This window comes from Panthera onca, chromosome B3, assembly GCF_046562875.1.
Source record: "Panthera onca isolate mPanOnc1 chromosome B3, mPanOnc1 haplotype 2, whole genome shotgun sequence".
Lineage (NCBI taxonomy): Eukaryota > Metazoa > Chordata > Mammalia > Carnivora > Felidae > Panthera > Panthera onca.
The window spans coordinates 72,422,620-72,494,708 of NC_138344.1; the positions used below are offsets into that span (position 1 = coordinate 72,422,620).

The 72,089-nt window shown below is 38.8% G+C and overlaps 2 pseudogenes and 1 gene segment (V, D, J or C); all 3 read left to right on the forward strand.

The window, feature by feature from the left end:
• The first annotated feature begins 16,317 nt into the window (after window positions 1-16,317).
• Window positions 16,318-31,632, forward strand: LOC132668431 (T cell receptor alpha variable 9-2 pseudogene; annotated as a pseudogene).
• Window positions 31,633-32,859: 1,227 nt separating this feature from the next.
• Window positions 32,860-33,363, forward strand: LOC132668430 (T cell receptor alpha variable 9-2 pseudogene; annotated as a pseudogene).
• A 25,595-nt stretch (window positions 33,364-58,958) lies between these two features.
• Window positions 58,959-59,462, forward strand: LOC132669706 (T cell receptor alpha variable 9-2-like). The segment is given in 2 exon segments: window positions 58,959-59,004; window positions 59,128-59,462. Coding segments are annotated over 2 exon segments (381 nt in total).
• Window positions 59,463-72,089: the final 12,627 nt, after the last annotated feature.

Consider the following 72,089-nt stretch of genomic DNA (forward strand, 5'->3'; position numbering starts at 1 on the left):
CAACAAGGAATATCATAGTCAAATTCACAAAATACTCAGGCAAGGAGAGAATCATGAAAGCAGCAAGAGAAAAAAAAGTCCCTAATCTACAAGGGAAGACAGATCATGTTTGCAGCAGACCTATCCACAGAAATCTGGCAGGCCAGAAAGGAGTGGTGGGATATATTCAGTATGCTGAATCAGAAAAATATGCAGCCAAGAATTCTTTATCCAGCAAGGCTGTCAATCAAAATAGAAGGAGAGATAAAAGGTTCCCTGACAAACAAAAATTAAAGGAGTTTGTGACCACTAAACCAGCCCTGCAAGAAATATTAAAGGGGACTCTCTGAGGGGACAAAAGATGAAAAAATATATATACAAATAAATAAATACCAAAAGCAACAAAAGATTAGAAAGGACCAGAGAACACCACCAGAAACTCCAACTCTACAAGCATCATAATGGCAATAAATTCATATCTTTCAGTACTCACTGTAAACGTCAATGAACTCAATGCTCCAATCAAAAGACCTAGGGTAACAGAATGGATAAGAAAATAAGACCCATCGATATGCTGTTTACAAGAGACCCACTTTAGACCTAAAGACACCTACAGATTGAAAATAAGGGGATGGAGAACCATCTATCATGTGAATGGTCAACAAAAGAAAGCTGGAGTAGCCACACTTATATCAGACAATCTAGACTTTAAAATAAAGACTGTACCAATAGATGCAGAAGGGCATTATATCATAATCAAAGGGTCTATAGACCAAGAAGACATAACAATTGTAAACATTTATGCATCAAATGTGAAAGCACCCAAATATATAAGTTGATTAATCACAAACATCAAGAAACTCATCGACAGTAATACCATAATAGTAGGCGACTTCAACACCCCACTAACAGCAATGGGCAGATCATCTAATCAAAAAATCAACAAGGAAACAATGGCTTTGAATGACACATTGGACCAGATGGACTTAACAGATATATTCAGAACATTTCATCCTGAAGCAGCAGAATGTACATTCTTCTCCAGTGCACATGGAGTGTTCTCCAGAATAGACCATATACTGGGACACAAATCAGCCCTAAGTAAGTGCAAAAAGATCAAGATCGTACGTACATATTTTCACACCACAACGCTATGAAACTCAAAATCAACCACAAGAAAAAATTTGGAAAGGAAACAAATACTTGGAGACTGAAGAACATCCTACTAAAGAATGAATGGGCTAAACAAGCAGTTAAAAAAGAAATTAAAAAGCATATGGATGTCAATGAAAATGATAACATCACAACCCAAAACCTCTGGGATGCAGCAAAGGTGGTCAGACGAGGAAAGTATATAGCAATCCAGGCCTTCCTAAAGAAGGAAGAAAGATCTCAGATACACAACCTAGCCTTACAACTTAAGGAGCTGGAAAAAGAACAGCAAGTAAAACCCAAAACCAGCAGAAGACAGGAAATAAGAAAGATTAGAGCAGAAATTAATGCTATTGAAACCAAAAAAAAAAAAAAAAAAAAAAAAAAAAAAACCCCAGTAGAACAGATCAATGAAACCAGAAGCTGGTTCTTGGAAAGAATTAACAAAATTGATAAACCACTAGCCAGTTTGGTCAAGAAGAAAAAGGAAAGGACCCCCCCCCAAAATAAAATCAAGAATGAAAGAGGAGAGATCACAACCAACACAACAGAAGTAAAAACAATAATATACAATAATAAGAGAATATTATGAGCAATTATATGCCAATAAAATGGGCAATCTGGAAAAAATGGACACATTCCTAGAAACATATACACTACCAAAACTGAAACAGGAAGAAATAGAAAATTTGAACAGACCCATAACCAGTAAGGAAATCAAATTAGTCATCAAAAGTCTGCCAAAAAGCAAGAGTCCAGGGCCAGATGGCTTTCCAGGGGAATTCTACCAAACATTTAAGGAGGAGTTAACACCTATTCTCTTGAAACTGTTCCAAAAAATAGAAATGGAAGGAAAACTTCCAAACTCTTTCTATGAAGCCAGCATTACCCTGATTCCCAAATCAGACAGAGACCCCACTAAAAGGGAGAACTATAGACCAATTTCCCTGATGAACATGGATGCAAAAATCCTCAACAAGATATTAGCCAACCGGATCCAACAATACATTAAAAAAATTATTCACCACGACCAAGCAGGATTTATACTTGGGATGCAGGCAGGGGTGGTTCAATATCCAGAAAACAATTAACGTGATTCATCACATCAATAAAAGAAAGGACAGGAACCATATGATCCTCTGAATAGATGCAGAGAAAGCATTTGACAAAATACAGCATCCTTTCTTGTTAAAAACCCTCAAGACAGTAGGGATAGAAGGATCATACCTCGAGATCATAAAAGCCATATATGAACGACCCAATGCTAATATCATCCTCAATGGGGAAAAACTGAGAGCTTTCCCCCCAAGGTCAGGAACAAGACAGGGATGTCCACTCTTGCCACTGTTATTCAACATAGTATTGGAAGTCTTAGCCTCTGCAATCAGACAACACAAAGAAATAAAAGGCATCCAAATCGGCCAGAAGGAGGTCAAACCGTCACTCTTTGCAGATGACATGACATGCTACATGGAAAACCCTAAAGTTTCCAGCAGAAAACTGCTAGAACTGATTCATGAATTCAGCAAAGTTGCAGGGTATAAAAGCAATGCAAAGAAATTGGTTGCTTTTCTATCCACCAACAAGCAACAGAAAGAGAAATGAAGGAATCGATCCCATTTACAGTTGCACAAAAAGCCATAAAATAGCTAGGAATAAATCTAACCAAAGAGGTGAAATATCTATACACTGAAAACTATAGAACGCTGATGAAAGAAATTGAAGAAGACACCAAAAAATGGAAAAAGATTCCATGCTCCTGGATAAGAAGAACAAATATTGTTAAAATGTCGATACTACCCAAAGCAAACTGAATTGATATTCAGCGCAATCCCTATCAAAATAACACCAGCATTCTTCACAGAGCTAGAACAAACAATCCTAAAATTTGTATGGAAAAAGAAAAGAGTCCGAATAGCCAAAGCAATCTTGAAAAAGAAAACCAAAGCCAGAGGCATCACAATCCCAGACTTCAAGCTATACTACAAAGTTGTAATCATCAAGACAGTAAGGTACTGGCAGAAAAACAGACACTTAGATCAATGGAATAGAATAGAGAATCCAGAAAGGAACCCACAAACGTATGGGCAACTAATCTTTGACAAAGCAGGAAAGGATATCCAATGGAATAAATACAGTCTCTTCAGCAAGTGGTGCTGGGAAAACAGGACAGCGACATGCAGAAGAATGAACCTGGACCACTTTCTTACACCAGACACAAAAATAAACTTAAAGTGGATGAAAGACCTCAATGTAAGACAGGAAGCCATCAGAATCCTCAAGGAGAAAGCAGGCAAAAACCTCTTTGATCTTGCCCGCAGCAACTTCTTACTCAACATGTCTCCGGAGGCAAGGGAAACAAAAGCAAAAATGAACTACTGGGACCTCATCAAAATAAAAAGCTTCTGCACAGCGAAGGAAACAATCAGCAAAACTAAAAGGCAACCGACAGAATGGGAGAAGATATTTGCAAACGACATATCAGATAAAGGGTTAGTATCCAAAATCTATAAAGAACTGATCAAACTCAACACCCAAAACCCAAATAATCCCGTGAAGAAATGGGCAAAAGACACGAATAGAGACTTCTCGAAAGAAGACATCCATATGGCCAACCGACACATGAAAAAATGCTTCACGTCACTCATCATCAGGGAAATACAAATCAAAACCACAAGGAGATACCACCTTACACCTGTCAGAATGGCTAACATCAACAACTCAGGCAACAACAGATGTTGGCGAGGATGCGGAGAAAGAGGATCTCTTTTGCATTGTCGGTGGGAATGCAAGCTAGTGCAGCCACTCTGGAAAACAGTATGGAGGTTCCTCAAAAAACTAAAAATAGAACTACCCTACGACCCAGCAATTGCACTACTAGGCATTTATCCACGGGATACAGGTGTGCTGTTTCGAAGGGACACATGCACCCCCATGTTTATAGCAGCACTATCAACAATAGCCAAAGTGTGGAAAGAGCCCAAATGCCCATCGATGGATGAATGGCTAAAGAAGATGTGGTATATATATACAACAGAGTATTACTTGGCAATCAAAAAGAATGAAATCTTGCCATTTGCAACTACGTGGATGGAACTGGAGGGTATTATCCTAAGTGAAATTAGAGAAAGCCAAAGTCATATGACTTCACTCATATGAGGACTTTAAGAGACAAAACAGAGGAATGTAAGGGAAGGGAAATAAAAATAATATAAAGACAGGGAGGGGGACAAAACAAAAGAGATTCATAAATATGGAGAACAAACTGAGGGTTGTTGGAGGGGTTGTGGGAGGGGGGATGGGCTAAATGGGTAAGGGTCATTAAGGAATCTACTGAAATCATTGCTTCACTATATACTAACTAATTTGGATGTACATTTTAAAAAATAAAAAATAAAGTTTAAAAAAATATAGATGATATTAATGATATAATATTATATAGATATTATATATATTATATTATAATGATATAAGATTATATAGATATTATAATATTATAATGATATAATAATATAGATGATGAAAATAGAAAAAAAAAAAGAAGTCATATCCCTATAAATGTTCCACTTGATGTTTTGAGAGCTAGGTGACTTTTCATGAAAATAGCAAAGCAAACGCTTTATGAACTATAAATAAAAGTAGATACATAGTGAAAGTATTATGAAGTAATTAATCAATAAGCAAAAGGCAGGAGGGAACGTTACAAAGAAATAACCATGAGTTTCCTCAGTGGATGATTACAGAAAGTAATGTTTTTAGAATTAGGTAAAGCCGAGAAACATAGATGATGCACGCTACCAGGAAATTGCTAACAAATATAATGCCACGTTTGCCACAATAAAGCAGCCAGTCTAACACACTGCTGTTGTCTGTGTCCGTTTGTTATTTTCACTGATGCCGTTCATTCTTCGGGAACCCCTGGACATGCTGGGGCTGGACACCGGCATTTTTTTTTTTAGGGAAAGAGAGAGAGAACACATGCATGAGTGAGAGAGGGGCAGAGAGACAGAGAGAGAGAAAGAGAGAGAGAGAGAGGGAGAGTTTCTCAAGCAGGCTGCAGTCTCAGTGCGGAGTTCAATGTGGGGCTAAATCCCATGACCATGGGATCATGACCTGAGCTGCAATCAAGAGTGGGATGCTTAACTGACTGAGCCACCCAGGAGCCCCACAACCTTATTTTTACTGTACACACACAGAGAATTTTTTATTACAATCAAATATCGTATGACTAGCAGTCCTGTGGAGGTGTATGGGGTCACCTAGGTTTATTCTCTTCAGAATTGAGCATAGAAAGTATCAAGCTTACTGTGGTTCAACTGAGGTAATCAAAAAATATAAATTCAAACGTGGATAACCTAATGACCAAACTCTGATGCCTATTCTGAACTTTCTGAACAGAGCTGAGCTGTCAAAACTAAACAGTGAAGAGAAGGAGACCTCAGTGACAGGATCTATTGTCTGAGGGCTTCAGTCTAACAGCTTCAGTAAAGAGTGACTAGATTTTTCTCTTTGGGCCTCAACATAGGGAAGTGAACAGGTATGAACATATCATAGTTAAATTGTCAATCCTCATTTCAGTGTTAAATTTTACAAATTCATTTTCAGATGGAATTATTTCCAAGTTGAGAGTTGCTTAATGCGAAGGGATGTTTGGGCAGTGAGAGTCTCAGCTGGTACAGAGAGAAGGGTGACATGACCCACACAACTTGCTACACCAGGAAACCCCTGTTTCCTGTTCTGGGGCAGCAGCAGCACATACCCAGCCATCCTTCCCTCACCCTGGCAGGCTCCCCTCACGGTGCCCAACCCTGAAATTGAAGTAGACATTTTCCACCTATGATCCATGAAGATCTCAAACATGTTGCTGTCCAGGCTTCTGAAGGTGGTCATGGCTTCAATGTGGTAAGTAGGGATGGCTCCTGTGGAAACGTCCCTCTCCAGTGACCTAAAAACAGGGGAGACGGCAGTGTCTTGTGGATACCTTGGTGGGGGTGGGATAGTATCATATAAAATAGGACTTCTTTGTGCCACATCTTAAACCTCTGATTCCATGTTTTTTCCTTTAGGATCCAGTATTTCCCAGAAGGCAACTCAAGTCCAACCAGCAATGTTACTGCAGGAGAAGGTGGCTGTCATCCTGGAATGCACATATGACCCCGGTGATCTAAGTTATAGTCTACTGTGGTACAAGCAGCCCAGCAGCGGGGAGATGATTTTCCTTGTTCTTCAGGATTCTTAGAAGCAACAAAGTGCCACAGAAGGTTGCTTGTCATTGAATTTCCAGAAAACAAGAAAATCCATTCATCATGTCATCTCAATTTCACAGCTGGAAGACTCCCCAGTGTATTTCTCTGCACTGATGGAGTCTACAGTAAGAGGCGTGTTGGAGGGAGGTACCCAAACCCCAGGGCTCTTGTTGATACATCCACCTGCTGTAGGGTTCAAGGCATGGAATTGCTGACCCACACAGGAAGTGGCTAGGGCTGTGGCAGCTCAGGTGTAGGCTAGAGGGAAAACCTGACTCTGAAAAAGTACTTCTAGGTAAGAGTTATCATGATTAAAAAACATCCTTATTCCTGAATCATTGCCTATATTATGAACATACAAAAATATATATATTTCTTTTTATGAGAGAGAGAGAGCTTGGGTGAGTGGGGTAGGGAGAGAGAAAGTCTTTTAGACAGACTACAGGCCAGCATGGAGCCTGATTTCATCAACTGTGAAATCATGACCTGAGCCAAAGTCAAGAGTCAGATGCTTAACAGATTAAGCCACCTAGGAACCCCACACATAAAAAATTTTGGACAAAGATTTGGAGAGAAATTTGAGAGAAAGAACAGCCACATCACGTCTTTGCCATTGGATTATTAGAATGTGTTAGTGAATTGGCTACAAAAGTTCAAAAACATTTGACTGAGAAATCAGTAAAAATTTGTTTGAACTGCCCGGTTTTCAGGTCAATTTGCTCAGTAGATATTTATTGAGTGTATATTCTGTATGGTCAGACAAATTCTCCTCTACCCTCTTTGGGTTCCTGACTGTGTGTAAGAATTAAAGTGACAGTAGACAGATTAACAAGAGGAAAGCGTACAAATTTTATTGAATTTTTCACATTCATGGGAGCCTTCAGAAGAAAATGAAGATCTGAAGTGACTAGAACAGGAAGCTTTATATCTTTAAAAAAAGAAACAAAAAATTTGTGAAGAATTGGCAAGACAATAGTTTGGACTAGTGGTAGTTCAACCAGGGCCTGGTAGACATTATCTTCCTTAACTAGGAACATGAGGATTAATTTAACACAGTTTGCTGATTTTCTGGTACCATCTTTGGGCTGGTTAAGACTCTGTCTGCAGTAAAAGAGAATTTATTTCTTACCTTAAGGCAGAGAAAGAGGAGAGGGGCTTTTCTGAGTTTATTGGTGCTTAATCGCCTTCAGTTCAAAATAATTTTTATGTGATGGAGGCATATTTTGGGTTAACGTATCTGGCTTCCTGTAATTTTGCCCCAGGCATTGTGTTCAATAAGGAAGGTTATGAAATCTCTCCATGTGTTTCCTCTTTTTATGTATCATGCTGTTTAATACTATTTAATGACCTAGTCTAGGTTTGTTTGCTGTGAGTCAGTGGTACTCACGTTCACTTTCTGAAGTGTCTACCCTGCGGCCAACTTTGTGCCAGCACTCATTCCACCTTATTAACACCCTGCACAAATGAGCTCAAATCCCATAGTGAACGTTTACCTGCCTCCCACCAGTCTTCTCCACAAATGATCAGTGATTAGTGGGTCTTTGAGGGTCATGTGGAAGTGTCTCCAACAGACACAAGCCTCTTTATTTGTACGTAAATGAGGCATCCTGTTTTCCTACTATGAATCACCATCATGTATCTTATGAAATTCCTCTTTTCATTGTTTCCACATGCTTTATTTAGTCCCATTGATCTATTGTCTCTTTCTATATCAACCTGAGAAGAGAGTTTTACAGAAAACTTTATTACCGGTGAGGGTCAATCACTCATCACTATTTCCACTATTTCTGTTTTTTTGCAAGAATTTGGGGGTGGGGGCAGGTAAGTTTTACAATATCAGTGAAATCTTGCCCTTTGCAACCATGTGGATGGAACTAGAATGTATTATGCTAAGTGAAGTAAGTCAGTCAGAGAAAGACAGATATCATGTGATTTTACCCACATAGAATTTGAGAAACAAAACAGATAACATAGGGGAAGGGAAGGAAAAGTAAAAACAGAGGGAGGCAAATCATAACAGATTCTTAAATAAAGACAACAAACTGAGGGTTGCTGGAGGGGTGGTGGGTGGGGGGATGGGTTAAATGGGCAATGGATGTTAAGAAGGGCACTTTTGGGAATGAGCACTGGGTGTCATATGTAAGAGATTAATTACTAGGTTCTACTCCCGAAGCCATGACAACACTGTATGTTAACTAATTTGAATTTAAAGTAAAAAAATGTCAAAAATTCTGTCCCGTTTTCCTTCTGCTCAATATCCCTCCATTAAAAAGAAACAAAGCAACAAAAGTGAAAACATGAAAACCAGAAAGCTGGGATTTCACATAAATGACTATGTTAACATTTAAAGTATCCGTTTCCTATTTTTTAAAGTCGGGAAAATGCTATTTTTCTCAGTAGATAAAGGACTTTTAATGTTTTTCATTACACTTTGAAGTTTCTTACCTTTATCTTCAAATGAATTTCTCCCTCTAGATTCCTACATATTCATTTGTATATGTGTATTTATTTGAATTTTCTATTTTGTATTCATTTTTAGTGGTGTTCCAAGTACAAAAAAGGTTATTTGAAAATTGCCATGGTTATACAGCTAAGAATTTCTAACTTTCAAAGTACTGATGATTTGCAATGTATTCTCATTATCTAGACCATGAACTTGATTTTACAGAGGTAGCCTAAACTTAATCCAACATCTATGAAAGATAGCACAGTAAAAGCCATTCACTCTTGAATAGAGATGCAAATATTTAAATTAACAAATTACAACTGAAGGCAGTGTGTTAACAATGTAGGTTGATTTTTAATAAAAGTTATTTATTCATTTAGATACATCCATTTATTCAGAAAAAGCCATTGAGTGCCTACTGTGTGACACATTTTCTGCTAAGAGCATATTCCATTTAATAGCCTTATTAACATCTCTAGCATGGAAAAGCTCATTTCTTATAAAGTAGACTTATCTAACCCCTACCAGTCTCATCCGTAAAATGGTCAGTAATAGTGAGTACTAGGGGTATACTGTGAAGGGCCCAAGTTTGAATTCTTTCTTTTCTCTGCTCTTGTCCTTCACCCCTCTTCAAAAGCATTTAAGGCCATCAAGTGGCTCATTTTGTACATCTGCAGGCGTGCTATGCTCAATGTTCTACAATCCAAACTCTTCATTCTTTCCTATTTCCTCCTCCATGTGTAACCCCATGTTCTCAGTGTCCTAACATTTGAATGGTAATGGTTGGTTGATAGGTGATCTTGCCCCGTACCTCCCTCTTATATTTGCATTTGGAAAACAGATGTGTAGAATAGAAATCTTAAAAATAAGCATGTGTTTAATTTTTATTACACTTAAAATTATTTTTTTCTATTTTATTTATTTTTTTAAAAATAATTATTTATTTATTTTTGAGAGATTGAGAGAGAGAGAGAGAGAGAGAGAGAGAGAGTGAGTAGGGGAGGAGCAGAGAGGGAGGGAGACAGATACCAAAGCAGGCTACTTGCTATCAGCACAGAGCCAGATATGGGGTTTGAACCCACAAAATGCGAGATCAGGACCTGAGCCGAAGTCTGACGCTTAACTGACTGAGCCACCCAGCACTCCAGTTTTTTTTTTTCTTTTCTTTTTTTTAGAGAGAGAGAGAGTGCAAAGGGAGGAATGGGACAGAGGGAGAGGGAGAGAGAGAGAGAGAGAGAGAGAGAGAGAGAGAATATCTTAAGCAAGCTCTACACTCAGCACCAAGTCGATGTGGGGTTTGATCCCTTGACCCTGGAATCATGACCTGAGCTGAAATCAAGAGTCGGATGCTCAATTGACTGAGCTACCCAGGCACTCCAATGAACATATTTTTTATATTAAAAAATATTTTAATTGTGATAAAATGCACCTAAGATTCAATTGGCCATCTTAATAATTTTTAGGCATAGAGGTCAGTGATATTAAATGCATTCACATCCCTATACAGCCATCACCACCATCCATCTCCAGGACACTTTTCATCTCACAAAACTGAAACTCTTTACCCATAAATAATAACTCTCCATTTCTCCTTTCCCCTCAGCCACCCTTCTACTTTCTGTCTTCGTAAATTTGACTTACATACTTTACATATGTGGAGTCATACAGTATTTAACTTTTTGTGACTGACTTATTTCATTTAGCATAATGTCCTCAAGGTTCATTTATGTTGTACCATGTTGTCAGAATCTCTTTCTTTAGAAGGCTGAATAATATTGTATCTAATTGCATCTAATACCACATTTTATTTACATTTCATCTGCTGATGGGTACTTGAATTGCTTCTACCCGCTGGCTATTGTGAATAATGTTGCTATAAACGTGGGCATCCAAATATCTCAGTAATTGCAGTGTATCTCCAAATGCTTTCAAATTTGGTCGGCCTGTCCCAGAAATGGAATTGGTGGATCATACAGTAATTTGATATATATATTCCCAAGGAACTGCCATACTGTTTTACCCAGAAGCTGCATTTTGCATTCTCACCAACAGCAAACAAGGATTCCAATTTCTTCCCATCTTTGTCATCGCTTGTTATTATTATTATTTTTAACAGTAACCATCCAAATGGGTGTGAGGTGGTATCTGATTGTGGTTTTGATTTGCATTCCCCTAATGAGTAGTGATGTTTCGCATCATTTGATGTGCTAATTGGCCATTTGTACATCTTAAGAGGAATGGCGTTTCAAGTCCTTTACCTTTGTTTAAATTAGGTTGTTGGGTTTCTTGTTGAGATGTAAGTGCTCCTTTCATATTTTGGATGTTAAAATTATATATGATTTGCAAAGGTTTTCTTCAATTTCCTAGGTGGCCTTTTCATTCTGTTGATTGTATCCTTTGATGCACAGAAGTTTTAAATTTTGCTATAGTCAGATTTATCTATTCTTCTTTTGTATCTTCTGCTTTTGGTGTAAAATCATGAAATTATTGCAAAATCCCATGTCATAAAGATCTTTGTGCACGTTTTTTTCTAAGAGCCTTTGGTTTCAGTTTCACATTTAGGCCCTTTATTCATTTTGTGTTGATTTTTGTATATGGTGTAAGGTTAGGGTCCCATTCATCTTTTTTGTGATGTGGATCTGAAATTTTCCCATCACCACTTGTTGAATACACTGTCCTTTAACAATGAAATGGTCTTGGAACCCTTGTTGAAAGTCATTAGACCATGTATGCAAGGATTTATTTCTGAGTTCTCTATTCTATTTCATTGATCTATATGTCTGTCTTTATGCTAACGCAACACTGTTTGGATTACTGTAGTTTTGTATCAAGTGTTGCAGTCATGAAGTGTAGGGCCTCCAGCTTTATTCTTCTTTTTGAAGATTGTTTTGACTATTTGGGGTCCCTTGAGATGCCCTATGAATTTCTGGGTTGATTTTTCTATTTCTGCAAAAAAGGACCTTTAGGATTTTGACAGGAATTGCATTAAATGTGTAGACCACTTTCTGTAGTATTGACATTAACAATATTAAGTCTCCCAATCCATGAACACAGATGTCTTCCCATTTTTTGTGTCATATTTAATTACTCATAGCAATGTTTTGTAATTTTCAGCATACATTCTTTAGTCCCTGTGGTTGATTTTATTCCTAAATACATTACTATTGAAAACATTTTTTTAATGTTTATTTATTTTTGAGAGAGAGAGAGAGGAGAGAGAACGAGTGGGAGAGGGGCAGAAAGAGAGGGAGACACAGAATCCAAAGTAGGCTGCAGGTTTTGAGCTGTCAGCACAGAGCCCAATGTGGGGCTGTAACCCACAGACCGTGGGATCATGACCTGAGCCAAAATCTGACATTTAAGTGACTGATCCACCCAGGCAACCCTATTATTTTTGATCTTATTGAAAATGGAAATGTTTTCCTAATTTCCTTTTTGGATTATTTTGTTAGTGGATGGAAGTGCAATGGAGTTTTTCGTGTTGTTTTTGTATCCTGCAATTGTGCTGAATTCATTTATTAGTTCTAAGGGGAATGTTCCTCAGACTGGAATTTCAGGTGTTGGGACAGTTGAGTTGGGAACAAGAGATTTGTTCCATGCACTCATGTAGGCCCCAAATCTTCAAGCATGCATAGGAGTATTAACTCCATAATAGAATCATTTTATATCTTTAATACATCAGTGCCCTTCAAAATGTAGTTTAAAAGTTGAGACATGAAAGCATGACGTCTTTGTAAGAATAAGTATTCTAATGTATGATAGTGTGCCGAATAAGATATAGAATTTGTAGTTGGATGATGAGTCTTTAAAGCATTGTTTAGCTAGTAATTGAAAATACTTAGCCAGGAGACAATTTGGTCTGTTTTATTTACATATATTTTTATTTGAGGATAGATGACACGTTACATTAGTTTCAGGCATACAACATAGTGATTTGACAAGTTTAAACATTGTGCTGTGCTCACCACAAGTGTAGCTACCATCTATCACCGTATCATTGACTCTATTCCTTATGCTGTGCTTTTATTATTGTGGTTTGTTCATTTGATAACTGGAGGCCTGTATCTTCTGCTCATCTTCACTCATTTGGCCCATGCCCAGCCCCCTCCCCTTTGGCAACCATCAATTTCTTCTTTGCATTTATGAGTCTATAACAGCTTTACTTTTAATAGCCCCGAAATGGGACTAACAGAAATGTACACCAACAGGTGAATATATGAACAAGTTTTTTTATATCTCTGTAATAGAATACTACTCAGCAACAAAAAGGAACCAACTTTTGATACTTATAGCCATGGAAAAATTTCAAAATAACTATGCCGAGAAGAAGGCAGACAAAAGAGTACGTATGATTCCATTTATACAAAATTATAAATTATGCAAAATGATTCATGACAGAAATGCTGCCTGAAATGGGGGTGGGAGAGGGAGACGGATTACAAAGAGAGATGAGGAAACTTTTGGGGTGATACATATGTCCTCGATTGTGGTGATGGCTTCACAGGTATATGTATATATAATATCTTAAGTCCTATAACATTGTTCACTTTAAATTGATGTGGTTTATTTTTTATGTCAGTTATACATCAATAAATCCATTAAAAATCCAAACTGAACAGATGTCCTTTTTCAGTGTTGTACAAGTCTTCTGGTGTCAGTCAAGATGCAAAATACTTTTCCTCTAGGTTTTTGATGGCCTAATGCTGGAAGCCGAGCTATCCCAGCCTGAGTGGCAGGGCCCGGGCTGTGGAGGGATTGGTGAATGCAGGGCGGCCCGCCAACAGTGAAGCTTCTTCTACTCCTGCTTTTAGTAATTTGGCCTTAATAAAGTACCTGGGGTATTGTCTGTTGGGGAATTGCCCCCGGCAGGCCCCCTGGGAGAAGAACCATTAGGAAAGAAATAAGGTTCCGCAAGAAATTGTATGGCCTTCCGGCCTTATGTTTAGCCCTTGCCATTCCCTATGGAGACTCCTCTACTTGCAGGAAGGATAGCCTCATGCATTTGCTAGCAAAGGAGGCTGATAAAGGAGAGACATATGGATCTGAAAGCCTCACTCGGGCAACTAAGGAGTGTATCTCTGGGCACAGGTGACTTTAACCCCTAGGCCCACCTGGGCCCCCAGAGGCATTCCAGATGATGACTGGACCTAGTTGGTTAATCTACAGAATGGTTCATTGGTTCCTAGATGCATTGTCTCTCTGAGAATGTGTGAGGCATGGGTTTCTAAGGCCTTTTCGGCCCCTTTCTGGCACCCCAGACCGAGGCAAACACATTGTTCTTCTGGCCTCATGTGGTTAGGAGGTCATGTCCCTGTAACTGTTCCTCTTGAGGTGTTGAGAAGAGGAGGGCCTTTCATGAGAACAGCAAAGCAAATGCTTTGTAGATTATAGATAAATGCAGATGCATAATGGAATAATGTAAGAAATTAATCAATAATCCAAGGGTATGCGGGAAAATTAGGGGATAATCGTCATGTTATTTCTTAAAGGTTGATTACACATAGGAACATCTTCAAAATTAGGTAATGTTAGAAAACATAGATGACGTATGTTATAAGGAAATCACTAGCATATATAATGCCACGTTTGCTACAATAAATCGGCCAGTTCAACACACTGCTGTTGTCTGTGTCCATTTTTATTTTTGTTTTTTATTTTAGTTTTGTTTTATTTTCACCAATGCCGTCCATCCTTTGGGAACCCCTGGACCCGCTGGAGCTGGACTCCGGCAGCTTAAAACTGCTTTTTTTTTTTTTTTAAAGTGTATTTAATAACTTTCTTCATCCATGTGCTATACTCTTTATTTTCAAACCAGCATCATCCCAGCCTATCTGGCATCCTCCCTGCATATCTGAATAGAAGTTGATAGGTGCTTGTCTCAAATTCCTTCCAGCATAGTTTTGAGGCAGGTTCTGACAATGTGATTTGGAAGGCAGAGGAGAAGGGAAGGAACGTGTGAATTCAAACAATAGCCAGGCTTGAATTCCTTACTTCCCTCTGTCTGGGAAACCGGTCCTATGTTGTCTTTGGACTCATGAAGCTCCTTGATGTGAATCTATGGAGAGTGGCTCCAGAAAACAGCCTGAGCTAAGCTTCTATCTATGTATCTGGAGATAAATGTTTACAGGGCTTTATAGAAGATGTGTCCCTTTCCGGAAGTTTCCCTGATAATCCTCAGAGGTTTTTGTTTTATTTTATAAAATGAACAGTCCTAAAATGGGAGCTGAAGAAGTGTTTGTTTTGCCTTTGGTACATCATAGAAAAAACCAGTTTGTAAAAATTTGTATAGCCTTGGGGGCATTTTCCCATGCTGACCCCAGAGCTTTCTCTTTGATCTTTGACCACCCTGTTGGCCTGAGGGCAGTTACCACAAAAGAAATCTTGTAAACTGGTATGGGACCAGCTGCAACATAACTGGTGGGAAGCTTTAAAAATTACAAACTTGTGGGTCTCAATCCTGCAAAAAAGGAGTCATGGAGTTAGTGGTGGGATCGTAGAATCTATAGTTTTAAATCAGTGGCACATTGTTTCTATCAGCTATTGTATGAATATCAGCTGTTATGTCTTTGATAATTTGAAAATCTGGGAAGAGGGGAATCCTAAATTATGCTCCAGGGTTTTGATGCAAAACCACATCTTCAGGGTTACCTACCTTGTGGAAGAAATACACTTGATTAAAGTTTCACAACAAAATGATACACACAGACAACAGTGGAAAGCATACTTGAGGTTATATGGCCACTTAGTGTGTAAGATTAGTACTTGCTGCTTCATTCACGTATGCTGGTTACGTTATGTTGGAGTCATTGAAATGGTGAAATAAGGCATTGATCTCAGATAATTTTTATAGGGATAGATAACTGCAATTAGGATATTTTTCTGACTAGGATTCATATTTTTCACTTTTTAAATGATTTTGAGTGCAAGGATATTTGACTATTGACAAGATAGTATGTTTTTTTATTCTTAAAAAGCTTTTATTAAAAAAGATTGCATTCCTTACAATTGGTATAATTTAGGACTAAGGAAATACTGTATTCTAGTCAGAGTGAGTCCTCAATCAAAGGCTTTTTACTTATTATTTTTGTGTCATTTAACAAATATGTAGTGAGCATGGATGGAATGAAGGATAGTCTCTGTTCTACATGAGTCAACAGTGAATTGACTATTTATTACCTCCTCTGGTATCAATTCAAAACCTCTTTCTGACATTCTACTGGATTACAGGCTGACTCTGAATGGGTATAAGAAAATATAAAAAGCTCTCTTAAAATGCTCAAGAAAATAGCTACAGAAATATCCTAGGATGCTGGGTTAAAGAACTTCCAGGTCAGGTAGACATTAATGCATTTCAGTCCCCGTCCAGCAGGGGGTGCAGCTTCCTAACACAAACACCTTTCTTGAGAAATGTGGGCTTCCACTGATCATTGCTCTGTCTCTCCAATGCTTCTTCCTGCTACAAATGAAGCACATTAGCTAGGTGACACTCTAGAGATGAACTCTTCTCCAGGCTTCGTGACTGTGGTACTCTTGATGATTGGTAAGTAAAATGCCTCTTAAAATTTGGATTCTTTCTTCTGTTCTGTCAGCAAAACATGTAAGTATAAATTTATCCAGGAGATTTATGCCCAAGGTAACATAGGTCTCTTTTCTTTTTCCCCAGGACGAACCCATGGAGACTCAGTGACCCAGATGGAAGGCCCAGTGACCCTCTCCGAAGGGGAGCCCCTGACTATAAACTGTGCTTATTCAACAGCAGTGTCCCCCACTCTTTTCTGGTATGTCCAGTATCCTGGAGAAGGTCCACAGCTCCTCCTGAAAGCCTTGAGGGACAAGGAGAAGGGAAGTCACAAAGGTTTTGAAGCCACCTACGATGGAAAATCCAAATCCTTCCACTTGGAGAAGTCCTCAGTGCAAGCGTCAGATTCGGCTGTGTACTACTGTGCTGTGAGTGACACAGTGACGGGGACTGCAGGGGGAGCTGAGCGAAAACTCTGAGCAGAACAGGGGCCCAGATGCTGAATGTCTCTGATCTACTTTGGTTCCAGCACAGCGTATGGTGGTTTGCCCCTCAGTGTCTGCTTGATACAAAAGTCATACAAATGGCTAGAGCATGGGAACCAGAAGGAACATTCCCCAAACCCAGCTATTCATTAGTGCAATGAGAAATTCCAGTAGTTCCTAAGCCAGGACCTAAGTAATTTCAAGGTGAAACCACATAACACTGAAGTGGTGTCTTGCTCACCCTGCAGTGAAAGTCCAGCCCCACAAGTTGCTGAGGCCCCCCTGGTGGGTATTGCTGTGTCCAATGACACACTGAGAGAGCCAGGGTGTGCCTGAGAAGGTGGTGTCCGTCCCATGTCTTCCTGACAGAGGATGGGCAGGAGAGGTGATGGGAGAGCTGCAGGCCCAAACCAGGTTTGAATAGAGAAAGAAGGGGAGGGAAGAAAGGAGGGGAACATATGGAAGTGACAATGAAAAGAGAGACAAGGAACCTCAGTCCAGGTTTCTTTTCTAGACAGTAGACAGAGGCTGATATTCAAAATGAAGGGAGGGGGCAAAAATATAACTGAGGAAATGACTCCTGTCCAGACCGGTTAGGTAGATCATTTGGCTTTCATACAGTAATAAGTGAGATGATTTTCAGTGCCCAGGAATTACAGTGAGAGAAAATGCTTTTGGTCTGATTTTTCTTTTTCTTTTGAAGTTTATTGACTTATTTTGAGAGAGAGAGAGAGAGAGAGAGAGAGAGAGAGAGAGAGAGAGATGGAAGGGCAGAGACAAGACAGAGGGAAAGAGAAAATCCCAAGCAGCCTCCATGCTGTCAGCACAGAGCCCAATGAGGGGCTGGGAGTCACGAACTGTGAGATCATGACCTGAGATGAAATCAAGAGTCAAAGGCTTAACTGATGAAACCACCCAGGCATCCCCAGAGACTTGGTTTATAACAAAAAAGTTTCGGAAATAGTATGAATGCAAGTCTTTTTTAAGTTTTGAACTTTTTAAAAGTTTATTTATTGAGAGAGAGAGAGACAGAGAGAGAATGTGTGTGTGCAGTTTGGGGCAGACAGAGGGAATTCCAGTGAGAATCCCAAGCAGAGAATCCCAAGCAGGCTTCACTCTGCCAGCACAGAGTCCGACTCAGGGCTCCATCCCGCAAACTGTGATATCATGACCTGAGCCATGATCAGGAGCCAGACACTTAACCAAGTCAACCACCCAGATGCCCCTGCTGTCCCTTTCTAATAGGATGTATGAAAGGGTTAAGAAAAGTTAGGAAAGTAAGAAACCTCATTTGCTTCATAGTATTTGGAAACTGTTGATGTACAGTAAAAACATATTGACTGACACTGACTACATCATTTTTCGAAGCTTTTTTTAAAAGTTATTAAAAATCTATTAATTCAGAGGGAGCCAAGATGGTGGAACAGCATGAAAGTTTTTTGTGTGTCTCACATCCACGAAATACAGCCAGAACAACGTTAAACCATCCTGCACACCTAGAAAACTGATCTGAGGATTAACACAACAATCTGCACAACCTGAACCACAGAATTCAGCAGGTACCTGGCGCGTAGAGGTGAACTCGGCGAGAGAGAAGCTGGCGGTGGACAGGTTGCTGCCTTTGCAGGTGGAGAGAGGACAGAGACTAGGGAGAGGGGGAGAATACGGGGAAAGCACCCCTCCCCAAAAGTGGAAAATTGGAAAGAGCTGCAGGGACTAAACTAAAAAGGGAGAAAGGAGAAAGGAGAGGGTTTAAATGCCATTAAGACTGTAAACAAGGGGAGCGCAAAGGCTGCAACTCCGCATCTCCATACCTGGTGGTGCTCTGGTGGGAAGGGCGAATCCCCAGGAACAGAGTGGGGTCCGGGAGGTTCTCGCGGGCCACACGGGGAAAAGCGGTTCCACTGCTGGAAGGAAGAGACGGTTTGGTAGAGACGGTTGAAGCCACCTGGTCCCAGCAGACCCAGAGAACGGCCACATTCGCTGGTGCTGGAACAAGGTCGTTAAGGGTGAAGCCTGGTGCCAGATGTGTGTTGCGATTTTCCATGGTCCCTGAAAAGCTGCTGCTACACTATCTCGCGAACTTTTTCTGGGGCGGGCTGGCACCTGGCTGCAGTCTTGGGGCACCGGCAGCAGCAGGGTCCAGCAAGCGTTCCTGGGTGCATCCGACATTTGGACATTGCTCGGTGAGACCCTCCCACAGAGGGGTGGAACTGGTCAAAGCCACAGTCCTTCAGAAGTAAGGGGCCGGGTAAAATAACCGCATCTGAGACAAAACTCGGGAGAGAGGTACCGCCTGGGGCCTGGTCACGGAGAGTGGAAAAGCAGGAGTGGATGAAAGCTACAGACAGAGGATGGGTGCTCGATTGCTGATTGGAGAGAACGGAGTTCCCATACTAGAAAGTGGAGAGTAGGGTGACTCCATTTTCACTGTTCCTGCGCATGCGCGTACGCACCTACGAGCGCTGCAACAATCCATACCAGTAGGCTAGTGGCGCCATCTAGTGGAGAACGGAGCTGTTACACTGAGTACCGCCCAACTGGGCCAACCTCGCTCTTCAAGAACACAAGTCTTACCGCCTACTGAGTTTATGGACCATAAAGCTATATTGTCTGACTTCTAGGGGAAAAGGAAGCAATTTCAGTCTTATTTCAATCTGTAGGCAGGTCCATCTATTCAATTTTCTTTCTTTCTTTTTCTCTTTCACACTATTCTTTTTCTTGAATACAGAAAGAGAAAAAATTCATTTTTATTTTTGATTTTTATTAAAAATATTTTTCTTAAAATTTTATTATATTTTTTACTTTTGTGTAAATTTTTTCAAATTCTTACTTCCATCATTCTATTTTAGTCTACTTCAGTGTAATCACCTTTTCAAATTTTCAAACAAATTTCTTGTTTTCTTTTTTCTTTTTTCTCTTTTTCGTTTCTTTCCTTTTTTGTGAATGCAGAAAGTGAAAAACTTCATTTTTACTTTGAATTTATATTAAAAATATTTTTCTTTAAAAATTTTTTACTATATTCTTTGCTTTTATGTAAATTTTTCAAGTTCTATTTTACTTCCATCATGTTATTTTAGTCTACTACAGTGTATTCACTTTTTCAAATTTTCAAATGATTTCTTTTTTTCTCTCTTTTTCATTTCTTTTCTTTTTCTTGAATACAGAAAGAGAAAAATAATTCATTTTTATTTTTAATTTTTATTAGAAATATTTATCTTTAATTTTTTTCCTACTATATTCTTTACTTTTGTGTAAATTTTTTTAAAATCTATTTTACTTCCATCATCTCATTTTACTCTACTTCAGTGTATTCATTTTTTCAAATTCTCAAACAATTTCCTTTTTTTTCTTTCCTCGCTTTTTTTTTCTCTAATCTGTCAAACCACTTTCAACACCCAGACCAAAACACACCTAGGATCTAGCATCATTTATTCGATTTTTGTGTGTGTGTGATTTTAATTTCTTAATTTTAATATTTTTTTAATTTTATTTTTTAATCTTAATTTTTCTACCTCATTAATTCCTTTTCTCCCTTCAAAATGATGAAACGAAGGAATTCACCCCAAAAGAAAGAGCATGAAGAAACGACAGCCAGGGATTTAACCAACAGATACAGCAAGATGCCTGAAACAGAATTTAGAATCACAGTAATAAGAATACTAGCTGGAGTCGAAAATAGATTAGAATCCCTTTCTGCAGAGATAAAAGAAGTAAAAAATAGCCAGAATGAAATTAAAAATGTTATAACTGAACTGCAATCATGGATGGATGCAGCGGTGCAAGGATGGACGAGGCAGAACAGAAAATCAGCGATATAGAGGACAAACTTATAGAGAATAATGAAGCAGAGAAAGAGAGGGAGATGAAGGCAAAAGAGCACGATTTAAGAATTAGAGAAATCAGGGACTCTTTAAAAAGGAACAACATCAGAATCATAGGGTTCCCAGAGGAGGAAGAGAGAGAGAAATAGGGGTAGAAGGGTTATGTGAGCAAATTAGAGCAGAAAACTTTCCTAACCTGGGAAAAGACACAGACATCAAAATCCAGGAAGCACAGAGGACTGCCATTAGATTCAACAAAAACTGACCACCAACAAGGCATATCATAGTCGAATTCACAAAATACTTAGGCAAGGAGAGAATCATGAAAGCAGCAAGGGAAAAGAAGTCCCTAACCTACAAGGGAAGACAGATCATGTTTGCAGCAGACCTATCCACAGAAACCTGGCAGGCCAGAAAGGAGTGGCAGGGTATATTCAGTGTGGTGAATCAGAAAAATATGCAGCCAAGAATTCTTTATCCAGCAAGGCTGTTAATCAAAATAGAAGGAGAGATAAAAAGTTTCCCTGACAAACAAAAATTAAAGGAGTTTGTGACCACTAAACCAGCCCTGCAAGAAATATTAAAAGGGGCTCTCTGAGGGGACAAAAGATGAAAAGTTATGTATATAAATAAATAAATACCAAAAGCAACGAAAGATTAGAAAGGAGCAGAGAACACCACCAGAAACTCCAACTCTACAAGCATCATAATGGCAATAAATTCATATCTTTCAGTACTCACTCTAAACGTCAATGAACTCAATGCTCCAATCAAAAGACCTAGGGTAATAGAATGGATAAGAAAACAAGACCCATCGATATGCTGTTTACAAGAGACCCACTGTAGACCTAAAGACACCTACAGATTGAAAATAAGGGGATGGAGAACCATCTATCATGCGAATTGTCAACAAAAGAAAGCCGGAGTAGCCATACTTATATCAGACAATCTAGACTTTAAAATAAAGACTATATCAAGAGATGCAGAAGGGCATTATATCATGATCAAGGGGTCTATTCACCAAGAAGACCTAACAATTGTAAACATTTATGCACCAAATGTAAAAGCACCCAAATATATAAATCGATTAATCACAAACATAAGAAACTAATAGATAGTAGTACCATAATAGTAGGAGACTTCAACACCCGACTCACATCAATGGACAGATCTCTAATCAAAAAATCAACAAGGAAACAATGGCTTTGAATGACACATTGGACCAGATGGACTTAACAGATATATTCAGAACATTTCATCCTGAAGCAGCAGAATATACATTCTTCTCCAGTGCACATGGAACATTCTCCAGAATAGACCATATACTGGGACACAAATCAGCCCTAAGTAAGTACAAAAAGATCAAGATCATATGTACATATTTTCAGACCACAATGCTATGAAACTCAAAATCAACCACAAGAAAAAATTTGGAAAGGAAACAAATACTTGGAGACTGAAGAACATCCTACAAAAGAAGGAATGCGTGGGGTGCCTGGGTGGCTCAGTCAGCTAAGCGTCCGACTTCAGTTCAGGTCACGATCTCGCGGTCCATGAATTCGAGCCCTGCGTCGGGCTCTGGGCTGATGGCTCTGAGCCTGGAGCCTGCTTCCGATTCTGTGTCTCCCTATCTCTCTGCCCTTCCCCCATTCATGCTCTGTCTCTCTCTGTCTCAAAAATAAGTAAACGTTAAAAAAAATTTTTTTTAAATAAAAAAAAGTATGAATGCACTAACCAAGCAGTTAAAGAGGAAATTAAAAAGCAGATGGAAGTCAATGAAAATGATAACACCACACCTCAAAACCTCTGGGATGCAGCAAAGGCAGTCATAAGAGGAAAGTACACAGCAATCCAGGCCTTCCTAAAGAAGGAAGAGAGATCTCAGATACAAAACCTAACCTTACACCTTAAGGAGCTGGAAAAAGAACAGCAAATAAAATCCAAAACCAGCAGAAGATAGGAAATAATAAAGATTAGAGCAGAAATTAATGCTATTGAAACCAAAAAAAAAACCAAAAAAAAACCCCAGTAGAACAGATCAATGAAACCAGAAGCTGGTTCTTGGAAAGAATTAACAAAATTGATAAACCACTAGCCAGTTTGGTCAAGAAGAAAAAGGAAAGGACCCAAAAAAATAAAATCAAGATGAAAGAGGAGAGATCACAACCAACACAACAGAAATAAAAACATAATTATTTTTTTAATGTTTTCTTAATAAATACATAATAAATACATATTAAATTATTAAATTTAAATTAAATTACATATTAAAAATACTTAATAAATACATATTAAAGAACACATATGTTTTCTTTAATGAAAACATAAGAAAAAAATAATAACAGAATATTATGAGCAATTATATGCCAATAAAATGGGCAATCTGGAAAAAATGGACACATTCCTAGAAACATATACACTACCAAAACTGAAACAGGAAGAAATAGAAAATTTGAACAGACCCATAACCAGTAAGGAAATCAAATTAGTCATCAAAAGTCTGCCAAAAAGCAAGAGTCCAGGGCCAGATGGCTTTCCAGGGGAATTCTACCAAACATTTAAGGAGGAGTTAACACCTATTCTCTTGAAACTGTTCCAAAAAATAGAAATGGAAGGAAAACTTCCAAACTCTTTCTATGAAGCCAGCATTACCCTGATTCCCAAATCAGACAGAGACCCCACTAAAAGGGAGAACTATAGACCAATTTCCCTGATGAACATGGATGCAAAAATCCTCAACAAGATATTAGCCAACCGGATCCAACAATACATTAAAAAAATTATTCACCACGACCAAGCAGGATTTATACTTGGGATGCAGGCAGGGGTGGTTCAATATCCAGAAAACAATTAACGTGATTCATCACATCAATAAAAGAAAGGACAGGAACCATATGATCCTCTGAATAGATGCAGAGAAAGCATTTGACAAAATACAGCATCCTTTCTTGTTAAAAACCCTCAAGACAGTAGGGATAGAAGGATCATACCTCGAGATCATAAAAGCCATATATGAACGACCCAATGCTAATATCATCCTCAATGGGGAAAAACTGAGAGCTTTCCCCCCAAGGTCAGGAACAAGACAGGGATGTCCACTCTTGCCACTGTTATTCAACATAGTATTGGAAGTCTTAGCCTCTGCAATCAGACAACACAAAGAAATAAAAGGCATCCAAATTGGCCAGAAGGAGGTCAAACCGTCACTCTTTGCAGATGACATGACATGCTACATGGAAAACCCTAAAGTTTCCAGCAGAAAACTGCTAGAACTGATTCATGAATTCAGCAAAGTTGCAGGGTATAAAAGCAACGCAAAGAAATTGGTTGCTTTTCTATCCACCAACAAGCAACAGAAAGAGAAATGAAGGAATCGATCCCATTTACAGTTGCACAAAAAGCCATAAAATAGCTAGGAATAAATCTAACCAAAGAGGTGAAATATCTATACACTGAAAACTATAGAACGCTGATGAAAGAAATTGAAGAAGACACCAAAAAAATGGAAAAAGATTCCATGCTCCTGGATAAGAAGAACAAATATTGTTAAAATGTCGATACTACCCAAAGCAAACTGAATTGATATTCAGCGCAATCCCTATCAAAATAACACCAGAATTCTTCACAGAGCTAGAACAAACAATCCTAAAATTTGTATGGAACCAGAAAAGACTCCGAATAGCTAAAGCAATCTTGAAAAAGAAAACCAAAGCAGGAGGCATCACAATCCCAGACCTCAAGCTATACTACAAAGTTGTAATCATCAAGACAGTATGATTCTGGCACAAGAACAGACACTCAGATCAATAGAACAGAATAGAGAATCCAGAAATGGACCCACAAACATATGGGCAACTAATCTTTGACAAAGCAGGAAAGGATATCCAATGGAATAAATACAGTCTCTTTAGCATGTGGTGCTGGGAAAACTGGACAGTGACATGCAGAAGAATGAACCTGGACCACTTTCTTACACCATACCCATAAACTCAAAGTGGATGAAAGACCTCAATGTAAGACAGGAAGCCATCAAAATCCTCAAGGAGAAAGCAGGCAAAAACCTCTTTGATCTTGCCCGCAGCAACTTCTTACTCAACATGTCTCCGGAGGCAAGGGAAACAAAAGCAAAAATGAACTACTGGGACCTCATCAAAATAAAAAGCTTCTGCACAGTGAAGGAAACAATCAGCAAAACTAAAAGGCAACCGACAGAATGGGAGAAGATATTTGCAAACGACATATCAGATAAAGGGTTAGTATCCAAAATCTATAAAGAACTGATCAAACTCAACACCCAAAAACCAAATAATCCCGTGAAGAAATGGGCAAAAGACACGAATAGAGACTTCTCGAAAGAAGACATCCATATGGCCAACTGACACATGAAAAAATGCTCCACATCACTCATCATCAGGGAAATACAAATCAAAACCACAAGGAGATACCACCTTACACCTGTCAGAATGGCTAACATCAACAACTCAGGCAACAACAGATGTTGGCGAAGATGCGGAGAAAGAGGATCTCTTTTGTACTGCTGGTGGGAATGCAAGCTAGTGCAGCCACTCTGGAAAACAGTATGGAGGTTCCTCAAAAAACTAAAAATAGATCTACCCTACGACCCAGCAATTACACTACTAGGCATTTATCCACGGGATACAGGTGTGCTGTTTCGAAAGGACACATGCACCCCCATGTTTATAGCAGCACTATCAACAATAGCCAAAGTGTGGAAAGAGCCCAAATGTCCATCGATGGATGAATGGTTAAAGAAAATGTGGTATATATATACAACGGAGTATTACTCGGTAATCAAAAAGAATGAAATCTTGCCATTTGCAACTACGTGGATGGACCTGGAGAGTATTATGCTAAGTGAAATTAGTCAGAGAAAGCCAAAGGTCATATGACTTCACTCATATGAGGACTTTAAGAGACAAAACAGATGAACATAAGGGAAGGGAAACAAAAATAACATGAAAACAGGGAGGGGGACAAAACAGAAGAGACTCATAAATATGGAGAACAAACTGAGGGTTGCTGGAGGTGTTGAGGGAGGGGGGATGAGCTAAATGGGTAAGGGGCACTAAGGAATCTACTCCTGAAATCATTGTTGCACTATCTTCTAACTAATTTGGATGTAAATTAAAAGAAAAAAATAAAACAAGTTAATAAAAACAAAATCTATTAATTCAGAATCTGGCTAAGAGTGTCCAAAAGATTTATCCTGGATATGGACACTTCTTGAATGACAGAAGCATGATCATTTGATTCCTTCATTGAGAAATGTATTAGAGTTGAATAATAGGAGGAGAAATTGTTGTTGTTGTTGTTGTTTTTAACTCAGACACAGGTTTATCTGACACCGAAATCCATTCTCTTGACCACTTTTCACTATGGACTTCTTGGAGACATATTTTTTTTCTTTTTAAAGCTAATCCAAGTTAGTTAACAAATAGTGTAATAATAATTTCATGACTAGAATTTAGTGATTCATCACTTACATAAAACACCCAGTGTTCATCCCAACACGTGCCCTCCTTACTGCCCCTTACCCCTTTAGCCCCCCACCCAAAACCCCACCAGCAGCCCTCAGTTGGTTCTCTGTATTTAAATCTTTTATGGTTTATATCCCTCTCTGTTTTTATATTATTTTTGCTTCCCTTCCCCTATGTTCATCTGTTTTGTATTTTAAATTCCACATAATAGTGATACCGTATGATATCTGTCTTTCTCTGACAGACTTATTTTGCTTAGCATAATACACTCTAGTTCCATCCACATTGTTGCAAACCACATGATTTCCTTCTTTTTTATCGCTGAGTATATATATATATATCATATATATATATATATATATATATGATATATATATATATATATACCACATCTTCTTTATCCATTCATCTGTCGATGGACATTTGGGCTCTTTCCATACTTTGGCAATTGTCAATATTGCTGTTATAAATATTGGGGTGCATGTGCCCCTTTGAGTCAGTCTTCCTGTATCCAATACTACTACTAAGTATTGGATAAATACCTAGTAGTGCAATTGCTGGGTCATAGGGTAGTTCTATTTTTAATTTTTTGAGGAACCTCCATACTGTTTTCCAGAGTGGCCGCACCAGTTTGCATTCTATTCTGTGCTTCTTGAACAGAGCCGAGCTGTCAAAACTACAGTGAAGAGAAGAGACCTCAATGACAGGATCTATTGTCTGAGGGCTTTAGTCTAAACTCTTCAGGAAAGAGTCATCAGATCTTTCTGCTTTTGTCCCCACCAAAGGGCCATGAACAGATACTGATAGAGAAGAGATATACTGACATAACAATAGGTAGACTGAAAGAGCCATAGTGGTTAGTCTAAACACTTTGTCTTCTTATCATAATATGATGTATTTCTATGTTAGGTGATAGAACATAGTGTGAACATACATGATTCTTAATCTTATGTTGTTTTCATAATCCATCACAGGTAGTATTTTTAAGTGAGTGCCATCCACCCACTTTCATCACAGACATGATGAATGAACATATCACAGTTAAACCATCAAGCCTCATTTCAGTGTTAAATTTTACAAGTTCTTTTTCAGACGGAATTGTTTCCAAGTTAAGAGTCGCTTAATGCGAAAGGATGTTTGGGCAGTGAGACTCTCAGCTGGTACAGAGAGAAGTGTGACGTGACCCACACAACATGCTACTCCAGGAAACCCCTGTTTCCTGTTCTGGGGCGGCAGCAGCAGATACCCAGCCATCCTTCCCTCACCTGGTAGGCTCCCCTCACAGTGCCCAGCCCTGACATTGAAGTAGACAGTTCCCATCTAGTGGAAGATCTCAAACATGTTGCTGTCCAGTCTTCTGAAGGTAGCTGGGTAGTGACTGACCCTTTGGAAATGTGCCTCCTCTATGATCTTAAAATACTGAGATAGGCAGTGTCTTGTGGGTACTGTGGGAAGGAGGGAAGGTAATGTGTAAAATAGAATTTCTTTGTGCCACATCACCTACTCTGATTCCATGTTTTTTCCTTCGGGATTCAGTATTTCCCAGAAGGCAACTCAAGTCCAACCAGCAATGTTACTGCAGAAGGTGGCTGTCATCCTGGAATGCACATATGACCCCGGTGATCTAAGTTATAGTCTATTGTGGTACAAGCAGTCCAGCGGCGGGCAGATGACTTTCCTTGTTTGTCAGGATTCTTAGAGTCAACAAAATGCCACAGAAGTTTGCTTGTCATTGAATTTTCAAAGACAGGAAATCCCATATCTTGTCATCTCAGCTTCATAGCTGGAGGACTCCCCAGTGTATTTCTCTGCACTGACGGTGTCTACAGTAAGAGGAGTGTTGGAGAGAGGTACCCAAACCCCAGGGCTCTTATTGATACATCCACCTGCTGTAGGGTCCAAAGCAAATTGCTGACCCACACAGGAAGTGGCTAAGGTTGTGGCAGCTCAGGTGTAGGGTTAGAGGGAAAACCTGACTCTAAGAAAATAACTCTCTAGGTAAGAATTATTGTGCATCAAAAACATCCTTACCCCTGAAAATTTGTGTTGAAAGTGTTTATTGATCACTAAAATAGTCACGATAAACAATTTGCCATTTTGTAATTATATTCAGCTAGAAGAACTGGCTAAAGAAATTTGTAAACATGCGACTCAAATATCAGCTGAAATGTGTATGAGGTGTTGGATTTTCATATCAATTTTGTTCGGTAAATACGTACTGAGTATATATTGTGTTTCAGGCATTGTTTAGAATAAGGAAGGCTGTGAAGTGTCTCTGTGGTTTTCCTTTTTTGCTTTATATTATGATGTTTTGTACTATTGAATTAATTCGTTTAATTAGGTTTGTTTACTGTGAGTCAACTGTACTTACGTGCATTTCCAAGGTGCCTACTCTGTGACATGTGTCTGTACTGTTGTTCATCCCATCTTATTAACACTGCTAGCATCAATGTCCTCAATTTGCATTCTGGAGGTTTACCTGCTTCCCAACAGTCTTATCCACAAGGTCAGTAGTTAGTGGCTTTTGGGGGACCCTGTGAAGTGGCAGACTGTGAATTATCCTCCTTGTTGGGTTCCTGCCTTTCACTTCAACACTCCTTCACAAGCATTTTTTTTGCCAACACGTGGCTCAGTTTGCACACTTCTGAGCCTTGCTTGTTTGATCAGTGTTTCACAATCCAAAGTCCTCATTCTCTCCATTTTCCTCCTTCCACCTCTAAACCTATTTCCCCAGTGCCTTCAGATTCGAGTGGTAATGGATGACGGATGTGTAGGGTAGAAATCTTAACAAGAACCTCTTACATTTTTTTTTTCATTAAAGAATTTTACCATTGTAACATAGATTTTTACCGTTTTAACCATTTGTAAGCGTACAATTCTATGGTAGTAAATACATTTTCATTATTGTTCAACCAGCACCACCATTCATTTCCACAATTCCAGAATTTTCATTGTGACGAACTGAATGTTTGTATTCATTAAACAATAGCTCTCCATTACCCTATCCTTCCAGTCCTTGGGAACTACCATTCTGCTTTCTCTTTCCATGGGTTTGGCTACCCATGAGATACCTCATAGAAGTGGAATTATGCAGTATTGGTCATTTTGTGATATTTCGTTAGACATAATGTCCTCAGGGTTCATCCATCTTGCAGCCTGTGTCAGATTTTTTTTTTCCTTTTTAAGGTTGAGTAATGTACCGGTGTCTGTACTTGCCACATATTGTTTATCCATATGCATCTGTGGATGGTCTTTGGGATCGCTTGCGCCTTTTGGTGGAAACGTGAATTTATAAGCAGCTCAGTATTTTGGGTTTATAGCCAAATTCTTTGAATCTTTGAATATATACCAGAAGTGGGATTGCTGGATCATAAGGCGATTTTATTTGAACATTTTTCAGAAACATGTGTACTGGTTAATTGGAACAACTACACTCTAGACTGTGTTATCATAAGCAAGTTTCAAGGAACAGAGAAAGGGAGTGATCACTAGTCATGAAGGATGCTCTCGTATATTGGTGGGTCACAAAACCTTTGCTACCGTGCACTGCTTCAATCACATGTCTAATAATTGCTCTGAATGGAATGGTGAGGCCCCTACACAGATCTATTATAGCAGATTGGGTATCTATTATAACAGGGTTTCTTTCCTTTTTTGGTAAAAGAGCCAAATATGCAATCATTTAATTCTTCTTTATCAGTTCCACTTGCATCAATAAAGAACCTGTTAAAGAACGTCTTAAAATATTTGAAAGGCGTAGGGAGAAGTCATTTTGCCACCCTCTCGTGTTTCTCTCAAATTTTCTGTGACAGCGATCTATAGTGGCAAAAACAGGGAACAGGTTTTTGCTGTCATCGAGCACTGTGTTCAAAACTGTTAGCTCAGCCATGAACTTTGGTACTTTTGAGCCTCATTTCATTGTTTGTAAAACAGGAGAGTGATATCTTCTTTAATATTTTGTTGTGACAATTTATCAATAATGTATCCAAGATGATTGACAAGTAGCAGATGACCAATTTATGAGGGTAATCTCAATAGGTACAGATAAAGCATTTTTATAAAATCCGTATCAATTCCTGATTGAACCCCACAGCAAATTAGAAAGTAAAGGGAATTTTCTCAACCTAAAAAAGGGGCTCTACAAAAAACCTACATCAAATGTCAGACTTGATGGTGAAAACCTAAATGCTTTCTCTTTAGTTTCAGAAGTAAGGGAAGAAGTTTGGCTCTCACCACTTGTATTTAATATTGAACTAGAAGTTCTAGCCAATTTAATAAGGAACATGGAAGAAGCAAAAGACATACAGTTTGGAAAGGAAGAAGTGAATTTATCTTTATTAGAATAATCATCTGAGCACAAAATGCAAGGGAATCTACAAAGAAGCTACTAGAAAAAATTGGTTTAACAAAGCCAAATATACACCTACCATATAATCCAGCTATTCTACTCCCTGTTATTGACCCAAGAGAAACGAAAGCATATGTCAATAAGAAATCATATACACAGGGCACCTGGGTGGCTCAGCCGGTTGAGTGTCTGACTCTTGATTTCCGCTCAGGTCATTATCAGTTGTGATATGGAGCCCTGTGCTGGGCTCAGCATGCTGAGTGTGGAGCCTGCTTGGGATTCTCTCTCTCTACCTCTTTATGCTCCACACCACTGTGTTTTCATTCTCTCACTCTCTCTAAAAATAAATTAAAAGATAACATTAAAAAATCATATACACAAAGGTTCATAGCAGCTTTATTTGTAACAGCTTCCCTGGAGCTAATCTGAAGGCCAGCAGGTGAATAGACAAACTGTTTCATAGGCCTATGATGGGATACTACACAGCAACAAAAAGCAAAAACCTCCTTATGTGGAAGAATATTAAAATAATTGTGCTGAGAAGAAGCCAGACAAAGGAGTACATGTGATTCCACTCATACAGTATTATGAAATATGCCAACTGATTCATGACAGAAGTGTTGCCTGGAATGCAGGAGGGAGAGGGTTGAAAGAAGGATTACAGAGACATGAGGCAAATTTTGAGGTGATGCATATGTTCATTACCTCCATTGTGGTCATGGCTTCACAAATACACACGTATGTCAAATCCTATAGAATTGTTTTCTTTAAATTTGTACAGTTTATTTTTATGAAAATTATACATTAATAAAGCCATAAAGATGCAAATTTACTATGTATCTTCCCTCCATGTTGTGCAAGTCTTCTTGTGTGACCCCAGATGCAAAATATTTCCCCTGTAGGTTTTCACTGGCCTAAAATTATGCTTTGTAAAAACTTATGGATGATGACTTGCTGAATCCATGTGGTATACTGCTTATTTTGAAGCCAGCATCATCCCAACCTATCTGGCAATCTCCCTGTGTATCTGAATAGAGGTTTAATGCTGTTTGTCCCAAATTCCTTCTAGCAGAGTTTTGAGGAAGGTTCGGACAGTGTGATTCGGAAGGTGGAGGACAAGCAAAAGGACGTGTGAACACAAAAAGTATCCAGGACCGAATTTCTTACTTCCCTCTGCATCTGGGAAACCAGTACCATGTTGTCTCTGGACTCATGAAGCTCCTTGATGTGAATCCGTGGAGAGTGGCCTCCAGGGAACAGCCTGAGCTAAGCTTCCGTCTATGTGTCTAGAGATAAATGTTTCCAGGGCTTTAGAGAAGATGTGTCCCTCTCCAGAACTTTATCCTGATAATCCTCATTCCTTACCTTTGGGAGAAAAATAGTTGACTAATGGTTATCAAGAAAATGTGATAAATGCTAATGTATAGCATCTTTGAGGCTAAAACTTGTTAATAGTATAGGATTAGTAATTGTTGCCTAATTCACATAATAGTTACCTTATACATATAAGACTCAACAAAGCAGTGAGAGAATGAGATAAGAATCTCAGATCATTTAATAGGAATTCAACAACTTCATTTATGATGTTTCTTCTGTCTAGAATTCACACTTTTTAACTTTTTAATGTTTTTGAAAATGAAGAATACTTGACTAAAATATTCGACTATAAAATAGTGTGACTTTTCTTCTGAAAAACTTTTATTAAGAAGACAGTATTCCTTAAAACTGGTATTATTTTAGGACCAAGAAACACTGTATTTCAATTAAAGGCCATTTGTTCATTATTTCTGTTTAAGAAATACTTAGTGAGTGCTTAGAAAAGGACAGTAAGTGTTCTAAATATTGGGGTACAGTGCCGAAAAACACAGAATCACTCAGTAATGACTTGACTTCTTATTACTTTCTCTGTATTCAAACCCAACTGTTTTCTGGCAGTCAGTGGATTATAGGCTGGCCCACAGTGGATACGTGAAAACATAAAGTACTGTATTTAATGCTTTAGAGACTGTTATCCTCTCAGCTACAGAAACACGCTGGGATGTTCTGTTAACGAACTTCCACATCAGGTAGTGTCCTAAGAAGAAAGTAGACCTGAGAGGTCAGGATTGCTGCTGTTCAGATTTCCATGTGCCACCTGAAGACTGCCATGTGCCTCATAAAGTCAGGGACAAAGACATCTTGCTGACTCTGGGAGGACTCTGGCCACCATGCATCCCGTTTCAGTCCCCGTCCAGCAGGGGGTGCAGCTTCCTAACACAAACACCTTTCCTGAGAAATGTGGGCTTCCACTGATCATTGCTCTGTCTCTCCAATGCTTCTTCCTGCTACGAATGAAGCACATTAGCTAGGTGACACTCTAGAGATGAACTCTTCTCCAGGCTTTGTGACTGTGGTACTCTTGATGCTTGGTAAGTAAAATGCCTCTTAAAATTTGGATTCTTTCTTCTGTTCTGTCAGCAAAACATGTAAGTATAAATTTATCCAGGAGATTTATGCCCAAGGTAACATAGGTCTCTTTTCTTTTTTCCCAGGACAAACCCATGGAGACTCAGTGACCCAGATGGAAGGCCCAGTGACCCTCTCCGAAGGGGAGCCCCTGACTATAAACTGTACTTATTCAACAGCAGTGTCCCCCACTCTTTTCTGGTATGTCCAGTATCCTGGAGAAGGTCCACAGCTCCTCCTGAAAGCCTTGAGGGACAAGGAGAAGGGAAGTCACAAAGGTTTTGAAGCCACCCTACAAAGCAAATCCAAAACCTTCCACTTGGAGAAATCCTCAGTGCAAGTGTCAGATTCGGCTGTGTACTACTGTGCCCTGAGTGACACAGTGACAGGGACTGCAGGGGGAGCTGAGCACAAACTCTGAGCAGAACAGCGCCTGGGATGCTGAGCGTCTCTGACTGATCCACTCTGGTTCCAGCACAGTGTATGATGGTTTGCCCCTCAGTGTCTGCTTGATAACAAAAGTCATACAAATGGCTAGAGCATGGGAACCAGAAGGAACATTCCCCAAACCCAGCTGTTCATTAGTGCAATGAGAAATTCCAGTAGTTCCTAAGCCAGGACCTAAGTAATTTCAAGGTGAAACCACATAACATTGAAGTGGTGTCTTGCTCACCCTGCAGTGAAAGTCCAGCCCCACAAGCTGCTGAGGCCCCCCTGGTGGGTATTGCTGTGTCCAATGACACACTGAGAGAACCAGGGTGTGCCCGAGAAGGTGGTGTCCATCCCATGTCTTCCTGAAAGAGGATGGGCAGGAGAGGTGATGGGAGAGCTGCAGCCCAAAACCAGGTTTGAATAAAGAAGGGGAGGGAAGAAAGGAGGGGAACATATGGAAGTGAGCAATGAAAAGAGAGACTACTCTTGATCTTGGGATTGTAAGTTTGAATCCCATGTTGTACTTAGAGATTACCTAAAAATAAAATTAAAAAACAATTTGCATGCAAGTTTTGTGCTGATAGAAGTTTTCCAGTCATTTGGATAAACACTAATGCCTGTAATTGCTAGATCATACGGTAGGAGTTTGTACAGTTATATAAATAACTTCTACACTTGTGTTCCAACGTGGCTGAATTCCCATCAGCCATGGAACAGATTTCCTGTTGCCCCTTGTGGGTGTTACAATAAAAAATAAACAGACCAGCCTTGAGAATTCCCAGGGCAGACAAAACCAGTTTAGTTATACAAATAAAGCTTAATTTAGTTTATTTTGCAAGACTAACTAGACCTGCATCATTTTTGGCTGTGCCTCTGGAAATCATAAGCAAAACTTCAACAATAAACCTTTACCAATTACTACTTTGGTGAAATTCATTGGATTTACCTGGGTGATTTCTACGTTTTTGATACCTGCATTGGTATTGTTAGTGTTTTGGATTTTGGCCATTCTAAAGGATGAAGCCTGTGGTGTCAAATTTAAAAAAAAAATTATTTGTATTGTGTAAAGAACACTTAACATAAGATATAGCTTCTTAAAATTTTAAGTGTACAAAACATGATTGTTGTTTATGGATACAATGTTGTACACCAAATCTCTATTCTTTCATCTTGCTCATTGATTAGCAACTTCCCATTACCCCTTCCCCAGAGCCCATGGCAACGTCTTCTTTGTTCACTCTTTAATTCTATGAACTTGACTATACCACATTTAAATGGAATCATACATTATTTGTCTTACTGTGACTGGCTTATCTCAGTCAGCTTAATGTCCTCAAGATTCATTCATGATGGGGCACCTGAATGGCTCAGTTCGTTCAGCATTCCCCTCTTGATTTCATCTCAGACCATGATCTCAGGGTCATGGGGTTGTGAGATCAGGCCGAGTCAGGCTCCATGCTGGGTGTGGGTCCTGCTTAATATTCTCTTTCCCTCTCCCCTGCTAGTGTGATCTTACTCATTGTCTCTCTCAAAAAAAATTCATCCATGTTGTTGCATATTGCAGAATCCCCTCCCCCTTTTTAAGGCTGAACAGTACTCCATTTTATGTATATGCCACATTTTCTTTACCCATTTATCTGTTGTTGTGCATTCAAGTTGTTTCCATGTCTTGCTTATTGTGAACAGTGCTGCCGTGAACATAGGAGTGCCTAATTTCTCTTTGAGATCCTTTCAATTTCTTTGTGATAAATACTCAGAAGTGGGATTACTGGATCATATGGTAGTGCTATTTTTAACTTTTTAAAGAACCTGTATCCTATTTTCCATGCTTATACCATTTTGCATTCCCACCAACAGTGTGCAAATGCTCCAATCTCTTATCATCCTCAACAACACCTGTATTTTGTGTTTTGGATAATAGCCATCAATTTTTTAAATGTATAAAGCCTGAATGATATCAAGGAATTTATTATAAATGTAGTGGCAAATACATTGGCATAGTTATCATCAAAAAGGAACTAGAGAATTACACATGTTTCAAGTATGTGCTTTTTTTCTGCCACTTTTAAGTAGTGGCCAGTACCAATATTTTAAATACTGAAATACTTAATAGTATGGTCCTGTTCACCTAATTGCATGACTGTGTCAGATGATATTTCACTGGGGTTTTGATTTACGTTTTCCTGCTGACTAGTGACATTGAGTATTTTTTCACATACTTGTTGTCCATTTGAATGTCTTCTTTAAAGAAATGTCTATTCTAGTCCTTAGTCCATTCTGTTTTGGCTTATTAGTTTTTCTAAAAAATGTTTATTGTAGGAGTTTCCTATATTGTTTAGATATTAACTCCTTTTCATATATGTGGTTTGCAAATATTTTCTCCCATTCCTTAGGATGACTTTTGATGTTGTTGATTGTTGCCCTTGCTGTGCTGAGTTTTTCAGTTTGATGTAGTCCCCCTTGTTATTATTATTTTTTTAATGTGTATTTATTTTTGAGAGAGAGAGACAGAGTATAAGTGGGAGAGGGGCAGAGTGAGAGGGAGAAAAAGAATCAGAAGCAGCTTCCAGGCTGTGAGCTGTCAGCACAGAGCCCGACACCAGGCTCGAACTCACAAGCCATAAGGTCATGACCTGAGCAGAAGTCAGATGCCCAACCAATTGAGCCACACAGGTGCCCACCCCCCCACCCCCGGCTGTTGATTTTTGGTTTTGTTCCCTGTGATTTTGGTGTCATATCATTGCCAAAATCACTTTTCTTCTATATTTTCTCTTCAGAAAAATAACTCTTAGTTTGTGACTTTTTCTGTTGTTTTGCTTTTTTCTGCTGTAATCTTTGTTATTTCCTTCTGCAGACTGTGGGCTTCCTTTATTCTGTTTTAGTTCCTTGAGCTGTAAATTAGTTTATTTATTGGGAATCTTTTATAGTTAATTATACCCCCATACTGAATTCCTTGGGTATGAGGGAACACTTTTATTTAGGAATGCACTACAGCTTGTATATGAAAGATCAACTGTTAAAATGTTTAAGATATTTTATATGTGTAGGTATGACTCCAAGATTGCTTTTTCTGGTACATTTCACTTAATAGGATACTGAAATTGACCCTTCTAGTAAATAAATATGAGGTGCATAAAAAAGACAGTTGAAGCCTCCCTTGATTCAAATTTGCCCTTGATTTCTTGTGCAGAGAACGATTATACACAATTTTGATGATGATGTCTCAACTTCTCTTAAAGTGGTTTAAGAGGAATTTGAAATGTGCATTTTTCAATAGTCCATAAAGCATTCCCAACTGTGAAAGAATGGAGATTGGAGGGACCACTGATGAAAATGTAAAAGCTATTATTCACACTTGACTTTTTCATCCTGTGCTCTATCAAGATATGGAATTTCCTTAATTTTACTTTCCTCCTTTTCTATAAATCTCAATTTCTTTTTGGTATTTCATCTCTCCTGATTTTCTTCTTGTTCTGTTCTCATTTCTATTTTAATATTAATGTTTTTTTTTCAAATTTTTAATGTTTATTTTTCTTTGAGAGAGAGAGAGAGAGAGGGAGAGGGAGAGAGTGCGAGTGGGGTTGAGGAGCACAGAGAGAGGGAGACACAGAATCTGAAGCAGGCTCCAGGCTCTGAGCTGTCACCACAGAACCGACGCGGGGCTCGAACTCATGGACTGCGAGATCATGACCCGAACCGAAGTTGGAGGCTTAACCGACTGAGCCACCCAGGCACCCCTTAATGTTTTTAAGGTCTGTCTTTTCTTTCTTAGATCGTACCTTTGTAGGAGTTAAGTTAGTTTGCTCGCTAGGTGTTCTCTTAGACATATTGGGCTGCCTCTTTGGCAGAATGACATCCCTTGGGATATCTCTATTGGGTGCAGTGGGTTTAGTGAGTGAGGAGGGGGCTTTAGTCTTTGCACAACGGAGCAGCAGGAAAATGCCCTCCTATCCGCTCGCCTTTCTCTGTTGTTTCCTTTTAGGTTTGTCTCTTAAGCAACATGGAGAAAGAGTTTTAATTTTGACTCAGTCCAATAATTTCTTTTTATCTATGGTCTGATTACTGATATATTTGGACTCATTTCTAATATTTTGGTTGTGCTCCATATGCTTTTGTTTCTTCCTTTTCTTTGCTAGACTATCTTCTGTTGCACTTGTAGAATTTTTTTTTCCTGTTCTAATGACAAGTATACTTAACTTGTGTGAGTGTGTGTGTACATTTTTTATGTCTAATTTTATTCTATAACATGTTTTCCTTGTATCTACTGCTGCTTCTCCTTGGGTGTGCTTTTTTTCTTGCTGATTTCCTATATTTAGAAAAACCCAGTGCGTGGCTAGAGCAAACTGTACAGTATCTACATATCAGGACAGTAATTTCAGAAAGAGCTTATCGAATGAACTGATAAACGACAGGTGCAATGCACCTTAAGAAAAACTAATAGCAAAAGAAAACCATGCAACACAATAACACAACTTTCTTCTGCCGGAAGTAATTTTCACCTACTAGCTTCATGGCTTTTTCCTTCATTCTTCCTAGTCTCTGTTCCTCCTAGAAAAACTTGTGCTCATGTGAGGAATGCTTAAAAAGGTTCATTTAGCATAGTATTTCATAGATTAAAAAAATTCATTTTAACTAGTAATCAATAGCAAAATGGATGCATAAATGGAAGTATATGCACAATATGGAATCTAATGGAACAGAAGGATGTATATGTGTTTGTGTAATAAGATCTACAAGATTTAGTAGTGAGTTTATAAAGCAAGCTACAGAAAGGTACACCTAAAATGTGTCTTTGTATTATAATAAAATATAAATAAATTAACTACATATGTCCTGGTGATTGAAATCTGGTAAAACACCTAGAAACATCAACTCCAAAGTGTACAAGATGAAGAAAGATTTAGGGTAACAAGGATGAAGTTTCAGAATAGGTAGTGGTAGTCAAAAAAAATTTTACTCTAAATATAATGTTTTATTATTCTTAATAATTCATATATTCACCAATTCCTCCTATTGTTAGAAGTAATAAAAAGTCTTAAAAGCCATCAGAAATGTTTATTCATAGTCTCTCTATTCTTGTCAGCAAAAGGGGGAAAGGAGAGAATGATCCCTTTCTTTAGAAGATTTTGTCCAACCACCCAAAGTTGAAGCATTTCTTCCTCCTCTGTGATCACATACTTTTTAGTGATCACATACTTTCTTTCTCCCTGTGATCACAGGGTTTTACTCTTTGACTCTATTACGGATAGTTATGTATATTTTTGTCTTCCCTGTGGACTGTAAACTAGTATGTTATCTAGTTTTATTTATTCTTTTAAAATTAAGTAATTAATTCCTATCTTTTAAATTCCAGGTAGTTAACATAAAGTGTTTTGTTAACTTCTGGTGTACAGTATAGTGATTCAAGACTTACCTACAGTTTCTAGGTGCTCACAAGGACAAGAGCACTCTTAATCCCCTTGACCTTGTTAACCCCTCCCTCAGCTCTCTCCTTTTAGGTAACCACAAGTTTGTTCTCTTTAATTAGGACTCTATTTATTGACTTATTTCTCCTTCTGTCTTAATTTTTCCCTTTGCTTATTTCATTTGTTTCTTAAATTCCATGTGAATGAAAGCATATGGTATTTGTCTTTCTCTGACTGACCTGTACCCCTTAGCTAGCCCTCTCTAGCTCCATCTATGTTGCGGCAAATGGTAAGATTTCATTGGTTTTTTTTTATGGCAGAATGATATTCCATTACACTTTTATATCTTTTTTTTTTTTTACTTAAATTCAAGTTAGTTAACATATAGTAGAATACTGGTTTCAGAAGTAGAATTTAGTGATTCATCACTTACATATAACACCCAGTGCTCATCCCAACAAATGTCCTCCCTAATGCCCATCACCCACTTAGCCCATTCCCTCCACCCAAACCTCTCCAGCAACCCTCAGCTTGTTCTCTGTATTTAAGAGTCTTTTATGGTTTGCTCCCTCTCTGTTTTTATGTTATTTTTCCTTCCCTTCCCCTGTGTTCAACTGTTTTCTTTCTTAAATTCCACAAACAAGTGAAATCATAGGGTATTTGTCTTTCTCTGACTGACTTATTTCGCTTAGCATAATACACTCTAGTTCCATCCATGTTGTTACAAATGGCAAGATTTCATTCTTTTTGATCATTGAGTAATATTCCATTGTGTATATACATATATACCACATCTTCTTTTTCCATTCATCAGTCAATGGACATTGGGGCTCTTTCCAGAATTTGGCTACTTTTGATAGTGCTGCCATAAACATTGGGGTGCATGTGCCCCTTTGAGTCAGCATTTTTGCTTCCTTTGGATAAGTACCTAGTAGAGCAACTGCTCAGTCATAGGGTATTTCTATTTAAAAATTTTTGAGGAACCTCCATACTGTTTTCCAGAGTGGCTGGACCAGTTTGCATTCCTACCAATAGTGCAAAAGGGTTCCCCTTTCTCTGCATCCTCACCAATATCTGTTGTTTCCTGCATTGTATGTGCTTTTATATATTCTTAAGATATAGTAAATTACCCCATTGAAACTAAAATCCATAAATATTTATGGATTTATTTTGAACTAATGTAAATAAATCAAATAATTAGCAGGAATTGAAATTTACCAAATTATTTGCTGATAGTAATTTCCATGAAATTTCATAAAAGTAGTCTTTTATGCAGTTCTCTTCTTTTCTGACCATCTGTATTTCCTTCATCAGGAAGCATGGGATGAACGGGGCTGGGGATCTGTGTCTGTGGAGTTGCTTTGTTATAAAGTGATCTTGGATGACGGTTTCAGTCCACCAGGGGGCACTCTAGGTTTTATAAGAAACAGACTTTCTGATGGTACAAGGGTTGAACAGTTAAAGGGAGAACAGAAATCCTGTGAGCCAAATTATAGATAGCAAAGGTGGGGTGGGGGGAGGAGGGGAACAGTGTTTGTATAACGTTCATTTCAGGTTTTTAGTTCTGCCATTGCATATACACTTCAGATCTAGAGTCCATATCTCCATAAATGCATTATGAAGATAATTCTTGGAGCACAGGTACCAGGATAGGAATATTTTGGGGCATCGAAGTCATGGAAACTCAACAGAAAACATCCTATTACTTGTCTTCAATTTTTTAATTGTTATGAGTAAAATTCCCCACACCCACTGACAAAGAAAACTATTTCAATATGCCTAAATATCCTACTTTTTTATATATCTCACCTGACAGTGAAATGAACAAGAATGAAGAGAAGAAGAAAAGAGATAAAAATAAGGAACAAAAACAGAAGGAAAGGGAGATGACAGTATTTACTTTGACCAGCGACATGTGGCCTGGCCAGGATCAGCTGTGTGGGTGAAACAGGTGTCCACAAGTTGCACAGGAGACGTAGATAGGTGGAAATTACATCAGAGTGGACATTATGCAGACATCCATATTTTTTACTAACTGAATTCTGGTTGGAATAATTTTCTATTTCGTCTGTCTTGGTTTCTAGAACTCTCCTGATCTCAAGAAATTGTATTTACTCCTACAATACACAATGCATGCTATCAGATAGTTTTTCTTTATCAGTATTTTTATACAACTGAATTTTCACATTGTCTGTCCAACTATACAGTTTGGGGAATGGAGTCATTCTTCAAGGTTGTGTAACTCACTGAGACACTGACTCTACCAGAAATATCATTCACCCTTTCTCAGTTACTAACCTTCAAATTTCTTACATCAAATGTTTTAAGGAAAAAATTCCTTATAACTGCACATATTGGAAATATCGTCCCTACCTCCCTGCCCCGTTGGCGAGCACAGTTTTGGACAGATTACTCTGCAGTCTCCCTGGGCCGCTGTGGGTGGAGTCTCAGTCCCGGGACTGACAGGGTTCAGGTGTGATGGGTGCTCAGTGATTCTGGAGGGACGTGGTGACTGTTGACAACACAACTTCTCTGGACCCAAGACTCTACACTCTTCAGAGTAGGGGTGAAGGCACGTCAGCGACCAGACAAGGAGTCATGAAGAGACAGCGGGGAGCCCTGCTGGGGCTTCTGTGGATGCAGGTTTGCTGTGAGTGGGGGCGTCCCAGATGGGGGCGGGGGAGGTTCACAGCCCGCAGTGGAGGGGGAGCTGGCACAGAGCTCCTGCAGGGTCTACACCCTCAGCGGGTGTTCCCAGGAATACTCTATGGGTTTGAAAACTGCCTCAGTGGCTCTGCAGTGACTTCTTTTGTGTTTGGTTTTGTCTTTCTAAGCAGGGGTGAGAGGGATGGACGTGGAGCAGACACCTGCAGCCCTGAGCCTCCAGGAGGGAGCCAGCTCTACCCTGAGGTGCAATTTTTCCAGCTCGGTGAACAACGTGCAGTGGTTCCGACAGAACCCCGGGGGCGGCGGCCTCACCCGGCTGTTTTACATAGTTTCAGGGATGAAGCAGGATGGGAGGTTGAACTGCACGGTGAACACTAAGGACCGGCAGAGCAGCCTGCACATCAGGGCCTCCCAGCAGGAAGACTCAGCCACCTATCTGTGTGCGGTGCAGACACAGTGCTCCCTGCTGCTCTGCAGCCTGTCCCCAAACTGCAGCTGGGCTCCCAGCCCAGGCTCCTCCACCAGGAAGCCTTCCTTGTGCAGCCGCATTTGCACAGGGTGCTTGGGACCATCTGGGGCTTTGCAGGCTCAAAGCTGGTGGCGGTAAACCTTGCCAATAAATTGTTTCAAAATGAAAGTGTGTATGTGCACCTTGCCTAAAGCATATTGGAGGGATGTTAGTTCTTAAAATGTTTAGAATCTCTGATTTTGGAACTTGCTGCCACATGAGAAAGCAAAGATCCGTAGGCTTTGAAATAGAAATTTAAGATAAAGATAAGAGCTTCAATGGAAAAGAATAACATTTTCATGTGAAGTTTTAACTGATTCAATATCTGATTATTAACACAGAAGATAATCTGAAATTAAAATTTCTCATAACTTAAGACATGGTAAGATATATAGACCAGCATTCTGAAAGCTAATGTGTTAGACATAAAAATGTAACACAAGACTATTGGGATTGAGAGGACCCAGACAGGGTTAGAACATTTTGTTGAATTATTGCTGCTTATTGGATTTTTGAAAGGAGTTAGTAATGTTTTATTTTGAAATTCAGGTTTTAAAGCTGACTTTACATTTGCTGTTCAGACTCCTGTCATACAAACAACTCCTTGGTAAATTATCACATTCCTATCATAGATTAGTTTTCAACTCTTGTCTTTCCAATACTGCAGATGTTATTTTTGACTTGTTATAAAACAGTACATGTTAAATATAGAAAATATGTAATAACCAAAGTTTGAAATTGATAATTGTGTACCAAGCTAATTTATTATTGTTTGTTTTGCTCTCTTCTTAAATTCTAATATAACTTGGATTCTGATTTTTTTCACTCCATGTTATATCCTGAATTGAGTCTTGTCCTCTAACACCTGCTTTTAAATAGCTCAGTGAGAGATTTTCAGAAGTCACTATATTTTTAATTTTCTTCTATCTTTTGCAAAATTTGGCAGTCCTCTTTCTATGTGTTCTGATCATTTTCTTAAAAAAATTTTTTTAATGTTTATTTATTTTTGAGAGAGAGACAGAACATAAATGGGGGAGGAGCAAAGAGAGAGGGAGACACAGAATCCAAAGCAGGCTCCAGGCTCTGAGCTGTCAGCACAGAGCCCAATGTAGGGCTCGAGCCCACTAACTGTGAGATCATGACCTGAGCCGAAGTCAGACGCTTAACCAACTGAGCCACCCAGGAACCCCTGATTATTTTCTTTTTGAGATAATGTGACCTGTGATTTTCTTGAGAGTCTAGTGATGGTATGTATTTTATGTGTATTTGAGAGAAATTAAAAGTAGAGGTGATTTATTCAAGAATATGACTGAGAATTAGACTCTTTTCAAAATTGTGTTAGTACGTTTTCACATCTACACTCATATAATTTAGAAGGGAAAGTTGTATCTTTCAATCATTATTATATAGCACAAACTTGTTTACATAGTTGATCATCAGTAGATGTTTATTAAAGAAAGGAAAGGTGAATTCTGCTATGTATTTAGAATTTTTTTTAAGCTTGCGAGTAAATTAAATGTATAAGTTGATGTGTGAAGAATAAACACTTAACAGCCTATATTTGGTTATTGAAGAACATAGTATTTTCTTCTGTTGATCTATGTATTTTTCAATAAAGCTCAATTGTTTTAAGGAAAAAAAAACTTCTTCCTAGACATTTAATTTTTATTGTTCCTTATGATTGGAATCCTTTTTCCTGGGATATGTGGGAAAAGTTTTCATATACATTTATATAAATGCACCTTACTTAAGTCTTCCTAGTGGATTGCAGAAGACATTTAGATTAGCGTTTATTATAGAGATAGCCGGCTACAAATTTCCCTGTCTCATCTCCATGTTTTGACTGAATTAGACAATCCTTGTGCAGGTTTTTTTAAAAAGGTAATTCTTTTAGTGTTGAAGATTGAATCATTGTAAAGAAAGAATTTGCATAAATAATTATTTTCCTTATTCTTCCACCCCTGGTCAAAGGCAGGCTATTTTCTCTACTCTTCCCCCCACCCCTTGTGTTATATCAAAAATAAATAAACATTAAAAAAAATTTTAAAAAGGTAATTCTTTTAGTGTTGAAGATAGAATCAATATAAGGAAAGAATTTGCATAAATAATTATTTTCCTAATTCTCTCACCCCGGCTCAATGGCAGGCTAATTTTCAAGACATCTCATATTCTTCCTAAAGATGGATACAATTGGTGATTTGGTATGATGAGAATGATCCCTCTTGGCTGAGTTATGGTGGTCAGTTATAAGCTAACTGGTTTGTTGTTGTAGGGAAAGTCATTAGGTTAAATTAGGTTTAAAATATTTGAATAAGAAAGGTTGGTATTGTAGCCCAACGCCTCAATCAGCTTTTATTATTTGATTATTTGGTTATACTGTTGGCTCCTGTGCAGTAGAAGGAAGGCAACTCTTGATTGTTCCATTTCCTCCAAGCCTGATAAGGAGTCAGAGGGAAGCACAGCTTATATTTTACTGTTTTCTTCCTTCTTAAACCGAATTAGAAGAGAGAGAAGGTGCAGTTACTATTAGCTCAACTGCTTTCTCAAACTTAAGTGAGAATGTATCCAACAGAAGAAAAAACACTAGCCAGAGTATGCAGAGTCAGTTCACAGCTTAGATCCAGACACATTCAGGCTTTAAAGCTTCATCATGGTTGGTAGATTTGTTGCCACTGTCTCTGGACAGCTTATCACAGGCTTTATCACAGAAATTCTTTCTTCTGTTGTTCTGAAGGCCAGAAGTTGAATTAATTTCATGGGGCTGATATCATGATGCCAACAAGGCTGTACCCCCTCTAGAGGCTCTAGGGAGAAACTATTCTTTGCGTCTTCTTGCTTTGGCTGCTGCCTGCATTTTTTGGCTTGTGACCACATCGCTCTAACCTCTGCTTCCATGGTTTCATTGATTTCTCCTGTCTGCAAACCTCCCTCCACTTCCTCTTAAAAGTATGCATATGACTCCACTGGGCCCAGGATTCTCTCTCCATCTGAGAATCCTTAACTTAATCATAACTTCAAGGTTTTTATTTCTATTTTGTTTTTCTTTCTCTCCATTTTCACCTGATATTTATTTATTTATTTATTTATTTACCATTATTTTGCCCCTTACAGTCGGCATGGTTGCTGCTGTCTTTTCTAAACTGAGGAAATAATATACGTATTAAGAGGCCAGTTGAAAAGTAGAAACCACATCAATTATTTTATTTTCTCAGTGTTTTAGATTTTTATTAAGGAAAATCTATAGAAAGTGGACCACTTTTATTTAGAGTCATATCTATGAATATTGAAATTTAACATGTGATATAGATTCATCTGAGCATTATACAATCATGATACAGAACGACTTCATTGCTCCAGCCAAATCCCTTGTTCTGTAACTTTCTAATCACACTGACTCCCATCCATAACTTTTTGCACACCTTGTTTGTTCTTTGATATTTTTATCTTAAAGGAATGTCATATGAATAGAACCAGACAATACATAGTCTTTTGGTAATGGCGTCTTAGTGAGAAGAAGCTCGTGCCATGGTCACCTGCATGATTTCTGCCTCTTCCTTACTCTCGGTGTTTCCTATCCCTGATTCTTTTTTTTTTTTTTTTTTTTTTGAGAAAAAAGAATCTTTTTATTTGTTCTTTTTTTTTTTTTTTTTTTTTGAGAGAGAGAGGTTGCAAGTGAGTGAGGGGCAGAGAGAGAGAGAGAGGGAGAGAGAGAGAGAGAGAGAGAGAGAGAGAGAGAGAGAGACTCCCATGAGGGCCAGAAAGAGAGAGAAAGGAGAGGGAGGAGAGAAAGAAAGAGAGAAGCAGAGATCACCCAAAGCAGGGCTCGAGCTCATCATAAGCTGGGCATGAGTTCACCCAATGTGGGACTCAAACTCATGAACAGTGAGATCATGACCTGAGCTGAAGTCAGATGCTTAACTGACTGAGCCACCCGGGCACCCTATCTCTGATTTTTTTTTAACTTTTAGTTATTTTTATAAAAATAACTCATAATTTCAAGTGTTTAGACTCTTTTAGAGATTTAATTCATAGTCCTAGAAGAAAAACACTGCAACCATTAATAATGGAATGGTTCAAGGGCGTGTTAGACCAACTCATATTTTTAAGTTGAGACATGTTATTTATACAAGTCTAATTATATCTATTCTAGTCTAAATTTTTCCACCATTTTAAGACATATTTTATTGATTAAAATTCGCTGTCCTCATACTAGTTGGGGTATGTTTATTATTTGGCTTTTCTAGGAGTTGACATAATATAACACGTCCAACAAGTTTTTACCTTTGTTTCAATAACCGTGGCTTTGCAGAGCTGAGTTATAGCATCAGGATGGGTATTGTCTCAGGTAAAGGCTATACTCAAACAAGTTATTTTATTAGTGAGAGAACAAAGGTAATTCAGAAATTATAACATTTATCATTAAAGTGGGAATATATTTCTAAAAGGAAAAAGACACAAAAGAATGAAAAGAAAAGTATGAGAATCAGTGGTGCCAACCATCAAAGAGAATTCTCTTCTAAATGGGCTTGGACGGAGTTGTCTGTTTCGTGCAATAATATGTTTGTTTCAAGTTTCTTGGGTCAGCACTCACTTCTGTGAATGGTCTGCTTCTGCTGATTCTCTCAAGAACCTCAGTTTAAGATTTCTGATATGAGCAACATTTTCCATTCTTGTCAATGAAGGATCCATAATGTCATAAGAGTTGGTAAGTGTGTAACCAAGGATCCATTTCTAGTAGTTTATCTACTGAACTGGTAATAAATAATACCTAATAAGGTCATTTCACATGACTCCATGGACATCTTCCTCTGGGGTTTTGTTCAGATATGATTAAATGAAAGGCCAGAGAACAATCTGGGCCTGGGATGAAAGGAAGAGTGTGAAGGGTTTATTGATTGAGTTCTGTTTGTGAAGGCTGGACTATGTGTGGGTTGGGACATCTGAGCTACATGGGCTGCAGTGAGCAGTTTATGGTAAGACAGCACAGGACTTCGTGAGGGAAGGATGCAGGGCCTGAGGGCTAAGGCTAACATGTACCAGGCCACACTAGTTCCAGGGTGTCTGCTATAGTAACCCATTTCAGTTTTTTTTTTTTTTTAAGTTTATGTATTTATTTTGAGAGAGAGAGACAGAGAGACAGAGGGTAAGCAAGCAGGCAGAGAGAGGGAGAGACAGAATCCCAAGCAGGCTCAGAGCTGTTAGCACAGAGCCCAAGGTGGGGGGTGGTGGAGGGGGCTTGAACTCACAAACTGTGAGATCATGACTTGAGCCAAGATCAAGAGTCAGATGATTAATGACTGAGCCACCCAGGCACCCCCCCATTTCACTTTTAATATTCCATTTGTTGTTCCACTATAAGAGAAGGTTGGGGGTGGGGGTGATAGTAGAGGTGAATTTTCTGTGTGAGGGCAAACCTTACCTAATTGTCCCAGAGAAACTTGCTCTGCTTATAGAGAAATTAACAGAAACGGCACAGGTAGTAAACACAAAGTCCACTTGATATTTAGCTCTTTTTTTGTGATTGCTGTGATTTTCTGATGGGAGAGTGCTCAATCCATGACATAAATGAAATGCTGTAACTAGTACACACTCATGGCTCCTGGAGGGAATGCAATTGTGTAAGTTCCTTATGGAGATACTCAAATGCTTCCTTGGGACAGAATTCCAGACCATATTCCAGCTTTCCAGATTTTATGGGATTTTGTTGGTTCCAAGACACGAACAGGCACGAACAGCCCCATGTTGATCGTCCTAGAAAGTTTCCACAGCAGTGTTCGTTTCATGTTGCAACCAGTATGTCCCATCTGTGATGCGTGGTCTCTGCAGAGTTTTACAAGTGTTCAGTGCAGATCATTTGGCTCCAGCAGGCAGTTGTCCTAGGTTTGATATATCTTGTTCTCATGGATGCAACAAATCATCATTTTCAGTGATTCTTTACAAAATTGAGGCCACGGTTGCAACATCTAAAGTGGAATTACTGAACTTTTCCGTGAATTTGTCTTTATGTTCTGGCAGAAGCGTTTGCATAAGAACCTTGGTCAGAAAGGTGTGTTCAGTACGATGACCTCATTTTCCCCTAGCTTCTGCAGTGTCTTTTGTATTATGAGACATTGTTCATGACAAAAAGTTTTTGAATAGCATGAAGACATCCAGTAATTCATGTATTTGCTGTCCCTTTCTAATAAGATGCATGAGAGGCTTAAGGAAAGTTAGAACATTAAGGAACTTCATCATCTCTATAGTATTTGGAAGCTGGGAACTGCATTAAAAATATATTGACTAACACTGACTAGGTAAGTTTTTGTAAATTGACATGCCCTAGAAATATCCACTTGAATTAATGTTTTTGCTAAGTGATCGGATTTTATAAAGGAGTCTGGAGTGGTAATTGAATGGCCAGTCTGGTATTGTTCCTTTCAGTGTTTAAGATACGATTATTAAAAATCTATTAATTCAGAAACTGGTCCAAGAGTGTCCAGAAGATTAATCCTGGACAAGGATACTTCTTGAACAACAGAAGCACAATCATGAGATTCCTTTCATTGAGAAATGTGTTAGAGTTGAGTAGTAGGAGGAGAAATTAATAATATTTCACATTTACTCAGCCAGCTGGTAGAAAAATGTTAGGTGTTTCCAGAGAGTTATAGTCTATCACTTAGCAGGACAGTTGTACTGTATGTGGTTCCATCATATTTCATGGAGACTGCAGTACAAACTCTGAAGATGTAGCTGAAGCTATAAGGACTTTGAGACAAGGATGTTAAGCCTTGGCTACTGTATCAGGAGATCGACCCTAATAGACAATAGATATTTGCTATTTGCCATGATGTTGAGGAATATCCTGAGGGCACAACCTTCCTTTTTATAATTTTAGGGAGAGTGAGACCGGGCGTGTGGGAGGGGCAGAGGGAGAGAGAGACAGACAGAGACAGAGCGACAGAGAATCTCAAGCAGCCTCCACGGGGAGCCCAAAGTGGGGCTCAAACTTATGACTCTGGGATCTTGACATGATCCGAAATCAAGATCGCATGCTCAACAGACTGACCCAGTCAGGAACCCCATAACCTTACTTTTAATGCACACACACAGAGAACGTGTATTTACAATCAAATATCATATGACTAGCAATCCTGTGGAGGTGTATGCGGCCACCTATGTTTAGTCTCCTCAGAACTGAGAATAGAAGGTATCAAGTGCACTGTTGTTCAACTGAGGTAATAAAAAAATATAAGTTCAGAGGTTGTCTAACCTAATGACCAAACTCTGATGTCTATCCTGGGCTTTCTAAACAGAGCTGAGTTGTCAAAACTAAACAGTGAAGAGAAGGAGACTTCAGTGGCGGGATCTATTATCTGAGGGCTTCAGTCTAAACTCTTCAGCAAAGAGTGACTAGATTTTTCTGCTTTTGGCCCCAACAGGGAGACATGAACAGATACTGATAGAGAAGAGAAATACTGACATAACAACAGGTAGACTGAAAGACCTACAGTGATGTGTCTAAACACTTTGCCTTCTTATCAAAACGTGATTTATTTCTACGTTAGGTGATAAAACATAGAGTGTGCATACATGATTCTTAATCTTATGTTGTTTTCATAATCCATCACAGGTAGTATTTTTAAGTGAGTGCCATCCACCCACTTTCATCACAGACGCGATGAATGAACGTATCACAGTTAAACCATCAAGCTTCATTTCAGTGTTAAATTTTACAAGTTCTTTTTCAGACGGAATTGTTTCCAAGTTAAGAGTCGCTTAATGCGAAAGGATGTTTGGGCAGTGAGACTCTCAGCTGGTACAGGGAGAAGTGTGACGTGACCCACACAACGTGCTACCCCAGGAAACCCCTGTTTCCTGTTCTGGGGTGGCAGCAGCACATACCCAGCCATCCTTCCCTCACCCTGACAGGCTCCCCTCACAGTTCCCAGCCCTGAAATTGAAGTAGACAGTTCCCATCTAAGTGGAAGAACTCAAACATATTGCTGTCCAGCCTTCTGAGAGTGGTCATGGCCTCATTGTGGTAGGTAGGAATGGCCCCTGTAGAAACGTGCCTCCTCAATGACCTTAAAACTGGGGAGATAGGCACTGTGGTATGGGTACCTTGGGAGAGAGGGATAGTAGCGTGTAAAATACAATTTTCTTGTGCCACATCCCTTACTCTGAAACCTCTGATTCCTTGTTTTTTCCTTCAGGATCCAATATTGCCCAGAAGGTAACTCAAGCCCCACCAGCAATGTTAATGCAGGAGAAGGGGGCTGTCATCCTGGAATGCACATGTGACCCAGGTGATCTAAGTTATAGTCTATTGTGGTACAAGCTGTCCAGCAGCAGAAAGATGGTTTTCCTTGTTCATCAGGATTCTTATAGCCAACAAAATGCCACAGAAGGTCGTTACTCATTGAATTTCCAGAAGACAAGAAAATCCATCCATCTTGCCATCTCTGCTTCATAGCTAGAGGACTCCCCAGTGTATTTCTCTGCACTGACGGAGTCTACAGTGAGAAGCGTGTTGGAGGGAGGTACCCAAACCCCAGGGCTCTTGTTGATACATCCACATGCTATAGGGTCCAAGGCAGGGACTTGCTGACCCACACTGGAAGTGGCTAGGGCTGTGGCAGCTCGGGTGTAGGGTTAGAAGGAAACCTGACTCTAAGAAAGTATCTCTAGGTAAGTATTATGATGCATCAAAAACATCCTTATCCCTGAATCATTGCCTTATGTGTGATAATACAAAAAAACATTTTTTTTTTAAGGGAGAGAGAGAGAGAGCCCGAGCAGGGGAGGGGTGGGGAGAGAGAGACAGAGACAGAGAGAAAGAGAGAGAATCTTAATCCAGCTCTAGGGCAGGGTGGAGCTTGATGGGAGGCTCCATTTCAACACCCTGAGATCATGACCTGAACCAAAATCAAGAGTCGGATGCTTAACAGACTGAGCCTCCTAGGAATACTGGACATACACAAGTTTTGACCAAATATTGGAGAGAAAGAACTGCCACATCATGTCTTTGCCATTGGACTACTGTATTTTGCTAGTGAATTGGCTAAAAAACTTCCAAAAGTTTTGACTGAAAAATCGGTAAAAATGTGTTTGAACTGCCAGGTTTTCAGCTCAATTCATTCAATAGATATATTTATGGAGTATATATTATGTATGGGAGGACAAATTCTCTTCCACCCTCTTTGGCTTCCTGACTGTGTGTAACAATTAAAGTGACAGTAGACAGATTATACAGTAGTATACAAATTTTATTGAATTTTTTCACATTCATGGGAGCCTTCACAAGAAAATGAAGACATGAAGAAGCGATTAGAGCAGGTAGCTTTATATCTTGTAGATGAAGAAACAATAAGTTTGTGAGGAATTGGCAAGACAATGCGGTTTGGACTAGCGGTAGTTCAACCAGGTGTGCTAGTCCTTACCTTCCTTAACTAGGAACGTGAGGATTAGTTTAACACAGTTTATTTGCAGATTCTCTGGTACCATCTCTGGACTGGTAAGAGTCTGTCTCCAATAAAGAAGAGAATTTATTTTCTGCCTTTAGGCAGAAAAACGGCGGGGTTGAGGTGCTTTTCTGAGTTTACTGGTTCTTAATTGCCTTCATTTCAAAATAATTAAAAAAATTTTTTTAATGTTTATTTTTGAGAGAGAGAGAGAGAGAGAGGGAGAGAGAGAGAGAGAGAGAGAGAGAGAGAGAGAGAGAGAGAGGAGGAGGAGGGGCAGAGAGAGAGGGAGACACAGAATCAGAAACAGGCTCCAGGCTGTGAGCTGTCAGCACAGAGCCCAACAGGGGGCTCGAACTCATGAACTGCGAGATCATGACCTGAGCTGAAGTGGGACACTTAACCAACTGAGCCACCCAGGCACCTCAATTCAAAATAATTTTTATGTGATGGAGGCATATTTTGGGGTAACGTATCTGCTTTCCTGTAATCATGCCCCAGGCATTGTGTTCAATAAGGAAGGTTATGAAATCTCTCCATGTGTTTCCTCTTTTTATGTATCATGCTGTTTAATACTATTCAATGACCTAGTCTAGGTTTGTTTGCTGTGAGTCAGTGGTACTCACGTTCACTTTCTGAAGTGTCTACCCTGCGGCCAACTTTGTGCCAGCACTCATTCCACCTTATTAACACCTCTGCACAAATGAGCTCAAATCCCATAGTGAACGTTTGAGTGAGTTCAAATTCCATAGTCCATAGAAGACTGCCTCCCACCAGTCTTCTCCACAAATGATCAGTGATTAGTCGGTCTTTGAGGGTCATGTGGAAGTGTCTCCAACAGAGAAACAAGCCTCTTTATTTGTACGTAAATAAGCATCCTGTTTTCCTACTATGAATCACCATCATGTATCATATGAAATTCCTCTTTTCATTGTTTCCACATGCTTTATTTAGTCCCATTGATCTATTGTCTCTTTCTATACCAACCTGAGAAGAGAGTTTTACAGAAACCTTTATTACTGGTGAGGGTCAATCACTCATCACTATTTCTGTTTTCCAAGTATTTTTTTGGGGGGGTAATTTTAATAGTATCAATGTAATTTTTCAATATAAATGTCAAAAATTATGTCCTGTTTTACTTCTGCTCATTATCCCTCCATTAAAGAATCAAAGAAACAAAAATGAAAACAAGAAAGTTGGAATTGCACTTAACAACCACATTAACATTTAAAGTATGTTTCCTATTTTTTAATCCAAAAAATGCTATCTTTCTCAATTGATAAAGGACTTGTAATGTTTTTCATTCTATTTTGAAGTTTCTTACCTTTATCTTCAAATGAATTTCTCCCTCTAGATTCCTACATTTTCATCTGTGTATGATAATTATTTGAATTTTCTTCTTAACATTTATTTTTAGTTGGTGTTCCAAGTACAAAAAAGGCTATTTAAAAATCGCCATGGTATATAGCTAAGAGTTTCTAACTTTTAAAGTATTGATGTTTTGCAGCGTATTCTTATTGTCTAGACCATGAATTTGATTTTTATAGAGATAGCCTAACCTTAATCCAACATCTATAAGATAGCACAGTAAAAGCCATTCACTCTTGAATAGAGATGCATATATTCAAATTAAGAAAGTACAAGTGGAGGCAGTATATTAACAGAATAATGCAGGTTGATTTTTAATAAAAGTTGTTACTTATTCATATATATATATAATATACATATATATTTATATACATGTATATATGTTTATATATATATATATATATTATATATATATATATATATATATATATATATATCCAGAAAAGTCATGAGTGCCTACTCTGTACACATTTTCTGCCTAGAACACATTCCATTTAATGGCCTTATTACCATCTCTAGCATGGAAAAATTCAAATCTTAAAAGGTAGGCTTATCTAACCCTACCAGCCTTATCCGTAAAATGGTCAGTAATAGTGAGTACTAGGGGTATACTGTGATGGTGCCAAGTTTGAATTCTTTCTTTTCTCTGTTCTTGTCCTTTACCACACCTCAAAAGCATTTAAGGCCAAGTGGCTCATTTTGTGTGTCCGCAGGCCTGCTATGCTCAATGTTCTACAATCCAAACTCTTCATTCTTTCCTATTTCCTCCTCGGCATGTAACCCCATGTTCTCAGCGTCCTAACATTTGAATGGTAATGGTTGATAGGTGATCTTGTACCATGCCTCCCTCTTATATTTGCATTTGGAAAACAGATGTATAGAGTAGAAATCTTAATAATAAGCGTGTGTTTAATTTTTATGAATTTTCAAAAGTTTATTTTTTGTGTTTTAGAGAGAGACAGAGAGAGAGAGAGCAAGCTTGCAAAAGCAGGTGAGAGCGGCAAAGGAAAAGAGAGACAGAATCTTAAGCAGACTCCATGCTCTCATGGAGCCCAATAGGAGGCTTGATCTCATGACCCTGGGATCATGACCTGAGCCAAAATCAGGTTGATCTGAGCTCAATGAACTGAGACACCCAGGAACCCCAATAAGCATTTTTTAAATCAAAAAATATTTTCATTGTGATGCACCTAACGTTCCATTTACCATGTGAATAATTTTTAAGTGTACAGTTCAGTGATATGAAGTGCATTCACATTTTTATACAGCCATCAGCACCATCCATCTCCAGGACACTTTTCATCTTGCAGAACGGAAACTCTTTACTCGTTAAATAATGACTCCCTATTTCTCCTTTCCCCCTCTCAGCCCCTGGAAACATTCTAGTTCTTGTCTCTATGGATTGGACTACTCTACATACCTCATGTGCATGGAGTCATACAGTATTTGACTTTTTGTGACTGGCTTATTTCATTTAGCATAATGGCCTCAGGGTTCATCTATGTCGTCCCATGTTGTCAGAATTTCTTTCTTTTGAAGGCTGAATAATATTCCATTGTATCTAATACCACATTTTGTTTACCCATTCATCTGCTGATAGGCACTTGAATTGCTTCCACTTGCTGGCTGTTGTGAATAATGTTGCTATAAATGTGGGCATGTAAAAATTTCAGTAATTGCAGTATATTCCCAAATGCTTTCAATTTTGGTTGGTCTGTGCCAAAATGGAATTGGTGGATCATACGGTAATTTGATCTGTATTTTTTGAGGAACTGCTATAATGTTTTACCCAGAAGCTGCATTTTACATTCTCACCAACAGTAAACAAGGATTCCAGTTTTTCATATCTTTGTCATCACCTGTTATTTTTTTCTTTTAACTGTAGCCATCCTTACTACTGTAAGGTGGTATCTGATTGTGGTTTTGCATTCCCCTAATGAGTAGTGATGTTTAGCATCTTTTGAGGTACTAATTGGTCATTTGTATATCTTAGGGTTTACCTTTGTTTAAATTAGGTTGTTTGGTTTCTTGTTGTTGAGCTGTAAGTGCTCCTTTCATATTTTGGATGTTAACCCTGTATCAGATATATGATTTGCAAATGCTTTCTTCAGTTTCACAGGTGGCCTGTTCATCCTGTTGATCATATCCTCTGATGCACAGACATTTTAAATTTTGCTATAGTCCAATTGCATCTTCTGCTTTGGTGTAAAATCGTGAAATTGTTGCAAAATCCCATGTCATAAAGATCTTCCTTCACGTTTTTTTCTAAGAGTCTTTGGTTTCAGTTTCACATTTAGGCCCTTTATTCATTTTGTGTTGATTTTTGTATATGGTGTAAGGTTAGGGTCCCATTTATCTTTTTTGTGATGTGGATCTGAAATTTTCCCATCACCACTTGTTGAAAACATTGTCCTTTCACAATGACGTGGTCTTGGAACCCTTGTTGAAAGTCATCTGACCATGTATGCAAGGATTTATTTCTGCACTCCCTATTCTATTTCATTGGTCTATATGTCTGTCTTAATGCCAACACAACACTGTTTGGATTACTGTAGTTTTGTATCAAATGTTGCAGTCAAGAAGTGTAGGACCTTATTCTTCTTTTTCAGCGTTATTCTTCTTTTTCTAGATTGTTTTGACTATATGGGGTCCCTTGAGACGCCTTATGAATCTCTGGTGGATTTTTCTATTTCTGCAAAACGGACCTTTGGGATTTTGACAGGAATTGCATTAACTGTATAGATCATTTTCTGTAGTATTGACATATTAACAATATTAAGTCTTCCAATCCATGAACACAGATGTCTTCCCATTTCTTTGTGTCTTCTTTAATTACTCTTAGCAGTGTCTTATAATTTTCAGCATACATTCTTTAGTCCCTGTAGTTAATTTTATTCCCAAGCATTTTATTATTTTTGATGCTATTGTAAATGGAAATATTTTCTTTTTTTAAAATTATTATTAATGTTTATTTTTGAGAGAGGAAAAAGAGAGAGAGAGAGAGGGAGGGAGGGAGAGAGAGAACAAGTGAGGGAGTGGCAGAGAGAGAGGGACACAGAATCTGAAACAGGCTGCAGGCTCTGAGCTGTTAGCACAGAGCCTGACATGGAGCTCAAACCCACAAACCATGAGATCATGACTTGAGCTGAAGTTGGACACTTAACTGACTGAGCCACCGAAGTGTCCCTTAAATGGAAATGTTTTCTTAATTTCCTTTTGGATGATTTATTGTTAGTGGATGGAAGTGCAATGGAGTTTTGTGTGTTGGTTTTGTATCCTGCAATTGTGCTGGATTCATTTATTAGTTCTAAGGGGAATGTTCTTTAGAGTGGAATTTCAGGTGCTGAAACTGACTTAAGAATAAGGAATTTGTTCCATGCATTCATGTAGGCCCCAAATCTTCAAGCATGCATAGGAATATTAACCTCATAATGGAATCACTTTATATCTTTAATACATCAGTGCCTTACAAAATGTAGTTTAAAAGAGACATGAAAGTATAACGTCTTTGTGAGAATAAATATTCTAATGTATGATGATGGTGTGCTGAATAAGATACAGAATTTGTAATTGCATGATGAGTTTTTAATGCACTGTTTAGCTAGTAATTGAGAATACTCAGCTAGAAGAAAACAAGGTCTGTCCTATTTGTATATATTTTTATTTGAGGATAGTTGACACACATTATATTAGTTCCGGGCATACAACATAGTGATTTGACAAGTCTAAACATTTTGCTGTGTTCACAAGTGTAGCTAGCATCTGTTACCATACAAAACACTATTACAATATCATTGACTCTATTCCTTATGCTCTGCCTTTTATTATCATGACTTATTTATTCCCTAAGTGGAAGCCTGTATCTTCCACTCACATTCACACATTTTGCCCATTCCCCACCCCCTCCCCTCTAGCAACCATCAGTTTTTTGTTTGCATTTGTGAGTCTCCAGCAGCTTTATTTTTAACAGCCCCCAAATGGGACTAACCGAAATGTACATTAGTAGGTGAATAAATGAACAAATTCTTTTATATCTCTGTAATAGAATGCTACTTAGCAACAAAAAGGAACAAACTTTTGATACTTACAACCATGGAAGAATTTCAGAATAACTATGCTGAGGAGAAGGCAGACAAAAGAGTACATGTGATTCTGCTTATGCAAAATTATAAATTATGTGAACTATTCATGACAGAAGTGTTGCCTGAAATGGGGGTGGGAGAGGGTTGAGAGACGGATTGCAAAGAGACATGAGGAAGCTTTTGAGGATGATTCATATGTTCATTACTTTGACTGTGGTGATGGCTTCACAAATATATATATATTTACATGTTAAATCTTATAAAATTGCTCACTTTAAATTGGTGCAGTTTATTTTTATGTCAGTTACAAATCAATAAAGCCATTAAAAATCCAAATTTAAGAGATCTCTGTCCTCAATGTTGTACAAGTCTTCTGGTGTCACTTAAAATGCGAAACACTTTTCCTCTAGGTTCTCATTGGCTTAAACTGTTTTTTTTTTTTTTTTTTTTTTTTGATAGTGTAGATAACGACTTTCTGCATCCACGTGCTATCCTGCTTATTTTCAAACCAGTGTCATCCCAGTCTATCCGGCATTCTCCCTGCCATACCTGTATAGAAGTTGATAGCTGCTTGTCCCAAATTCCTTCCTAGCATAGTTTTGAGGCCGGTTGTGACAATTTGACTTGGAAAGTGGAGAGGAAGGGAAGGGACACGTGAACCAAAACAATATCCACTCTTGAATTTCTTACTCCCCTCTGCATGTGGGAAACCACTACAATGTTGTCTCTGGACTCATGAAGCTCCTTGATGTGAATCCATGGAGAGTGGCCTTCAACAGAGAGTGTGAGCTAAGCTTCTGTCTCTGTGTTTAGAGATACATGTGTACAGAGCTACAGAAGATGTGTCCCTCTCCAGAACTTTATCTTGATAATCCTGATCCCTTACCTTGTGGGGAGAAATTATTTCATTCAAGGTTGGCAAGAAAATGTAACAAATGGATGGCAGTCAGAAGCATCTTTGAGCCTAAAACTTGTTAATAGTATAGGTTTAGTATTTGTTGCCTGTTTCACATTTAACAGCCACCTTATATTTACATCAACAAACAGTGAGAGAATGAGAATCTCAGATCATTCAATAGGGATTCAACAACTTCATTTATGACGTTTCTTCTGTCTAGAACTCATGTATTCACTTTTTACTGGTTTGGAAAACCGGGAATATTTGACTATTAAAATATTTGTTTACAAAATAGGGTGACTTTTCTTCTGAAAGCTTTTGTTAAGAAGATAGTAATCCTTACAATTGGTATTATTTTAGGACCAAGAAATACTATATTTCAGATAAAGGCCACATGTTCATTATTTCTGTTTAAGAAATATTTAGTAAGTATTGGGGTGCCTGGGTGGCTCAGTCGGTTAAACATCTGACTTTGGTTCAGGTCAGGATCTCGCGGTCCGTGAGTTCGAGCCCCGCGTCGGGCTCTGTGCTGACAGCTCAGAACCCGGAGCCTGCTTCGGATTCTGTGTCTCCCTCTCTCTGTCCCTCCCCTGCTCACACTCTATCTCTGTCTCTGTCTCTCTCTCTCAAAAATAAATAAACATTAAAAAAATATTTAGTGAATATTAAAAAAGGACAGCCACTGTTCTAACATTGGGGTACAGTGTTGAAAAACACAGAACCACTCAGTAATGACTTGACTTCTTATTACTTTCTCTGTATTCAATCCCAGCCATTTTCTGGCAGTCAGTGGATTATAGGCTGGCCCACAGTGGATACGTGAAAACATAAAGTACAGAATTAAAATGTGTTAGAAGGTTGTTATCTTCAGCTACAGAAATAATGCTCTGGGATGCTCTGTTAAAGAACTTCCACATTAGGTAGTGACCTAAGAACAAAATAGACCTGAGAGGTCAGGATTGCTGCTGTTCAGATTTCCAAGTGCCACCTGAAGACTGCCATGTACTTCAAAAAGTCAGGGACAAAGACATCTTGCTGACTCTGGGAGGATTCTGGCCACCATGCATCCCGTTTCAGTCCCCGTCCAGCAGGGGGTGCAGCTTCCTAACACAAACACCTTTCCTGAGAAATGTGGGTTTCCACTGATCATTGCTCTGTCTCTCCAATGCTTCTTCCTGCTAAGAATGAAGCACATTAGCTAGGTGACACTCTAGAGATGAACTCTTCTCCAGGCTTCGTGACTGTGGTACTCTTGTTGCTTGGTAAGTAAAATGCCTCTTAAAATTTGGATTCTTTCTTCTGTTCTGTCAGCAAAACATATAAGTATAAATTTATCCAGGACGTATATGTCCAAGGTAACACAGGTCTCTTTTCTTTTTTTCCAGGACAAACCCACGGAGACTCAGTGACCCAGATGGAAGGCCCAGTGACTCTCTCCGAAGGGGAGTACCTGACTATAAACTGTACTTATTCAACAACAGGGACCCCCACTCTTTTCTGGTATGTCCAGTATCCCAGAGAAGGTCCACAGCTCCTCCTGAAAGCCCTTAGGGACACGGAGAAGGGAAGTCACAAAGGTTTTGAAGCCACCTACGACGGAAAATCCAAATCCTTCCACTTGGAGAAGTCCTCAGTGCAAGCGTCAGATTCAGCTGTGTACTACTGTGCCCTGAGTGACACAGTGACAGGGACTGCAGGGGGAGCTGAGCGCAAACTCTGAGCAGAACAGGGGCCTAGATGCTGAGCGTCTCTGACTGATCCACTCTGGTTCCAGCACAGTGTATGGTGGTTTGTTCCTCCGTGTCTGCTTGATACAAAAGTCATACAAATGGCTAAAGCATAGAAACCAGAAGGTGCTGAGGTCCAGCCCCAGCAGGTCCAGGGGTTCCCGAAGGATGAACGGCATTGGTGAAATAACAAATGGACACAGACAACAGCAGTGTGTTAGACTGGCTGCTTTACTGTGGCAAACGTGTCATTATATTTGTTAGCAATTTCCTGGTAGCGTGCATCATCTATGTTTCTCGGCATTACCTAATTCTAAAAATGTTCCTTTGTGTAAGCAACCATTAAGGAACATTATGCTTATTTTCCTGTTATGTTCCCTCCTGCCCTTTTGCTTATAGATTAATTTCTTCATATTACTTTCATTATGTATCTACGTTTATTTATAGTCTGTAAAACGTTTGCTTTGCTATTTGCATGAAGGGTCATCTAGCGCTCAACACCTCAAGTGGAACGTTTACAGGTACATGACTTCTTTTTTTTAAATTTTTTTAATTTTTTTAAAAACTTTTTTTTAATGTTTATTTATTTTTGAGACAGAGAGACAGAGCATGAATGGGGGAGGGTCAGAGAGAGGGAGACACAGAATCTGAAGCAGGCTCCAGGCTCTGAGCTGTCAGCACAGAGCCCGACGTGGGGCTCAAACTCACGGACCGTGAGATCATGACTTGAGCTGAAGTCAGACGCTTAACCGACTGAGCCACCAAGGTGCCCCCGAAATAAAATACTTAGAAAAAATAATGGTTGTTTAAAAATACACATTTATGTCTTGATTTTCTCTAAAACTCTATTCAAGAGATGGTAAAAACATCCCACAGAGCAGAAACCCACAAAACCAAACAGAAACAGAAAAGAAGCTATCAGCAGACCGTGATGCCAACAAATTTTAGAGAATGAGCAGTATAGGCAGAAATGCAAACTTGTGTGAGAGACTTGATAAAGAAGAAAACGAGGCCCAGTGCAGAAATACCTCTGTGTATGCTGGGCCCTCCGGGAAGGCCGAGGGAAAAGAAACCCCACATATTTTTGAATATTTTGAGTAACTGAGGAGGAGGATGTTGCCTGTGTTGGTACATGCGTGTATGCCTGCATGCACACACGTGTGTGTGTGTGTGTACTGATCGTATTGGCGCATAGGGAAGGAAAATAAGTGGACCGCGAGAGAAAATTCATAAGGAACAGAACAGCCATGCACTCCACGGCCCTTTATAACAAGCAATGACCACTTTCTAAACTAGCAGAAAACTGGAAGTTGATTTTTGAGGAATTGAGAAGAGCACATAAAAAATTTCCTTCCAAATCTGTGTTATAAGCTTTCTGATTTTTGCTTATCAGTTATGCTTACTTTAACTTAAAATTTTTTTTCCCTTCCTCCCTCTAACCCCACTGTAACCACTGATCTTTTTACTGTCCCCATAGTTTTGTCTTTTTCAGAATGTCATATAGTAGGTATCAAACAGCATGCAGCCTTTTCAGATTGGCTTCTTGCACCTAGAAATACGCATTTAACTTTCCTCCCATCTTTTCATGGCTGATGGCTCATTTCTTTTTTTTTTTCATATTTCTTTAATAATTTCAAACAATGATTTTTAGAATTAGAGTAAATCCATATACTCGTGTATCTATGTTGCTAAATTGGATTGAACTTGGTCTATGATATTTTTACCTATGAAAATAAGTATTTCCTTCAGTGATAATGATAATTTCAGAATGTTTTGTGTTATGGACTGGATGTGTTCTGCCAAAATTCATACGTTGAAGCTCTAGCCCCCGGTGTGATGGTATTAGGAGATGTGGCCTTTGTGAGGTAATTAGATTTAGATAGGGTCATGAAAATGGGACTTCCATGATGGGATTAGTGTCCTTATAAAAAGAGGAAGAGATACGAGAGCTTCTTCTCACCACCAACTGAAGGGGTCCATCTATAAGCCCTAAGGAAGGAGTTCACCAGGAACTAATCTGCCAGCAATTTGATCTTGGACTTCCCAGCTTTCAGAACCGTGAGTAACAAATATCTGTTGTTTAAGCAACACAGTCTATGGTATTTTGTTACAGCAGTCCTAGATGACTAAGGCATTCTGATAAAACAAACTTTTTTCCAAATATTTCTTAAATAGTTTAAATTACTGTAAAGATATTTTAATTCATATACCACTGGCTGAAAAATCCTTTATTCTGTGGGAATCTTAAGGCTGACCTTTATTTCCTTAGACTTCTGTTTTTAAAGTTATTTAGACATTAGGTGACAGCTCATTTCTTTTTAGCACTAAGTTTCCATTGTTTGGACATACCATAGTGTATTTACCCATTCTTCTACTGAAGGACACCGTGGTTAGTCAAGCGAGCCAGTCATATTATATAGATAGCGAAGTTGGGGCGGGCAGAAGAGGAACAGTGTGTAAAGTTCATCTCAGGTTTTCAATTCTGCCATTCCATATAAACTTCAGCAGACATCTAGAGTCTATAGTTCTATAAATCCATGATGAAGATAATTCTTTGAGCACAGGTACCAGGATAGGAATATTTCTGGGCATTATAACCATGGAAACTGAACATAAAATATCCTATTATCTGCTTTCAATTTTTTGACTGTTATGATTAAAATTCCCTAGTCCAACTGATAAGAAAAATATTTGAGTACCCCCACTATCCTACCTTTTCATATATCTTGGCTGAGAGTAGAGTGAACAAGAATGAAGAGAAGAGATAAAAATAAGGAACAAAAATATAGTGCGATATTTACTTTGATCGGCAACATAGGGCCTGGCCAGAATCAGCTGTGTGGGTGAGAGGGGGGCCAAAAATTGCACAGGAAAGGTACAGAGCTGGAAATTAAATCAGAGTGAACATTTTGTAGACATCCTATTTTTTACCAACTAAATTCTGGTTGGAATCATTTTCTATTTTGTCTTTCTTTGTTTCTAGAACTTTCCTGATATCAAGAAACTGTATTTACTTCTGTAATACACTAGTTTTTCTTTATCAGTATTTTTATACAACTGAATTTTTACATTGTCTGCCAAACTATTCAATTTGGGGAATGGAGCCACTCTTCAAGGATGTGTAATTCATTGAGAAACTGACTCTTCCAGAAATATCATTCATCCTTCCTCAGTCACAAACCCACAAATGTCTTAGATAACATGTTTTAAGAAAAAAAAAAACCTTATACAGTCATGTATTGGAAATATCTCCCCTACCTCCTGCACTGTTGGCAAGCACAATTTTGGAGAGATTACTGTGCACAAAGATTACTGTGTATGTGCTCCTTCAAATCTGTATTTTTGTATTCTTTGGGGAAATACCTAACAGTGCAATTGCTGGATCATAGGGTAGTTCTAATTTTAGTTTCTTGAGAAACCTCCATACTGTTCTCCAGAGTGTCTGCACCAGTTTGCATTCCCACCAGCAGTGCAAAAGAGTCCCCCTTTCTCCACATCCTCGCCAGCATCAGTTGTTTCTTGTGTTGTTAATTTTAGCCATTCGGACAGGTGTGAGGTGTATCTCATCATAGTTTTCGTTTATATTTTCCTGATGATGAGTAATGTTGAGCATCTTTTCATGTGTCTGTTAGCCATCTGGGTTTCTTCTTTGGAAAAGTGTCTGTTCATGTCTTCTGCCCATTTCTTAAGTGAGTTATTTGTTTTTCGAGTGTTGAACTTGATAAGTTCTTCATAGATTTAGATAGTAACCCTTTATCAGATGTATCGTTTGCAATATCTTCTCCAATTCCAAGGGTGCCTTTTAGTTTTGTTGATTGTTTCCTTCACTGTGCAGGTTTTTATCTTGATGAAGTACCAATAGTTCATGTTTGCTTTTGTTTCCCTTGCCTTCGACGACATGTTAGTAAGAAGTTACTGTGGCTGAAGTCAAAGAGGTTGCTGCCTCCATTCTCCTCTAGGATTTTGATGGTTTCCTGTCTCAAATTTAGGTCTTTCATCCATTTTGAATTTATTTTTGTGTATGGTATAAGAAAGTGGTCCAGTTTCATTCTTCTGCATGTTGCCTTCCAGTTTTCCAACATCATATGTTGAAGAGACTGTCTTTTTTTTCCATTGGATATTCGTTCCTGCTTTGTTGAAGATGAATTAACCATATAGTTGTGGGTCCATTTCTGGGTATTCTGTTGTGTTCCATTGATCTGCGTGTTTGTTTTTGTACCAATACCATACTATCTTGATGACAACAGCTTTGTAAGATAGCCTGAAATCCAGAATCGCAATGCTTCCAGTTTTGTTTTTTTTTTTTTCAGGATTGCTTTGGCTATTCAGGGTCTTTCGTGGTTCCATACAAATTTTAGTATTGTTTGGTGTAGCTCTGCGAGAAATGCTGGTGGTATTTTGATGGAGATTGAATTCATTTTAAACATTTTAAGTGTTGTGTTGTAACTTGGATTCTGAGTCTGATATATTTTTTAAAAACTGATTTCTCAGTGAAACTCATTAGTCTACTTTTATATGACACCTCATTTCTAAGAGACTCTAGGAAGAATACACCATCATAGGTTTGGGAAGGAAGAAATATATTGTGCAGAACTTTTCATACCTCAGAAAACAGAAGGAACACATAAACTAGTTCTTGGAGGGGCCTCCAGGGGACGATGCTGCACAAACTAGAGATCTTGTTGTCAACATCATCTGCTCACGCCCTCCCCCCTGCAGCTGGCTGAGCTCTTTGCAGACAGAGACAGGGACAAGAATCATCCGTCAGAAAGCTCCAGGCTCATCTCAGCAGCTTTTGCATTTTTATCTCAGCAAGGAACCTGTCCAAATTTACTTTCTCCACCCTTCTTATGTCCGAGGGCTTGGTTTCCTCAGCCAGTTTCCTGTCTGCTCAGGGGGAGATTTTCCTGAGAAGAGCCCACTGCCTTTCTACTGCTCGGCCATGTTCCTGTTGCTTATCTCAACACTGGGGATATTTGCCCCGCGTGAGTAAAATTTCATATTAGTCTATAGTTCTACAGATTCAGCTGGAAATACTGACTTTTCATTGTGAAGTGTGCACTGCTTTCACTGATACAACACTGATTTTGCAGGCGACACCGGAGCCCAGTCAGTGACGCAGCCTGATGTCCATGTCACTGTCTCTGAAGGAGCCCCTCTGGAGCTGAGGTGCAACTATTCCTATAGTGGAACTCCTTATCTCTTCTGGTACATGCAGCACCCCAACCAAGGACTCCAGTTTCTACTGAAGTACTTTTCAGGGGACACCCTGGTTAAAGGCATCAAAGGTTTTGAGGCTGAATTTAAGAACCATGAAACCACCTTCCACCTGAGGAAATCCCGAGCCCTTGGCAGCGATGCAGCCAAGTACTTCTGTGCTGTGCGTGACACAGTGTCTGGGACTGCAGGGGGAGCTGAACACAAACCACCATGGTAGGGGAGTTTTTGGAGACTGACGGTCTCTTCCTGTGGTATTATCAGAGATCTCTTGCTGTATGATGCCAAATGAGGCAAATAGAACTGAGCAGACTCAGATATTTCTATATAATTCTACAACTCCATTTCTGATAAACTTAATTTAGCAGGTTTTTGGTCTTTGTAGAAACTACATGATAATAAATAGTATTACAGAATGATGGAGAAGATAGTGTTCTGATCATATAATACCAGGATGCTTAAAGACTGGCCTTGAGGTTGACTGCCTACGAGGTTAACTATATGAGTTTTCATTTATCATTTCTTCTGTCAGCCAACCCAGAAAACAAAACATGAACTCCTCATGTTCTTTCCCAGAAAAGTTTGCCTGCTTGTTTCTTTCATCATTCACAGATCATCTTCTTGGAATTTTTTTCCCCCTAGATCTTACTGTGTTGGTCAGAATGTGTCAGAATATTATCTTTGAGTGCCAATTCCTTTATTTAAGAGGGACTCTGAAAAATTTTAATGTATTTATTTACTTACTTACTTACTTAATTTTAGGGGGTGGGGCATGAACAGGAGAGGGGCAGAGAGATGGAGAGACAGAATGCTAAGCAGGCTCCATATTATCAGTGCAGAGCCCATTGCGGGGCTGGAACTTACAAAGCGTGAGATCATGACCTGAGTTGAAATCAAGAGTTGGACATTCAACCAACTGAGCCACCCAGGCACCCCTTCTTTTAGTAATTTAAATTCTACAAATCTTCACCAGAAATTTGTGGATATAATCTCTTTTGCTGCTTCCAGCTATGGACATTTTTTTTTCTTCTTGCTTTTTCTCCTGTTCTTGTTTGATTTCATAGTTGCAATATTAGAGTTTGAATCTTATATGTTAACAACATTATAATTAATGATGTAGTAATTTTAACAATGCCAAACTCTGCTAGAAATATTGATAGGAATTGCAGTGAATACTAGGTGTCACTGGACCCAGTATAAACTTATAACCCAGTATAAAATTGTTTTGTGTTAGGATGGAAAGAACTGTGTAAGAAGTTTTATGGCCCTTGTGTTCTTGAAGTCTTAGAGATAACAAATACTCTGCAGAAAGGGGAGAAAGATAAAGAGGAAGCTTTCTAGCTGCTTCTTGGTTTATTCTATAATGTGTGAAAAGTGCCCAGCAGCCCTCAAAATATAGAGAGACTAAATAGATCATCACTAATGATACATCAGAAGATCAATGGTAATTTTTAGGATGTGGTGATATGGTTATGTGTAATAAATGTGTTTGAGTGATTGCTGGAAGGGTACAAGGAAAGTAAACGCTGGTGTTGAAGACATAAAATCTGGAATAAGGAATTTGTATTCCTTTAATGTCCTTCTCCTTCCTTCCTTCCCTTTTTAATTTTGGACCATAATCTCTCTACCTCTATTTTCAGGTGACACTATCGTCAGCTCAAGTACATTGCCCAAAGGGACTGTGGTGGGAGCTTTATTCAGATTAGTAGGAGAAGGAGATTACTAATGTTTTTGATTCCGAACTCAAAGTGAGTTTGAAGAAAAATAGGATTTATATCAAGGACGCTGAGCAGTTGGGAGATCATACCCCCACCTTCCCAACCCTAACTCTACCTGAAAAATCAAAGTACCCTGTCCTTCTCTCTCCCTTTCTGCTTTTATTATTAGTTATTTATTTATATGATTATGTATTTTTTTATGTTTATTAATTTTTGAGAGAAAGAGACAGAGCATGAGTGGGGGTGGGGCAGAAAGGGAGGGAGACACAGAATTCGAAGCAGGCTCCAGGCTCTGAGCTGTCAGCACAGAGCCCGATGTGGAGCTTGAACTCATGAGCCATGAGATCATGACCTGAGCCGAAGTTGGATGCTTAACCGACTGAGCCACCCAAGCGCCCCAGGTTACATATGATTTTTATGAGGAACTTTCTACAATAAAGAATTATATTAAGAATAATGTGGGAATCCTGAGTTATTTTATCAAACTAATAATTCTGACTTTTCATGTAATTAGCCAGTCTTACCCCATACCTCACCACTCAGAAGTGGCTGGCCTAACTGAAAGACAGAATATCTTACTGAAGACTGAGTTACAATGCCAGTTGGGAGATACACCCTGACTGATGAGACTTTGTTAGTAGAAATTAACATGTGCTTCAAATCAGAGAAATTTATGTTACTTTATGCATTACTGTCTTTCACATAGCCAGAATCCATGGGCCCTGGAATCAAAACATAGATGTGGAAGTGGCTTCTCTTACTATTACAGCTAATAACCCACTATCAGACTTTGAGATTTCCATACTGGCAACTTTATGCTATGTGGATTTGGAGATCTTAGTCTTTAGGGAAGAATTCTTCTGCCAGGAGACAAAAAAAAATCTCTCTACTCAATGGATGATAAGTATAACTCCTGGATATTTTGAGCTTCTCAGTCATTGAATCATAAAGAAAAATATCTATTGGCTGGAGTGGTTGATCTTGATTAACAAGAAGATATTGGGTTGCATCTACACAATGGAAGCAAGAATACTATGTTTGGAGCCTGTTAGTACTTTCATGCTCAGTGGTGAAGTTTAATGGAAAACTATAGTTACCCAAACAAAACTGGTTGAGGGCAGGGGAAATATAAAGTAGAGATTGATTAAGGAAGCAATAGATGTCAGTTATAGCCTTGTGACCAATTACAGAAACAAAGTTGTAGTAGTTTTAAATTTATTTTTTTAATGTTTATTTATTTTTGAGACAGAGAGAGACAGAGCATGAACGGGGGAGGGGCAGAGAGAGAGGGAGACACAGAATTGGAAGCAGGCTCCAGGCTCTGAGCTGTCAGCACAGAGCCCGACGCAGGGCTCAAACTCACAGACCCTGAGATCGTGACCTGAGCCGAAGTCGGAAGCTCAACAGACTGAGCCACCCAGGCGCCCCAAAGTTGTAGTACTTTTAAAAAGTGAAGTATAATGAACATATAATGTTATATTAGTTTCATATATACAACATATGGATTCAACAATTCTATACATCATTCAAAGCTCATCATGTGAAGTATAGGCAAAGTCATAGTACTTTTGCATATTTTGTATTTTCTTGTTATATATGTATGCTTACTTGTATGTGCTAAATCTTTCCTGCTACTATCTTTCCCATTTTCATTTTATATACAACTTCTGGAAATTAACTTTACACTTTAGCTTATAGGTAACAGAATTTTTTAGAGGGGCTCTGAATCTGAAGAGTTATTAATATCATCAGTGATGGTGATGATATTGTATTCAGGCATCTCCTCATTTTGGGGAAAGGGTGAGAAGTTTTTTTCACTTGCCAAGAAGGATAGCAGTATCCTGAAGGAGGTAAAAATATTGAATTGTTTTGTTGTTACATGTGTTTCAAATATGTGTAGAAGTTTACATATAGAAGCTGAGTAGTCAAAGGGGTGGGAGATTTATTAACTCTCAGCTCCAAATTCATCTTTTGCTTGTTCTTAAAAATAGATTTGGTCCCTTCAAATATTTTCTTTGCCAGTTGGCACAACTTTAAAATTTTCAGTAGCAAGTGCAGGAAGAGAGGGATTTGCCTCCTTGTCTGCGTTCCCTCTGGCAAGCTCCTGCAGCCTGGGGGCGTCTCCAGTGACCAGCTCATGTCAGCACCTGCACCAGCTTCCTGCAGGGCAGTGTTCAGCAGCACCCAGGGGGACAGCAGCTTCCCTTAGCACCCCCATTTTTAGGTGGGTTTGTAGAAGAGTGCCTCCCATAAGATATGTCCTTGTGAACATCTTTTCCCAGCATTCCAAAGGATGGTTTTCTGGCAAGTTCTCAAGGGTGGATTTCCAGCAAGGTCCACTGTTATCGCACCATAGTGACTTCTCTGCCATCCAGTGAGCCACAAGTGTGTCTTCTCCAAGGTCTGAGTCTCAGCCCTGGAGTGGATGGGAACCTCTTCCTGCATATTGTATCCCTGAGCAGTGGCTACACTTTACATCCCCTATTCCTGTAGGAGTCCTCTTTCCTTCCTACTAGCCATTCCCTTTTTACTCCAATATTCCGTTGTAGTTAATAATTCTTTTAGGTTTCCCCTAGTCAATTTATTGTGCAGTTTGTCTCTCCTGAATGGACCACTTTTGTTCATTCACCAGGACACTCAAGCAGCTGGAGAGCATCCCCCATTTTCTCTTTCCCAACTCTGCCTGAGACGTCAAAGCAGATTCTACTTCTTTATTGTTTTATGTGATTATTATATAAATATGAGAAACTTCCCATGATAAAGGATTATATAAAGGGGATTTTGGAAATATTATATGAATCACTATTGAGTTATCAGTGAATTTAATTTCAATTTTTCCCATTTTGTCTATATTTGACCAAAATTCATTATAGCACAGAGGCAAATTCTAATCAACTTTGGCAATATGTTATATTAACTAAAACAAATGATCATTCATTGACTAATGAGAATGTGTCTGGAGATGGTAATTCCTAGTCATATTCTTGCATTAACTCCCTTATCCATCCTTATTTCTGATTTTTTCTGTCTTTTAAATAGGATGGAAAGGCAAAGAGAATATTAAAACAATCTGAAGAAACAATACTCCATTCACCTGAGCAAGATTTATTTTAACGGTTCTAGAACTTTAAATCCAGGAAATCATATGGTAGGGACTCTTTTGTACCTTGTTTCTTTCATTAAACAAGATTCACCCATGCTCTTGTGTGTATCAGTCGCTCATTACTTCCTCTTCCTAAGTATCCTACTATCTGAATATATCACACTTTGTTTATTCACATCTGTATCCACCACTGGCTGGACACTAGATCTGTTAAGGGTGAAATCTTTAATTCCATTCATAAAGTTTCAAAGTACAGACTACCTTCGATTTTTATATTCTGTTGGTGCAAGAGTAGAGTGTGTCTCTAAAACATTTTAGCCGAGACATGTATCTTAGATACCTTTATTTAAAGACTCATGTTGGGGTGCCTGGCTGGCTCAGTGGGTGGAGCATGTGACTCTTGATCTCAGGGTTGTAAGTTCAAGCCCCATGTTGGGTGTAGAGATTACTTAGACAAAAAGACCCAGGCATAACATTAATTTTGCTATTTAATATACCCCTAATTTGCCAATAAAAACCTAACATATGGTATGCTCTCTTATTTAGTAAAGTTTCACATATTGCTCAAGATGTGGATATCTGAATTTTAGTTTCCTGTGCCATGGCTTTCCATTACAATGTAAGCTGATCCCCCATCTGCAATTTGTTTTCCTGATGAGGGTCATTGCCTCTCCTTAGAGTTGAAACTTAATTCAAGTGGCACAAATATATGATATCTTATTGTCTGTGTTAAAAAGTTTTAAGGTAAATGGCACATCCTAACACTTTGATATATAGTTGACCCTTGAACCGCGTGGGGAAGAAGGAAATGTGTGACCACCAACCCCCTGCACAGCATCCCTGACTTTCCCTCTGCCTGGAGTCATTTTCACCTACTAGCTTCATGACACATTCATTCACTTTTTCATAATTTCAGCTCCTAGAGAAACATGTGCACATATGAATATACAAGAATGCTCAGAAGGGTTTATTGTTGTTGTGTATTTCATAGATTAAAAAAAATCAACCTCTTAATACTTATTCAATAGAGGAAGGGATGTATAAATGGTGGTATATTCCTAACATGGAAATAATGCAACAGAAGGATATATGTGTGTTAATATAATAAGACCCCTAAGATTTATTACTGAGTTTAGTTTCTTTCTTCCCTTTTAAAGAGAGAGCAAGCTGGGCGAAGGGCAGATGGTGAGAAGAGAGAGAGAGAGAGAGAGAGTCTTAAGCAGATTCCAAGCTCAGCATGGAGCCCAAAATGGGGCTCGACCCCATGAGCCGAAATCAAGAGTTGGGTGCTCAACTGACTGAGCCACCCACACACCCCTATTATTGAGTTTATAAAGCAAGTTACAGAAAGGTATACACAGTATGTGTCATTTTGTATTAAAAACCTGTAAATAAAACTATATTATATATTTTCTATGGATTCTTATATTTGGGACATGTGTGTAAATCTACAGTAAAACACCTGGAATCATCAACTCCAAATTAGTGAATAATGAAAAGGTAAAAATTGAGAGTTGTAGTCATAGGGGATTTTAGTCTTTATGTAATGTTTCATTCATGCATTCATGAATTCCTCTTAAAATTAACAACAAGTAATAAGCTATCATAAAGGTTTATGTTTTCCTCTATGCTTCTCATCAAAAAGGCAGAAAAAAGAGAACAATCATCTTCTTCATAAACTTTGTCCAATCACCCCACATGCAAGTGTTTCTCCCTCCTCTGTGATAATAAAGCTTTTAGTTCATTCTCCTCTTAGGGTCCTACTCTTTGACTCTACTCTATTTATGTGTAATGGCCTTCCTGGTAGACTGTAACCTACTGTCTCATCTCTTTTACATATTCTTAACACCTGGTAAATTGCCTCATTTATGGTAAAACTTCAGCAAATGTTTATGCATTTATTCTGCACTAGGTAGAACAACTCAAATAGCACAAGATGAGAATTGCCAAATTGTCTTACGTTATTGTCTTCCATGAAATTCCATTTTATTTTATTTCATTATTTTTAAATTTTTTTAATGTTCATTTATTTTTGAGAGAGAGAGAGAGAGACAGATAGAGAGAGACAGACAGAGTGTGAGCAGAGAAGAGGCAGAGAGTGAAGGAGACACAGAATCTGAAGCAGGCTCCAGACTCTGAGCTGTCAGCACAGAGCCTGATATGGGGCTCAAATCCACTAACTGTGAGATCATGACCTGAGCTGAACTCGGCTGCTTAACCCACTGAGCCACCCAGACGCCCCATGAAATTCCATTTTAAAAGTAGGATTTGGGGGCACCTGGGTGGCTCAGTCAGTTAAGCAGCCGACTTTGGCTCAGGTCATAATCTCACAGTTGGTGAGTTCGAACCTGGTGTGGGACTCTGTGGCTGACAGCTCAGAACCTGGAGCCTGCTTCGGATTCTGTCTTCCTCTCTCTCTCCCCACTTCCAGCTCATGCTCTCTCTCTCTCAAAAATAAATAAACATTAAAAAAAATTTTTTTAAAGTAGGATTGGTTTACTTTTAATTCCCATTCAGTCTAAGCAGTTACTTTGTTTCCTGGTCATCTGCTTCATGAGGAAGCATGGAAGAATGGAGCTGGG